The sequence below is a fragment of the Sphaeramia orbicularis genome, chromosome 14, assembly GCF_902148855.1.
Source record: "Sphaeramia orbicularis chromosome 14, fSphaOr1.1, whole genome shotgun sequence".
Lineage (NCBI taxonomy): Eukaryota > Metazoa > Chordata > Actinopteri > Kurtiformes > Apogonidae > Sphaeramia > Sphaeramia orbicularis.
Genome location: NC_043970.1, coordinates 19,819,788 through 19,870,904, shown reverse-complemented (window position 1 = coordinate 19,870,904; position 51,117 = coordinate 19,819,788). Strand labels below are relative to the sequence as shown.

The 51,117-nt window shown below is 36.4% G+C and overlaps 1 protein-coding gene across 2 annotated transcripts; it reads left to right on the top strand.

Moving 5' to 3' along the window:
- The first annotated feature begins 551 nt into the window (after window positions 1–551).
- Window positions 552–49,961, top strand: rabep1 (rabaptin, RAB GTPase binding effector protein 1). Of its 2 annotated transcripts, XM_030153899.1 has the most exons (19): window positions 552–696; window positions 5,249–5,377; window positions 8,009–8,212; window positions 13,494–13,654; window positions 15,187–15,306; window positions 17,767–17,902; window positions 19,271–19,449; window positions 20,789–20,899; window positions 22,353–22,811; window positions 25,057–25,161; window positions 25,322–25,438; window positions 28,379–28,477; window positions 30,718–30,858; window positions 36,796–36,985; window positions 37,184–37,195; window positions 42,172–42,227; window positions 43,356–43,454; window positions 44,711–44,827; window positions 46,764–49,961. In XM_030153899.1, the coding sequence occupies exons 1-19, from the start codon at window positions 651–653 to the stop codon at window positions 46,863–46,865; spliced, it is 2,583 nt and encodes an 860-aa protein (XP_030009759.1). In that variant the 5' UTR covers window positions 552–650; the 3' UTR covers window positions 46,866–49,961. The 2 variants fall into 2 exon arrangements, with proteins under 2 accessions (XP_030009759.1, XP_030009760.1); XM_030153900.1 differs by lacking the exon at window positions 37,184–37,195.
- The last annotated feature ends 1,156 nt before the right edge of the window (window positions 49,962–51,117 follow it).

Below are 51,117 nucleotides of genomic sequence, written 5' to 3'. Positions count from 1 at the left end.
CAACAGTGATACATCCACAATGGTTTCATATCAGGGCTGAAATCCCCTCCCTTTGTATCTGACATTAGATTGTTAATAGTGAGCCATCATCATGTTGACACAGCATGTAACTGTTGTTTATATATTTACCAGTGAATCCCAAGGCATTTGTTGTACATATTTTGTTTGTTTGATAAGTGTTGGAAGGAAATAATCACCATATTTCTGACTTGGCTGGCTAGTAAAAAAAAAAAAAAATGCTCGTTTTTATTTTGAAAAATGAAACCGGAAACAGTCAAGTTACATAAATTATATCAATTCACAGGAAATGTCCTTAAGGTCTCAAAATATAAGCAGAACATTGGGAAATTTTGAGGGAAATTGATTTGTTGATACATAAGTCCGTGTAGATGATAAAACCTGACAGTAAACCTGAGATTAAAGTATAATTGTTTTGTTATTTCTTACTTTTACCTCTATTGTACACGTTACCGTCTAAAACAGACATAGTTGAACAGTAACAAGCGCGTTTTATTTTGAAGGGTCAAACGGAAGCGGGATTCTCTCCTGTTGTTACTTGACATTAGTTGTGATGTTAGCCTGTTTTCTTGGACACTCCTAGCTCTAATACCACTTCTCTGCTAATTGCCTCAAGCACCCCTCAGGAAACCATGGCCGAGCAGGCCTCGGGATCCCCTCTGTCGTACCAACATGACGGTAAATGTCTTGTGTTTGCGGGGTTTTGTGGTGGAGGTGTTGCGGGCTCAGTGCACCGGAGCCAGCGGCCTCTGCATCCTTGACAGCTTTAGCTTGTTAGCATCTTCAATGCGACGTGTCACTGGCTGTCACAGGCTCATATTGGACATTTTACACTCCGCTGTAGATATTGGCTTGGAATATCTTTTTGGAAATCACTACATGTGTCTTTGGTCGACAGTGAACAGTGTGTTATGACGTATTTTAAACCAAGCTAACGTTGTTTTCTGTAACCTAGCTTGTTAGCTTTTAGCTTGAGCCACTGATTAATTTGATGTAATCTACAAGCATTGGCCTGTGTTAGCCTGACTCAGCCCTGTCAGTCCCTAACATGAATCATATGGATCTTATCAGTCTGGTCCTGTGTGCTGTGTGTGTACGGATCATAACAGAGGAGGCTGGTCCTGGTTCCTGGTGCTGCAGGAGGAATTCACTGTCTGGTTCTCAGGACCATCCTCCAGTATGCAGTAGCTTTGCTCAGTCCACATTTAGGGTTTGTTTGTACATCATGCAGAATAATAACATTTGAGTTACAACCATGTCATGTCATTTTTTATGTTACATGTAGTGGGATGGTGGTCAGGGTCCTTAATATTGAAACAGTTTTGAATGTTCTAACTCTGGGTCAGTGAAATGTTCTGAAGTATTTGACATGTTTTGACTGTATGCTGAACAGATTTAAACTACAAGCAGATATTTTTTCATAATTTTGATCTTGATGAATAAGAACTCATATTGGGCTTTTCTTTATTTTAATGTGATGTTGTGATTTGTACAGAATTAAATCAAAATGAAGTAAATCAACAAATTAGGAACTAAATCATGAAAGTGAAGACAACAAATGTGTTTTAGTAATGTCTTTTATAAAATTATCTTTTGTTGTTTAACCAAATTTGCATCCTGTGTCATATTTTATTTTGTTTCATATTATCATGTCCTTTACAAAGAATTTAGATAACCATAAACTACAACATAGCCATCTTGTGTCTTCAACTATCACTTGGGACCAAAAATCAGCCTTTAAAAGAAATAGTGATTTGGCATTTTTGTATTTTTCATCAGTGTCAACTAATATGAATATTCTATCATTATCAGTTTTTACCCATAGTACCCAGCCTCTAGACATTTGAAAATCTACAGCATTTGCCTCTGAGGAGTCTAAGTACAAAGCTGCACTAAACAGATATACTTTTAAGTTACTCACATTTGTAATGCTTGCACGATTTTCTTTGCACAAGCATGAAGCATGAAAGGATGTAGAGGGGACATGGATTTGTGCGTACATATGTTTGAGGTGGCACCCTGCAGTTGTATTTGTTTCACTGGTGGTTGACAACAGAAACCACCCTTAAAGTACCCAGCAAGCACTTGATGTGATAGTGTTTTTTGTGTGAGGCAGTGGTTGCAAGTGTTGTTTTTGTCAGTTGAATGAAACTGTGCAAGGTTGTATTCTGTTGGTTTTTTTTGCGGCTACGGGGGTCTGTCTGTGTCTGTAGCTTAGGGACATTGAAGCCAGCATTGTTTTGATGTCAACACAGATAAAGTCACAAGATTGTGCTATTCAGACCTTGTGCATATTCTAGTCATTGACTTGCTCACATTGCAAAGTATTGTCTGTTGTTATGGTTGATTGTCAACAGAGTTGTTCCAGCTCAATAGCTAATGGGCATTTTAATAAATTATACTCTGTCATACGCAATTGAACATTCATGAGTGCACACTATGTGGATCGATATGGAGTGGCATCACCACATCAAATTTCATAAACTTAAATCAAATTCAGCTCAAATGCATTTTGCCATCAGTTGCTACAGGGCTTCTAAATATATCATCATGCAGGGTTCTTTGTTTTTAAATTTTGTATGCTTTTTTGAACTCTTGGAGATTTTGATTAAACAAAAATAGTTTGAAATGATGTTAAATTATATAATATTTATTGAAAGTATACAATTTTCATGTGGAAGAACCTCCATATTCTATAACCATTTTTCTAAATCTTTCAGAAACTTCCACAAAAATGGAAAAAAAATAAACAAAACAAAAAAACAGCGCCTAAGCTCTCTGAAAACCAAGGGAAAACCTTGTCATGAATAAAACTTTCAGTAAGTATTGACAGTTATCATGATAAATGTCAAATCAATATTTCTTAGATTAAAGGCTTGTTTTGGTCTTGAGTGAAAATCCAAGAAGCGAAATTAGTTTGTGTTAGAAATTTGTAAAAGATCCAACAATATGGACATGAGAGCTGTAACAAGATACACTAATAGTATTGTCTGTTTATTTACTGCTTGTTTTATTAATTTTGTTTGTATAAATTAGTTCAGTTCTTCTCATTCAACAAGATGAGAACATTGAAACATTTGTCAGTGGTTTAGGTGGCAAAAGAAATGAACCCCAAAGACAAATGTAATGCATGTATTCTAATTTAGGTCATGATACTCATATACCTGCTGATTTACAGGTTGTATTACTCTCCATTAACTAACAGTCTTCACTTCAGTGTAGGTCAGTTTGTGGAACAGCTGGTTGTTATAACAGTGATTGCATAGTGCACACAGGTTATGATGAGGCTTTCAGCGACTATCCTTCATGTTTAATAATTTCTTTTTATCTTAAATGACTTTTTTGTAGTAGTTTTTTTTTTTTAATTTTAGTTCTATTTATTTCCCTTGAGCTGTAGAGTGAGGTGAAATTACAGGTTCATTACTGTGGCTTTGTTTGCATAGTGGTTCATGTGATCTTTTTGCATTTCTAAGCTGAATTGGCGTTTTACATGAAACTGTACTGTGACAAACGAAAGGAAGATGGACATTGTGTTTGAGTAGCAGCAGGTTGTAAAAGCCTTTATAGGCTGATGTCCGCAATAGAGTTTGCTCTGCTGTCACATGACTGTGGTGCAGCTGAGTTAAACTGCCTGCGCTGGTAAATGTTTCCATTCATCTGAGAGCGTTTGAGGATATGGCCCCTCTTCGCTCTGCTGGGTCTGAATGAGAAAGGAAATGAGGAAGGTGTCGCCATCAGTAGATGAAGGAAAAACTCATGACACATTTCAGGACAGTTAGAGACTGTGCTTCAGCAGATGTTTTGGTTCAGTGAAGGAAGATTCAGAAGAAACATTGTTAAATTATCTGAATACTGAGGATATATGTGTTACATAGGATCATATTCCACATTCCATTTCACTTTACATATAAACTTGCCTCTGGCTGATGTTTAAACCCGGTCATAAACCTATTTCCATTCTGCACTTTATTGTTATTTTTGCACCTGTTTCCTCTTAAAATTTCCACTTTCGTACTTTGCACATTACAGTTTATTGTTGTACCTTACTGTGTGATTGTCCAGATTTTTTACGAGTTCAGTTTTTATACTTCTAATTTATTTTGTGTAGTGTGTTTATTCTTGTGTTCTATTTTTTTTTATCCTTGTTACTCTATTTTTTACTGTTTGCTGGTGCTGCACTGGAATTTCCCAGTTTGGGATCAATAAAGTATATCTATCTATCGTTTATCTATCTACTCTATTACCAGCAGACCTGCACCAAAGAAAGTTATTATTATTGTAAAACTGTAGCGTTGTTGTATATCACATTATGTGCTTCAGCATATTTTTTTTGTTAATAAGTGTTAAAGGAGCACACTAACATTTCTTTCTTTATGTATTACAAAAATCTCAGTGTATTCACAACAATGATTAGCTTACAGCAGTTGTTTTACATTGTTGGTCTATTATTACCTCCGCCGGGGAGGTTATGTTTTTGCCAGGGTTTGTTTGTTTGTTTGTCTGTCTGTTTGTTTGTTTGTCTGTCCTTTAGTGTGCAACATAACTCAAAAAGTTATGGACAGATTTGAATGAAATTTTCAGGGTTTGTTGGAAATGGGATAAGGAAGAAATGATTACATTTTGGTGGTGATCGGGGGTGGGGGGGCCCACGGGGGGGGCCACTGATCAGCCTTGGCGGAGGTCTGAGGTGCTTCTAGTTACTCTTTAAAATGCCTATACTTCCCATATTTTAATTATAATTACTTCTGCATTGGGGATTATTTACAGTTTCCAAACAGCATATTTGTTTATGTGGTCCAAATTTAGTGATAATTTATTCTCATATATCATTTTGGGTGAACTACTACAAGTGTCAACTACAGCATAAGAGAAATCAGAAAGTCTCGACTTCTGCTAAAACATTGATTCTTCTTTTTGGCTTAGAGTCTGGTTTTGACCAACTCTATATGTAAAGTGTCATGAGATAACTTTTGTTATGATTTGGTGATATATAAATAAAATTTGATTTGATTAGATTTTTGCCAGTAACTTCTGAATGTACAGTTTATGAAGTGTAAAAAATCATTCTCTGCACTTCCTTTTAAATGAAAAGGAAAATTCTTGTCCCCTGATTTTCCTTGTCAACCAACAGAACTGATTCTACTTAAATGAGCGAGTGTAAAATAAATGTTGCTGGTCTCTCTTTGGTACTGTTGTAGTTACAGCTGTTTTTATTTTCTTCAACACCCAGAGGTGCTCCAGCAGCGAGTGGCAGCGCTGGAGCAGGAGAGGGCTGAGTTCATCAAACTGAAGCAGCAGCTGGAGGCCGAGTTCAACCAGAAGAGGGCAAAGTTCAAAGAGCTCTACCTGTCCAAGGAAGGTGAGGGTCTGTTTACCTCATGGATCAGAGATGAGCAGGAACACTGATAAACTGTGCACTTAAAGATAAAGTCATCTGACTGATCTTCAGCACTGAATCAAACAAAATAAACAAGGAAAAGATTTAGTTTTTCTGAAGACTCTCTCACACAGCACAGTTACAATTACACAGTTACAGAGGGAGAGCTTATAGGACATTTTACAAACTATTGGCAGAATTTGACTCTGAAAGATAATATTAACCTTCTCAAGTAGAATCACTGACTGAGGGAAAATAGTAGCTCAAAAAAAATAAACATTGAACCTAGAATAAGATTTTTACACTTAGGTTGCTAAATTTATTTTGGCATTAGTTGTTCATTTCAGCAGTTATCGAGTTTCTAATATAGTAAAAAATAGTTTCCAACACTGTCAAAGCAAGGTCTAGGTGATATGGTGATATATTTGTAGAACTAAAATCAGAAATACTAAGAAGAACTCAGCTAAGTACATTCTTGAGCTCTAGTACTTGGACTTGCTGGATGAAGAACAGTAAAAATAAATTCATTCATGGAGTTGTCTTAACCCATAAAGACCCAGTGCTACTTTTGTGGAAGTTCCCAAATGATTTTTTCCTCTATATTTAACCTTTTTAAAGTGATTTATCAGCATTTATTTTAATATTATTCTGTGTATTTTGCATTTTTCAGTATAAATCAGGTATTTTCCTATATTTAATTTACTGATTATTTAGATGTTCATAAAAGCTCAGATTAAAGGTGCAATGCAGACTTTCTGTGTGATCTTGAAAAAGTATCATTTTTAGATATATGCCTGATCATAGTCTGCAATTTAAAACAAGATTATCACCACCAGAATAGGTTGTTTCCAAATGCTATTTCCAGCTTCCCTGGTCGGGTCGGAAAACTTAACGGTTGCGTGATTGAGCATGGGCTAAAACACCGGTAAACCTCTGCATTGCTTTGAATGGATGGATAGAACTAAGGGAGTTGTAAAGGAATGAAAAAACAGCTGGAGTTGTCCCTCTTCCTTCTACACAGGTATAGAATACTTCTGTTCTTTACACATATGCATTGGAACATTGGATTTGACTATAGTGGTTGTTGGTAGCTCAGTCAAACACTTAGTAAACGCTTCTGTGTTAGCCGAAGGGCTAGCTCTGTGACGTCAGTAATCTGTTTTATTTGGAGCATTGATTCAGTCCCAAACTAAGGGCTTTGTAAGGTGAGACTGAAATGGTTCTGTATGGAGTTTAATGTTCATGCCAGGGCCTGGATACTAAACTGTCCTTCAGGAACAAGACAATTCTAACAGTAGAATACTGTGAATGCAGAAGGCTGAAGCAGCAAGCACTGAACTGCTTATGCAGAATGATGAAGATGTTGAATGACTGAAGTCATTTATGAAAATGACTGAATAATTTGTGAAAAAGCTGGTGCAAATATATGTTATTGGGACATGTGTTAGAACACCGGTCTGTGAGGAACACTTTGGAGCTCCAGAGTAAAAGAGACATAGAAGCAGGAGTCTGATGCCAAAGTTAGGTTTCACTATCCTTTTCACACCAGTTACTAAACTACACTACAAACAGACTTTATGAAGTTTGCTTGTTGTCTCGTTTCAAAGGTCACTTTGCACCTTGCAAGTTGCTGTCTTTAAAAAAGAAATACAGAGTTGTAAAGAAGATCCGTTCTTCATTCATTAGCTTCAAAACAAATGCAGCCTTGATCAGAGTTATGCCTTTATGACAGTAGGTGCTAGTTCTCATGGGAAATGGGGTCTTTGTCCCTTTAAAAACACCACCAATTCTGGCTGAAGGTGTCGCTGCACCTTTAAAGTTGATGATTATTATATCAGAAACATCAAACTGAAGAAAAAGCAACTTTTTCAGCAAAGATATTAATAACTGAAGGTAAAAACAAGTGTGTCCATCAACTGTCATTGATCCAATTCCACAGGTTTTACTGGTGGAACAATATTGTAGAAGATGATGGTGTTTCCATGTTCACTATGGCGCCTCTGAACATCCAAATGGGTCATATCTGATGACCATGAAAAGATGACAAATTGCATTTTACGTGTATTGATAGAATAAGTAGATCAACAGGTATTAACTAGGGGTGGCCAATCCTGGTCCTTGAGGGCCGGTGTCCTGCATGTTTTAGATGTTTCCCTCTTCCAGCACACCTGAAGGTCGTTATCAAACAAAGCTTGATGATAGGCTTAGCATGTGAACCAGGTGTGTTGGAAGAGGGAAACATCTAAAACATGCAGGACACCGGCCCTTGAGGACCAGGATTGCCCACCCATGTATTAATGAGTTTAGATCAGTCAGTGCTTTTAGTCCTTAGTGGATGTTTGGGTCTTTATGGGTTAAGTTTTGAAATTATCCTTCCAAGACAGTTGAAACGTTTCAAACATGTTCATATCTCATGTTTTTGATTGTTATAGTCACATATTTTCATAATGATTTAATAATTGGAGGGTCCACATCAGATACAGGTCTAAGCTTTGATGATTATCCCTGTCGTTGCTTCAGCCTTCCGTCTTATCTGTTTTCCAAACTTTCCCTGATCATTTACACTGTCTTCGTCACTGGCGTCATCGTTGAACGTCTCTTGGTGATCCACAGAGGAGCTGAAGAGGCAGACCGTGGCCCTGGAGGAGTCCCAGGCTGAGTTGACCTCCATCCAATCCCAGCTGAGTCAGGCCCAGGCTGAGATTGAGACCATCAAAGCTGTGGCGACCGTGTCAGAAAACACCAAACAGGAAGCCATCGACCAGGTCCGCAGCCAGTGGCAGGAGGAAGTGGCTTCGCTTCAGGCCATCATGAAAGGTAAAATCAGCTGATTATTACTGTGACAGGTTGTAAAACATCTGTTAATGATCTTGTGGTGTTGTAGAGCTCCTTATTATGAACCTGTGGAAAATGCTGTTCAAATAAAATAATGAGATCTACTTCCTCTTTGCTGGGCTTATCACAATATAGCAGGGGTGTCAAACATGTATCCCATGGACCAAAATCAGCCCGCAGGGTGAATTTCCAAATTGCAAAAATTACACTGAAGATATTAACAGTCAAAGGTGTTGGTCTGGTTTTAGTTTTGGTTCCACATACAGGAACAGTGTCATCTCAATAAAATCACAACATGATAATCTATAAATAATGACAAATTTTCTTCTTGGTTTAATGTGAAAAAAATAATATTACATTATGCCTATAATTAATGACAACTCCAAAATTTTCTCTTTAAGTGAAAAAAAATTGTGAAAATATTTACATTAACAAACTATCCTTTAACAATAAAATGTGAATAACCTGAACAAATATGAACAACCTGGAATGTCTGATGAAAATGAAGTGCAATTTTAACAATATTCTGCCTGTTACTAAATATTTTGTGCCTTTTTAGATCCAATCCATAATGCACATGTATAAATGATAAGTTGAATCATAAATTGCACTTATTCTTCTTAAGAATGTTCTCAGGTTATTCACATCTTTTTTTGTTTGGATAATTTATAAATGTAAATATGTTTGTAATTTATTATTATTATTATTATTATTATTATTATTTTTTTTTTTAACACTAAAACAAAAAGAAAAATGTGGCGTTGTCATTATTTATAGGTCATTATGTTATTATTTTACTGGTATGGCCCACTTGAGATCAAATTAGGCCCTTGAAACAAAATGAATTTGACACCCCTGCGTTATAGCATTTTTGTTTTTGGCTTATTTGTTTTCATGTATGAATGTTGTCTTATTTTTCTTCTAAATGTGCTCCTAGAGTAGTAGGAGAAAAATAACAAAATTCTGCATGGGATTAATGAAACATGCACAGGCAGCCAATTTAGTTTTTTCCGCCTGGGTGTGTGAAATGGATTTGATCTTAAATCTGAGGCTTGTACGAGGCAATTTGTTATCAGCGTAAGGAAACATTCTAGTATACAGGACATGTGTACGGGCAGCAGAGTGAGGTGTGACAAGCTGCTGTAATTTCACTGATGATGTTGAACTCAGCTGTATGAGGTGCCCTGCTTGGAATTCAGCAAATGTAGCTGATGTTGTTCATAGTGGGGTGGATTTGACACAGTGACAGGTACATAAAAGTTGAATATATCGACTACTGAATGCAGTTGTCTTTACAAGAGCGCTTTGTGACATTCTACAAGGCAGACTGATTATTTGTTTGTTTCACTTGGACATTTTAAGGAGGACATTTGTTACTGAGACAACCTGAGCCATAGCCCCACCTCCCAGTGGTTTAAACCAGGTGTCAGTGTTTACAACCTAAGTGAGAAGATGTAGCAGTGTCAGCACTGATGCTGTGTAAGAGAAAAATGTGAGAGCAAATCACAGAAACCTCAGTCAGGTAAATTCCACTGTCTCCATAAAACCATAACATCTGTGTCTGTGTTTGACTTGTTGTCCAGACACAACTATGGCTGTTTTCAGTGACTTTATGTTTGATTTAAGTGGGAGTAAAACACAGCATTTATTGTGTTTGATCAATGTTGGCGTGAGGCAAAATCAAAGCCATGCCCAAACATTAGTCTATCTAGTCAAGTTTTAGTTACCGGCCTGGACATTATTGATGAAACTCTTAAACCGTAAAGCACAGACTCCATACCGTTGGTTATGTGAGCAAACGGTTTTCATGGCCCATAAGGACAGAGAATGTCAGTGTTTACCTTAATGATCAGGCATGAATATTGCAGATACACTTGTATTGATTTCATTTTATGGTAAACACTAATGGATAAAACTGAAAGTGGCTGGTAGTCTTTAGAATCCACCAGCTGCAGTGGCACATAGACAAAAAGGTCATTTCCAAATCCAGTGGGAGACGAGTGAAGCCTATTGACATTTATTTCGAGTGCATTCTGCTGATTCTAAATGGGCAGCAGGGGTTTTTTCAGTTTTTATCCCTCGGCCAAGGAGTATTGGAATCGTTTTGTCATCTGTCCATTCAACGACATAATTGCATTATCTGAAAAATGCATAGAGATGTCTGCACCAAATGTATACCGTGGATGCATCTTGTAATGAAGCAGAAGCCTATTGAAAATAGGTGACCTTGACCCACTTTTTCAAGGTCCAGTGGCCTTGTGCAGTTACAATATCTGAGTACTTTCAAATATAAATATGTATGTAATAAGTTTTACACAAAGAAAATCTAATCTAAATTATAGGCCAGTAACTTTCAACAGAATCTTAAACTATATTTGGCCGAGGGGTGTTAAAAGTGCGCAGCATGTTATGTTCTTTTAAATATTTAGAGACTCTCAGCTTCTGTGTACAAAATAAGTAATCCAGTACATGCTTCCTACGGAAAGGCAATAATAAAGACAATAAAATATTGAATGATTCAGTGTGTTAGATGGAATTTGGAAGTTAGAATGCACCACATTTGGGCTTTTGTGGCCAAAATTGTTCTCTGGTTGCATCATTTATGAATCATTTGAAGCATCAAATAAAGATCTGGTTTCATCAATTTTGACTCAAGACCAACAATCGGCCTGTGAACGGTAGAATAATTTGACTGATATAAACATTTTTGGCTGTATCGCCCCGCTCTACTTTCTGCTATAAAAGCCTAGATTTTTCTGACTGGCTGTGTCAATATTATTAATGAAGTGGTCCGTTCTGTGTCAGACAGAGAGTAGATGAAACTGTAATTGAATCCGTCAGCTTTAGAGTGGTTAGTGACCACAGCTGTGTAAAGTGTGAACCGTTTTCATCAAAACCTGGCCAAAGCTGTGTGGCTTTAGTGTGAAATGGGGAAAAAGAGAGAAGGTGTGAAAGTAGTTTTCATCACATTTCTGTCCTTGCATGCATTTTCATCATTGTGTTACGAAGTTTAAGAAATAAGAAGATGGAGAGAGGACTTTTGAGAACAACCCACAAATGGGATTTGATGTAAGGTTGAAAAGAAAGAGAATAAGCTTAGACTCAGGAGTGCAGTGAGGCAGCTATAAGAAAAAAGGATTCTAAAGGGATATAGCAGTGTTTGCATTATATTGTAGAGCAGGAGTAACATGGTGTGGAATCTGTTGTCCCTCTTTTGTCCTGAATACAGTGATTCGATAGTGATGTATACTAGTAAGAGACACATCAATAGGAATATGGAAATAGTTTGAAGAAAACGAGTTCACTTACATGTAGGGCTGCACCATTGGGTTAATTGTATTGCACTTATTATGGCCAATATTTATCTGCAAAGCTGTCAAGGAAAAACACAGATTACTCCTCATGAATTGTGTATATTTTCCAGCTCAAGCATACAAGGTTAAGTGAATATGAAAATACTACATACACAAAAGAAATTGCAAAGAAATGTAGCAGTTGACTTTTGCATGTTTCACACTCTACCTTTCTTTTCCTGTGCATCACTAAAACCAGGTAGCAGAGATTGTGTTATTTCCCATGTTTTTTGGAATGAGCTCACATTAAATCCTGCTAAATAGGGACATTTAAACTGGAGCCTTTTGCATCAGTGTAATATTGTGGTTATGACTGTGATTCAATTAATTCTGCCCTTTGTAAAAGCATTGAAAGCAAAATACAGTGAAGTTGAATATGCAAAGTTCAGCTGCAGGAACAAACCTCAAGTGTGTTTCCTGCTTTGATCATAAACAGATGATTATATCTGCAATATCTGACAACGGCTGAAACATGAGTCACAGTTTATAAGTCACACACAGTTCTGCAAAGATAATCTGTAAATTTTAGGTCACACAGCTACTTATGGTAGTGTTCATGGTAGTGACATAACGCACTGTTGATTAGTGCTTTGGAAACCACCCATGCTGCTTTTAATCTAAAATGTTAACAACCATTAACTGAATGTGATTGGCCAGTGAGTCCAGTCATGGATCATATGAGCAGCATGTTTTCATTTAAGCCTGAAAGATATTCCTGATCCTTGCTACAGAAAAAAACAACAACAAAAAAAAAACGGGGAAAAGATCAGGGTTCCCGTGGGGTGTTAGAAAGTCTTAAATTTACAAATTTGCATTTAATACCTTAAAAAAGTCTTTAAAAGGTATTAAATTTGATATGGTAGGTCTGAAGTTATGGTACCGTAAGTTTCTTCACTGGACTGTGTTTAAATGTGTCTGGGAAATGTCCGAGTGGCAACGAAGATATTGTTATTCTTCTCAGTTCCACCCATTCCAACCTGACAATTTATATTGAAATTAGGAACCAGTTATCGCTAACTTGCAGCCCCCAGCGAGAAATGACTCAGAACGGTGTGAATCAAAGCATTGGAGTAAATAAATACATTTTCCTAAATTCTAGGAGTCATTAATTTTTGCCAGTATGGTTGTGAAATAGGCTGTCAAATGGGCATTAAATTCTCTTATAAGTAGTCTGAAAAAGGTTTTAAAAAGTCTTAAATTTAACTTGTAGAAGCCTGTAGGAACTCTGAATATACAGTATAATGTAAGACAATGGGACAGTGACATAGACAACTATTTGAACATGGAAAAATTCTGATCCACTTCTAAAATGTACACATATACTGTATGGAATTAAATGTTTTGTGTAAAAGTAGGAAAATGTCCATCAAAATAAATGTGGTACAATATTGCATAACTGACAGTGTAGCTTCATACAAAAAAAGGTAAATTGAACCTTTTTTTTTTTCTTGTGGTCTTTTTTTAATCAACAATAATTATCAGCAATAACTCCAATTCACCGAAACGTTTTACTGATACATTTGTCAGCTTTATTTTCCATATTAAATCATGAAATCCATTTGAAATCAACCATTCATCAAAAATTCATCATGTGCAGGATAGAAAGTTTGACAGTAAAAATGAAGTGAACTAAGAATATGAAAAGTTAATGATATTTTTTCAGCTGCAGTGATTAATAAATTGCTTGTCAACTACTATTAGTCAACAATTGTGAAGTCTAATCCCAGACTCTCAGACCTGAATATTTTGCAGTTTCTTTCCACCTCTATGATGGTAAATCAAATCCCTTTAGGTTCAGGGTCAAACATGACATCTGAGGACGTCATTTTGAGCTTTTAAATAATTTTTCCAGTAATCGTTAGTCACCCTCTCCATTTTTAACAGTTCTTCTCTTTCATTGTGTGTATTAGAAACAGTGCGTGAGTATGAGGTCCAGTTTCACCAGCGTCTGGAGCAGGAACGGGCCCAGTGGAACCAGTACCGCGAGGCCATGGAGAGGGAAGTGGGTGACCTGCGACGAAGGCTCACAGAGGGTCAAGAGGAGGAGAATCTGGAAGATGAGATGAAGAAGGTACGTCTCCTACGGTGTCTGTTCTGCTGCATCTAGAGCTGAAACACACACTGCTCTGTTTCAGCTGATGTTTTTTTTTATTGGTCAGCTGAATTTTTGCAGTGGAGCTGAACATATTTTGTGGTAACATGGAGTCCCAAGTTTCCAGCATATTCCCTCTGGAATAAAAAACAAAACAAATGCCTGTGAATGTCCCACCGTGCCAAACGACTGAGTGTCCAGCTGGAGGAGTTACTGCATTTGAGTGATGGGGAGGTTTACAAGCCAATACCAGTATTTATGTATTTATTTGGATCTCGATCAGCTGTTACAGCTGTAACAGCTACCCTGCAGAAATAATACTTACATATACATATTTACTTCTGAGTGATAATGTGTGTTGTCAAATTTGCCATTTTTCCACTTGTTGAATCCAATCACAGAACTTTGAATTAAGGTTTTGGAGCCTTGACTAAACCACCAAGGCCTTTTTTTTTTTTTTTTTTTTTTTTTTTTTTTTTTAATTTTTGGGTGATAAAATTTCCTACTTTGTGTTTTATTGATTCATTTATGTCAGAAGTCATGACCAGTTTTCATTTCTGCAATTTAATTTTCTTTATTTAACCTTTATTTAACCAGGAAAATAATATTGACAAACATCCTGAGGAGGAAAAGCAGCAGCACAGTTAATGTGTCAGTAATATTGCATCTATCTATCTATCTATCTATCTATCTATCTATCTATCTATCTATCTATCTATCTATCTATCTATCTATCTATCTATCTATCTATCTATATATATATATATATATATATATATATATATATATATATATATATATATATATACACATACACACACAGTCATAGTAAAATGTGCATGAAAAATATGCCCAAATTACTGGATCTCAAATTATCAGATGTACTCTGATCTTAAGCATAAGTGACTGGTTTCGATACATGAATCAGGAAAAATATCCACAGCCAAATGTTCCTCCAAGTAATTTAAAATTACTTCTGCATGTGTCTAATGAGAGCAGGCCTTAAGTTTCAGGTTGTTATGTAATTGGTGGCAAGAATGAGGAGCAGCAAACTCAAAGCCCTCTTTCTCTGGTCAGCTCTGGCTTTTGGATCAGATAATATGAAGAGTCGTGGCTCCGTGACTGTAACTGCCTGTGCCATTTTGACTGTAGGTTTGTAAATATGATGAAAGCAGGCCTAAAAAAGACTTGTAAATGAGAACATGTCAGAGGTTGTGTCCACAATTGAAGAAGGCAGACCATTCATCCCATTCACACAACATTAAACATGAGTCAGGCTTTATAATTTATGATGAATGTGTTTTCCATACTGTCGAGTACACGTTAGAATGGAGAAGGTAAATGAACAATATGGGGCCAAAAGGACAGAGAATCAACAATCAAAATATTTAACCTCATATTAACCTTGGTTTTGCGTCTCAAAAGACTGTACGTTTAGATGGTTTTGTTTTGTCAATGTAAACTGAAATGACACATTCCAACATTTCTAATTAGTATGAAACCATCTGTAGGCCCAGGAGGATGCAGAGAAGCTGCGATCAGTGGTGATGCCCATGGAGCAGGAGATTGCAGCCTTGAAAGCCAAGCTGACGACAGCAGAGGATAGAGTGAAGGAGCTGGAGGCATCAAAGGTCAGTCTGTTTTCACACTTGGATGTCCAAACCAGGGCTCATGTGTTCTATATATTGTATACGTTTGGTCAAGGTAGTTCTACTTTCACTTTCACAACTTATGTCATACCTTTGCTCTGCCATCATCATCATCATCATCATCATCTATATTTAAAGATATTAATGTATGGGCTTTGTCTGATGTTGACATATTGGAAATTCAGCTAATTTTCAACTTCTGGTGATAAACCTTTACTCATGATAATAACCTTGTTAGGGCTGGGTGATCAAATAATAACAATATATATTGCAATATAACTTTTCCCTGAGAAATGCTCAATACAGTTTCAATAGAATTAATTTGTCCATGTTTTGACAGATGTAAGAACAGCCAGTCATAATTAAGTAGCGCTGCATCGAACCAATCACACCAGAGCCCTGTCAAGTTAGGTTGACTCACGCAGTACAGGCGTAAGAGCAGCTGCAGCATGCATGCTAATGTTTGGGCTGCAGCGGGAGGTAATGAGTGTTCCCTCAGGAGAAAATGTGACCAAGAAGTCGGGCGACTGGGTTACTGAAAAGTAGGTTGTGAACCATTTTGGTTCCGGTGTAGAAGGTATAGAAACCAGGAGTTCAAAACATGTTAAGTTTTACTTGCACTATCGGTTTATGCCAGTTATTGCAGTTAAGGAACACACCCCCACGTATATACCCCCGGCATTGTTTGGTGAAGATGGTCTGTTTTGTTTGTATTCTCTTTTAAAACTTGATAGTCAGACTTTTAGTTTAGTTTGAAATATATGTGCCTGCTTTATTTATCTGAAACAGTTGTATAATGTTCTTCAGCAAATCTGTCATGTTCCACCTCTGACAGAAAATAAATCATATTTAAATCTAAAATAACCTTCTGATGTCTCCACAGCTCACTTATGAGTAATTGAAAATTTAAGCTTGACAAAAATAGTGACTTTATTTATATCGTGATACATATCGATATTGTCTGATATGAAAAGAAATTATCGTGATATGATTTTTTTCGATATCGCCCAACCCTAAGCCTTGTGTAGATTTCTGAAATTGGAGTGAAAGTCTGCTAGAAATGAATGGAAGCTTGGTTTACTTTGATCTACCTTACTCACGTAAATGGTCTACAGAACATTATATGGACACGTAGACAAGCAAAGAGGAAAAAGTGAAGTTGATAAATCTTGGGTGTTTATTAGCTTCATGTGGGGCATTCACTGATCAGCCGTAACAATCTGACCACTGACAAGCAAAGTGGTATTAATGATTATTTCAGTACAATGGCATTTGTCAGTGGGTGGGGATATATTAGGCAGCAAGTGAACATTTAGCCCTTGGAGTTGATGTGTTCAATAAAGCAAAATAGGCAAAAGTAGGGATGTGAGCAACTTTGAGAGAAATTATGATGGTCAAATCACTTGGTCAGAGCATCTCTAAGGCCATGTCCACATGAAACCTCATCTTTCCCTAGCTAATCTTTTTCTTTGTCATTTTCAAAAAAGTGCTCCGTAAACACAGAGTCATTTCAGGAAATATCTGCGTTCACACAAAACCACTGAAAATGACTAAAAACAATGCAGTACAAATGCCAAGCCTGTATGTGGAATTGTAATGCTCTCGCAAAAAACGGAGAAGAAAATGTGGATGGAGCATGTGCATAAAGCTTGTATGCTGTGTAAACTACAGAAGAACAACAACAACAACTCTCTGCAGTAGATCCAAGAGCATGTAGTGAATATTGTTAGCTATGGTTGTTTGTTGCTCATTGTAATGAAAGAGTAGCCAAAGATTTTGATTCAATATTTCCAATAAGCTTAATAGCTGTTGTAGAATGGGCACTAGTCCACTGTTGTTGTTTTTGTTGTTGTTGTTTCTGTTGTTGTGAAGTGGCGTCTTGCTTCCGGGAGAAAGGTTAGAGTGGTAGGGCTATGACATCCAAATATATATTTATACATCCTATATAGCCTAATATATCAAACCCAGCAAAAGATACCTTTGTAATGAAATAATCAATATTATTAACACTTTTTTGTCAGTGGTCATAATATTTTGGCTGATTTGTGTGAATCATCAATATAAAGCCTGTAAATCTACAAACTCTATTTGTAGTGGGTTAGAAAAGGGCTTATTTGGCTTGCTTCAGACTTTTAGGTGTTGAAATGTTCTTAAAATGTCTATATGTCATAACACAGGAGGGATATGTTCAGCCTCTTTATGTCTGTTGGATCTTTGAACTTTGGTGTTAGTGTGAAAGTAGAACTGAGATGGAAGGTGACGATTTCTCATTATTTTTAGGCATTGAAAGCTTCTGTTGGATGCTGGCAGATGTTCTGTCATAAATAGCTTTGTTTGTGTTTTTCAGTGTAGGAAAACATTTAGTTAAAATTTGTGGGTGTATCTTTAAGGTGCTTCATGTGTTAAATGAAAAAGGAGTAATGTTTTTGATTCCTGTCATAGGTCAAAGAGCTGAATCATGTCCTGGAAGCGGAGAAGTCATGTCGTACTGACCTGGAAATGTATGTGGCCGTGTTGAACACCCAGAAGTCTGTCCTGCAGGAAGATGCAGAGAAGCTACGCAAAGAGCTGCACGATGGTACTGCCTCAGGATTTTATTACAATGTAGAGCTTTTAAGATGGTTCATCTGCTGTGGATATGAATAAGTTATTAGACACAGAGAAGACGTGAACATTCCCTTTGAGTTTTCCTGAGTTATGTGTTACCGAGCCTCATGACTCAGGTAAATTCAGCATAAAGTATGTTTTTAAGCAAACACATTTTAATATTCATCTCTACAGCCCCTTTGGGTTTACTCTTATCACAAATATACAGTAGCTTCTCAAAAAAATGAAACATTGTGGAAAAAATCCAGAGGAAAAAAAGTGTTCAGTTGTTTATTCAGAGTTAAGGCAGCACATATGCTTTAGTTTACTCTGCAAATATTGTCTAATATTTAGACTGGCAAAACTGCAAAACTGTAAAATTAGAACTAAATCAGGGGCAACACGGTGGTGCAGTGGATAGCACTTGTGCATCACAGCAAGAAGGTCTTGGGTTTGATTCCAACTCCATCCAGTAGGACCTTTCCGTGAGGAGTTTGCATGTTCTCCCCATGTCTGCGTTGACATGACACTGATGGGTTAATTGGTTAATCTAAATTGTCCATAGGTGTGAATGTGAGAGTGATTGGTTGTTTGTCTCTATATGTCAGCCCTGCAGTGAACTGGTGACATGTCCAGGGTGTACACCGCTTTTGCCCATAAGTAGCTGGGATAGGTTTCAGTGACCCTAGTGAGGATAAAGCTGGTTCAGATAATGAATGAATGAATGAATGAATGAACTAAATCCATAAAGACTCATTTCAAAATATTAGAATAACTGTAGAGTGAAAAACTTCAAAGCAAGCACATTTGTTTGTGGTTTTACACATTCTGTAAATGAATGAATCTTAATGATGAGTTCCAGACACATTTTAAATGTAGAGTTGAGCCAAAGTGCAGTTACAACAGAACGCATAATATACTACATAACCATTCGTGTGATATACTTTAAATGTCTTTCTACCAGACTGAGGCCTTTCTCTGTGGAGTTTACATGTTCTACCTGTGTTTGTGTGGGTTCTCTCACATTCTCGCAAACCAAAGACATTTATTTTAATAGTTGAATTGAGTATTCTAAATTGCCTGTAGGTGTGATTGTGAGAGTGATTAGTTATTTATGTCTGTTTATCAGTGAACTGCAATGAACTGGTAAAATGTTGAGGGTGCCTTGTATGCCAAAAATCTCAAAAACATTCATGAAAACCTTTTTATCAAAGCAACCCATCTTGGCTTTCAGAAGTTGACTGGACACTCTCACCACATGACACAGTTCTAGTTTAATTTTCACTCGGTGCATCTCCTGCTCACTTCATCCTCACTCTCTGCTCTCTGTGTCTCCTGTTGCTGCCGTTTGGCATCTTAGTCTGTCACAAACTGGAGTTGGAGCGTCAGCAGCACAACCAGCTCAAACACACGTGGCAAAGGGCCAATGACCAGTTCCTGGAGTCCCAGCGCCTCCTCATGAGGGACATGCAGAGGATAGAGAGCGTCCTGTCATCAGAGCAGCTCCGCCAAGTTGAGGAGATGAAGAAGAAAGACCAGGTAAACACACTGTGTCTGTTCCTATGCGTTGGTATGTTGATGTGAGTTAAGTTAGATTATCACCTCTGAAGAAGCCTACAACATAAAATAAAGACATGTTAATGTAACTAGTAACAATAGTGCAGTCTGAAACAAGAACTTGTAGATCTCTGACATGTTTAATAATGTATAGGCTGTTAAAAACAATAAGAGTGAAGGTAGTTTGGCTTTTGAAAGAGGAGAAAGGAATGAGGCGGCTCTGCTTTTTTGACTAAATATTAGAAATTTGGGAAGAGTTTGGGGGAAAAAGAAAAACATTCCTCTTTTCACTTTTTTATCCCCAAAATATGTTTTTCTTTCCTTTGGTCCATTTACATGTTTCCAGTCTTGAATCTTGTACCCAATTGTCCTTTTCTCTTCTTTTCTTCTCTTCTCTTTTCTTTTCCTTTTTTCTTTTCTTTTGTTACATCATCCTATATTTCTCTTCTATTTTCACAGACCTTTCCAAAAAACATTTCTTTTCATTAAAAAAAAGTGATGCATCGTTTTCATTTTTGTCATTTTCTTTCCTCTTTTGTGACAATAATTGAATGTCTTTGGATCAAACAAAACATTTAAGGATGTCACATCGATCCTCCACCTTCTGGCATTTTATAGTCTAAGTCTTAGTCGCTGTAGTATGAAATAGTGATTTTTCTCATGGTATAAAGACAGAGTATTATGCAGCAGCCACTGAAAAACATAAAAATCTCTTTAATTTCTCCTGTAGCAGATGGTAATGACTCTGATTCCAGTATTTGAATAATATTTGATAAAGTGCAGTGATTATTTGATAGTATTTTTGCTTAAAATGCTCATCTCTCATACTTCCACACAGCCAGGCTTACTGAAATACTTATTTGCAAACCAAAAAAAGATCATTTGAGCTCCTCTCCAGCCCAGTCTCATCTTTTCCAGTCAATATTTATGTGAAAACTAGACTGTTTTTACTTTGCAGCACTGAAACCGGTAGATTAAAACTATTAAACTACCAAACTCTAACAGTCCTTTGGTGAAGTAACACTAATCAGGATGAATTATGCATCCATTGATGATACAAATAATCTAACAGAGGTAGCATTAATGAATCTCAGCCCGTGTGGACCAATCGATGAAGTAACTGGACACTGTGCATTAATGTTTTACCACATTATCGACTGAAGGGAAGATGTGTGAGTGTAGTAAAGCATAAGACTATGAATGAGGACATGTAGTGTTAATGTGATGGTGTTTTTCAAATTCACTCTCTGCTAATCACACTAATTTGTACAAAAGCGTTCTGATTTATTTTATTGTGGCTGTATTTTTTTCTTTCTTCCAGGAGGAGGATGAAAAGGAGAGGCTGAACCAAGTGAAGGAGCTGCACGAGGACGACGGTGGAGACAACACAGAGGCTTCAGAGGAATTGTTCCTCGGGCTGAGCGTTGAGGAGGTATAGGGGTCATGTCATCTGATACGTCCCTCAGAGAGAAGAGTGCAGGCTCTTATCCTTATATGCCATATTAAATTCCCTTTGAGTAACATGATCTTTAAACAGGCAGCGTAGAACATTCACTTTTGTCCTTGAGTTTTGTTGTATTTGTAGCAAACATTAGATCAGAATCTCATTGTTGTTACCAAAGGTGGGTGGAGTAGCTGTAACTGAAGTCTTAACATCATGGTGATATTTTCTAAGGTGTAATGTAAAAGTAAGTCTTTTTATTTCAGTGACAATAAGAAAGTATCTGTTAAAAAGATTTCTGAAATGGTGAATATCCTTGATGCAGTTTATTCTGTTGAACAAGTGCTCGTCAGGGAAACAAAGTGTCATCCAGCAAACAACATACCTTCTACAACTGTACTGTGTAAAGAAACAGTAGATTACCAACAGGTGATTATTACCACCGTTACTTTCCATCTACCTATTATTTGTTCATTAATTGTCAATTTCCAGCTCTAGATTCAGTCATTTAAGCAACCAGTTACCTATTTTTATAATATCAAATTACTTATTAAAGACAAAGTGATCAGAGGGATGACTATGTAAACTAAAGGTAGTCTCGTGAAATGCATAAAAAGACTGAAACCACCTTCATTCCTTCATTTTCCGAACCGCTTAATCTTCGAGAGGGTCTTAGAGTTGGTAGAACCTATCCCATCTAGCGTCATGCGAAAGTGAGGTCATCACATTTACATATCTGACATATACACGTATGTACAACCCGCACCCAATCACCACCAAAATTTAATAATTTGTTCCTTGTGCCAGTATCAACATTTCCCAAAAATTTAATCTAAATCTGTCCATAACTTTTTGAGTTATCTCGCTAACAAACAAACAATCCCCGATGAAAACATAACTTCCTTGGTGGAGGTAATAAGCAACCATTCACTCTCACATTCTCACCCATGAGTGGTTTAGACTGACCAGTGAACCTGTTAATGCATGTCTTTGGATGGAAGAAGGAAGCCGGAGAACCCACACAGAAAGTCGTCCCCCCCCCACAAACACACACACACACACACACACACACACACACACACACACACACACACACACACACACATACAACCCCCCACCTGATATCAGCTTTTGACAAAAATATCTTGAATGTGTACTTTAGTTTTCTCTACTAGGGAGATCAGTATGTTTCGGCATCCCTTTCTCAATTCTACCACAGTGTGTTATGGAAAACCATGCAAGTCTACAAAATAATCCTTGCATCTGTGATTTGTGATGACAAAGTAGCCAATAAATTAGCAGTAGATGCTTCTCTGCCATATAAAAATATATATTGTCTTGTCACACAGCCCTACTATCCCAGGCTGCCAGTGGGAGGACAGTATTTATGAAAACAAACCATCCAGTGATGTTAAAAAGCTGCCTCTCTCCTCTCCTCTTCCAGCCTCATGCTAACCACAGTGGCCATGGCTCCATGCACTCCTTAGACACTGATGCGGTGGCTGGGACCCCCGTCGACCCCTACAAGGACAACCTGCGCAGAGTCCAGTCCACAGACAGCCTCGGCTCCTCGTTATCCGCCCAGCAGGGCCTCGGGGGCCACAACCACAAAGCCAAATCCGCCAGTCACCTCGACGAGTCAGACTTTGGGCCATTGGTGGGGGCCGACGGGGTAACGGACAGTAGCTTTAGTGAAACAGCGTCCATTAGCTCCATCAAGCTGACGGCAAGCCATTTCCTGCTGACTAAAGATCAGGAGAAGGCCATCAAGGCTATGACACCCGAACAGGAGGAGACGGCGTCACTCCTGTCAAGCATCTCCCACGCCCCCGACACCGCTTACTTACCACCTGTCGGATACAGACTGGTCAGCGACAGCGAATGGAACCTGCTGCAACAAGAGGTGCATCACCAAAGCAGACCTGTGAAGATGACTCATGGTGTCTGTTCCATTCAGATGATAGAAACACTTCAACTTTAGCAGTCCATGTCAGAATGAACAGACAGAAAGCTAACAAGAGGGACAGTTCCTTGGCCTTTAAACAAGGAAATTAGTTGAACAGTCAGCACAGCAAGAACCATAAATGCACAAGTACACAGAAAAAAACAGTTAAACTAATACTGACCCAAACAGCTGGATCAGATATTGCTGAAAACTGTTCCCTTCCAACGTCAGTCTGTTTAGTTCAGTTCTATATTATCATATATGTCCATATTATGTCACCCCACCAGTCAAAATAATGACTAAACTGTCTATACACAGAAAATGAAGACATCCCAACCTCTAAAATCTGTCCCTTACCATAAAATATGCTCATGAAATTACTTCTACAAAATAAGTCATAAAAAGACCAAGATAAATCACTAACAAAGCGTCTGAACTTTAGAGGCATTTCACACAGCGACACCAGTAATAGTTTTACCAAATGTCCTGTGCATGAATATTTATTTTAAAGACAGTTCAGTAAATTCATTTATTTATTTTACAAAGTGAGAAAGCATTGTTTTCAAAGTAGGCTGATGTTTCTTTACTTTGAACAGAATGATTCCAGTCAGACTCTTTAATAACTAAACACTGGTCAGTCTTGTGTATCAGACCGGCTTTATTTATATAAAAACACTCATCCTCCCCCTACCGGTATGTCCGTGACCACATTGTCTAGGCAGAGTAGCGTGGCATTTTTAGGTGAATTTCCTGTGTCTGCCACCTGATGGGAACAGAGGAGTGGGATGAAGCTCTCTGCAGGCGATGGGTAGGTTGTTGAGGTCTCAGGTGGCAGGTAGAAACACTGATAATTTTGGAAATGGTGAGAAAGATGCGGTTAATTTGATTTTTGTTGGAGTTGAGTGAGATGATAAACAAGAGGAGCAACACAAGAGGATTGAATGGAGGATACTTCTATAGCACAGGTACCTAACATGCGGCCTGCGGGCCAAAACCAGCCCCTGGGATGAATTTGTAAATAATATTAAAAATCAAGGGTGTCAGAATCATTTTAGCTTAGGTTCCACATACAGACCGATCTCAAGTGGGTCAGACCAATAAAATACTATCATAATAATCTACAAATAATTACAACCACGATTTTTTCTGTTTGTTTTATTGTAAAAAAGTAAAATTACATGAAAATGTTTATATTTCTAAACTATCCTTTCTCAAAAAATTTGAATAACCTGAACAAATATGAACAACCTGAACTGTCTTAAGAGGAGTAAGTTCAATTTTAACGATATTCTACCTGTTACTAAATGATGAAATGTGACATAATATTGTTAAAATTGCAGTTATTTTTCTGAAGACATTTCAGGTTGGTTGTTAGTCAGATTTTAAGGTAACTTTGCAGATGTAAACATTTTCATAAAGTAATTTTACTTTTTTCATTTTTATTAGTTTACTGGCTCAGCCCACTTTAAACCATACTGGGCTGAATGTCGAACTTGAACTAAAAAGAGTTAGACACCCCTGTTCTATAGGATCAACATGCAACATGGAGGTGAAACATTTAAATTATTTAGTCCTCATTTCATTCATGTTTATTTTTATTTATTGCCCATTAAATCAAAGATTACTACAATCTTATTTTACAAGGTGAAAATTACATAAAAACTGATATGTTGCTTTTAAACTTTTTTAACAGTCAAACATTTCCCTAATCAAGATTTAGAACATTCAAAATGGTTATATTTTTCAATATAAAATTATATTGCAATAATCATGGGTGCTGAGCTCAACTGAATTCATCACACTATAATATAAAAATGATATGAAAATTATGTCAGGATGATTGTCATTATAGTTTTATTGCCATATTTTTCAGTGGAATTCAGTAGAATTTATCCTTTGAATGAACAGCATCCAGTCACAACCTGTAAAATTAACCTGTGATTTGAGACAGATTGTGATTAAATTAACTATGGCGCAGGATTAGTGAATTGTTTAATATCAAGTGTTTGAAATGGTAAACTGGTGATTGAACAGACATTCCTTATGTGTCAGACTGGACTGCTCAGTGAATTTGACGGGAAAAAAAAACACACAGTGACATGTTTAGAACCTCATGAGATGTCAAATAGTCAAACAGATTCCATTAAAATAATAAAAAAAACACAACATAGAACTGATAATGAGGACTCCTTATTGTCACCAGGTGAAGAATGCTGGCAGGAAGCTGGGTCGACGCTGTGACATGTGCTCCAACTACGAGAAACAGCTGCAGGTCATCCAAGGACAGGAGGCTGACACACGAGACCAGGTTCTAGTCTTTTCTGTCCACGTCTTTGTGCAATTAAATATTTAGATGCTTTTACAGCCACATGAGTCAGAACTGAAATGAGACAATGCAACATGCTGTAAATATGAAGTGAATTTTTCACAAACAGCTCAGCATGAAATGTTCTTGGGATTTCTTCCAGGTGAAGAAACTACAGCAGATGCTTCGTCAGGCCAACGATCAGCTGGAGAGGACGATGACGGAGAAACAGAATTTAGAAGATTCAGTCAAATCAGGAAACGAGGAGACCGCTGCTAAGGTCTGAACATGTGCATCAGTTCATTTTAAAGCTGCTCAGTAAATCTGGTTCATGTGGGGCTGAATGTGTGGATAAAAAGGCTTTTCTCTCACTGGCCGACGGGCCTTGAGTTGTTGTGAAGGCACTGTGTCCGGTGGCGGCGTCTTCATTAACAATTTCATCAAACATCTTCTTTCATGAAACTACCGGTCGGACTCATTTCAACTTTTATTTGCAGCTTCCCAGGGACAATGTCTAGAGAGTTTGTTCACAGTTTTGAGATACTTCTAAAAATGTTTAAAATGTACCTTTACTTTTAATGGCATATTTCGATGACTTATGATATGGAAATGGTTAGAGGTATCAATATAGTTACTATTGAGCACTGATAGGAAGTCATATGTGGACTTTCATTTGAGTCCATGACCAATGACCTTGAGAGACCGTGAAGGGTCCAATTCAAGGTCACTAAACCTTTCAACAGGCTTCTCCAGAACTACTGGTCGGATTGGTTTCACATTTTATATGTATAAAATATCTACAAAGTTTGTTCACAGTTTTGAGAAATTTAGATATTTAAATCTTTGATGAATTTTTTAAATATTAAAAATTTGCCTTCACTTATAATGGGCCATATAATGACAGCTTTTAACAGGGAAATGATTTGAGATATCAGTATATTTATTATTGAGCAGTGAGGTTAGTTTATTAGTTAGTTTGATCCCCATTAGCTGCTGCACACCACAGCAGCTACTCTTCCTGGGGTCATTAACAACATAAAAACAAAGCACCACAATTTCCCACAACTCAGTCAACAAACAGGATGAACATGCACTCAACACAAAAACCAAAAATCAACACCAGCACACAATACAAAACAATTATAATACCAACAACAACAACAGAAAAAAAGAATAAATAAATAAACCCAAAAAACAGAAACAAAAAACAGCTCCACAACAAACAAAAGAAAAACAAACCGTCTAGATGATGTCATTATAGGATATGCAATAGCTCAATTATTCTTGGGAAAATATGAAAATTCTCAACCTTTTAGAAAAACTAACTGCTTGAATTTCTGAAATTAAAAATTGTGGCAGTGTATTCCATGCCACCATTGCCCTATATTGCACATTACCCTGTATTTGATTGGTCCTACAGGCAGGCAACAGGAAACATCTGTCCCCTGACTGGCGTGTGGAATATTGATGGTTGATCTCCTGCATCAAGGCTACAGGACTCAAACATAGCAGCAGAACTTGACAACCTCACAAATCCAGTTCATGGGTTTGAAAAATAAACATTTATGCAAAAAAGCCCCAAAATATTATTGATAGAAATGTTTTCATCAGTCAATGATGATTAAAAAACAAAATGTCAAGTGATTATTTCTGTGAGTGAAGTGAAAAGGCTGAATGTGGTCCTTAGTGAGACTTGAAAAAACCAGATGGTTATTTGTAGCTTTAGATTATTCATGAAAGATGAAACAAGACAAAAACACAAAACAAGATGGAAGTGATGCAGTAGATGAAAATTGACTTAAAACACACAAGAAGACAAAACAGCAATTAAAACTCAATAAGAAAAGAATCACTTTTGAGGCTATGATAGCATTATTTATTAAAAAATCAAGCACCACTGATAAACATGCTTAGAGTGAATAAATTATGGCAAAAAACAGAATGGATCTTGAGTTTTTGTTGAGCAAGAATCTTCTCAGTTTTTCATGATTTTCATGAAAATTTGATCTAACAATAAATAGTAATAATTAATCAAGTTATAAATTAACATAAAGTTGCCTTGAATAGGCACTTGTATGATAATATTGTGATTGCAACTACTGAAAATTTGATTATAATAAAAACAATAATAAAATCATGTCCTAACTAAAAAAAAAAGAAAAAGGAAAAATACTACTTTTATGCAGAAGCTGAGTTGTCAGGAATCAAGTAATAAGCTGATTGTACATGGATAATTAATTGTATTGCACATATAATATTGCACATATAGTCACGTTTTTGTTTGTAAAATGTTCTATTTCTACATCACTGATAGAATATTCAGTTATTTGTTTATTCTTCGACTTCTATTAAGATGAATCCTGAATAAAGTCAACAGGTCTTTATCCGTCATGGGCTCCAAGTTTGTAGGAAAACAAGAACTGTGGCACTGTGTCATACATTCTCATCCAAAAACTATTTACAGATTATTCATGTTTCCTGTGCATTGGTCTGGACCGTCCATTCCCATTCGTAGTCTCCTTTTTACCAACTGCTGCAGGTTACCAGGGCAACAGGCGTATGAATCATCTTCCCTCCAATAGGTGTGACTCAACTAGTGCCTGAAGGATCATGTTTTTTGTTCACTAGGCCTGTAGTAATGAACAGTGTTTACTATGTTGGTTCAGAGTGCTCAGTCCAGTCCGACACTTATTCACTTAAGAGGAACGTGATGGGATAGTTCCAAAAAATACAATGAATGCAAAACATACAGTAGTTGATAAATGTGTCATGTATATGTGAATTAAGAAGTAATTCTAAGGTTTTAGGGAATAGAATAGAATAGAATAGAATAGAATAGAATAGAATAGAATAGAATAGAATAGAATAGAACTATATTGTCACTCTTACAGGAACAATGAAAATCAGTTTAGCAGCTCTTTCTCTTTAGCAGTAAACACTTGAAGTGCAAAAAGACTGTATAAAAGTATCACACAGTGTACCAAAAAATATTGACAAAATACAAAACTGTAAAAAATACTAAAATATACAAAAAGCCAACTCTATAACACCAAGTAGTGTAACAAAATTAAAGCCATGTTCATTCAAGTGAAGGAGAAATATGGAGGACACAGTGAAAATCCATGTAAATGCAGTGTGAGTGTTGAGCAGGGCATGTACTGAGTAAAATGACTTCAAGTTTTCCATCTGTATAAGTATTCAAAGCTGTGTTTTGTCGTAGGTGGCAAGTCTGATGCAGAGGGTCCAGGAGTCTGAAACACTGCTTGGTACACTACAGCAGGCCTTCAGTGACGCTAAGAGGAGCACACAAGAACATATGGTGAGCAGGATTTTCTTCCATCATCTCTGTCCTGGCGTCTCCCGTCAGCTCCGTCTGAATCTTTAGTTTAGACAGAATTTTTTTTGTGTGTGGGTTTTTTTTTTTGTTATTACTGAGGAGACTTAAGTGCTTTATATGACCACAGCCATTTTGTTTGACAACAGAATCAGACCCACTAACTACATTTCAGCCCATGGAAGACTGTGGGTAGTGTTTTTCATCATCTTTTCTTCCAAGTTTGTGTGATATGATTTAAGTCTCATATCCCAGGTTCAGTCATTTCATGCCAAGATAACAATACATTTCACAATAGAGCAAATTCAGTGAATAGCTTAAGATAAAATTACTGCTTGGAAAGGCCTATTTCTATGACATTATGAATTAAATACTTTACAAATACAGCACTTTATCGTATTTTTTTTAACTTTTTTTTTTTTTTTTATACCTCCACATCGATATTGCTGTTGGACCTACTGCACATATTAAATTCAGGTTTTTTAACAAGCTAGGTTTCTACCATATCTTTGTTGATGGTCTGGACCTGGATTCAAATTCTGTAATGTGTAGATGTGTCCATGGTACATCTCTATAAGAGGGTTTCTCTGTCTGTGGGTCAATCATTTGGTCCTCCTTACCCCTCTGGAGCAGGATATCTCAATCACAAAATTAGACACTAACACTTTCTTTGACCGGAAGATGAACGGAAAATGTTTGTTGATTGTCAAAAATCACAGTGTCTTTATATCTGTTCATTCTTATAAGGGCAATATCTCAGAAAACAACATGAGGGAGTTTTCTCAAAATCCACATTCACTTGGGATTAAATATGATCTGAGTCTATTTTAATGCCAAAAGTCGTGGTTGTTGTGATGACACAATAGCACGTTTTTGGCTATAATTGTAATTCATATCGTTAGCCTCATAGCATAATTGCCTATGTCATACACTGTTTGGACAAAAATAATAAGACATGTTGAATTTAGGTGTTTCATTTCTGACAGGGGTCTGGGATACAAAACAATAATGAGAAATTTTATATTATAGTTTTATATTGCGATAAACATCATTGTATTGGTTTGGTTTATTTTAAATTATCTTTACTTCCAAAATGCCTCAAAGATGTTTTTAATTAATCTTAATTTTTCTCAACATTGATTTTGTGTTTTGTTTTCTTTTTATCCATGATTATGATTTTAAATGTTCTACCTCTAAATTTCTAAAACATTTTCTGTGCTCTAACTGTAAATAATAATTATCTACCGCAACTAACTATCTACTTTCTTCACATCTCACTTAGGAAGAAAAATCTCCCATTAAACTTTAAGGAAATATTGATGTTTATAAACTATATGGACAAAAATATTGGGACACATCTTGGCTGCAGCTTGTAAGATGTCCTGTTCATGCTGATTTGAGATATAAACATCAATATTAATAGTCAATATGACATTATCACAATATAAAGCCATATTAAGACATTTGTCATTATTGTTCTGTAGCCTAGACCCCTGTTAGAAATGAAACACCTGAATTCAAATGTGTACCATTATTTTTGTCCAAATAGTGTATGACTTAGGCAATTATGCTATGAGGCTGACGGTATGTGTGTTATAATGTTAAATGTTAATAAGTTGCACTTCTTCTTTATTAGGTATACTGCATGTGTGTTAATAAATTGTTGCTAGACTTGTATTCGTGGCATAAAAATAACAGAACAAGCACATTATGTCCTGGATAATGACTCACTACAGTTTCATTAAAGTCACAGCTCTAATATTGCACAGCCCTTTTGCCTTGCATTATGTGTTGTGAAGAACTGTATGGGTTTCTAATTCCCTGATTGAGTGTTTCCCAAATAGTCTGGGAAGGCAGGAAGATGCATGCGAGGCAGAAACGTTCTCAGTAATGAATGTGCAGTTGTAAGTTGTACCGGAGGCCATTCCTCAGCTCTGAAGTCAAACTAAGTTGTCAGCCAGTGCAATGAGACATAAATTAGGGTCTACCGCTGCTTTGATCTGAAGATGCCTGAACGCACACTTTTCATAAACTCCGTCATAGTTTTAGACCAATTGAAATGATGGTTCTGCACAGAGGATTTGTTGTGGTGCTGTCCAAAAGCAGACAGAGGCTGGTGAGTCACTTTCCAGTATGTGGCGAGGCGACGCCGCTTCCCTGTGACAGGAGTTAAAAAAAGAAAAACAAGCTGACACACAAGGGCTGATTTATTTGGTTTGTTTCAGGCGGTGCTGGTGCAGTCGAGGGAGCAGGTGGCGGATGAGCTCAGTCGGCTGCAGAGAGACAACGAGAGCCTGCAGGCCAAGCACAGACTGCACGTCGAACTGCAGCAGCAGGAGGACTTCCAGATGCCCCACGCTGTGCAAGTACGTCAAGCACAAATCACCAGCCTGCACTAGGTGGTGACACAGGAGTGGACTTCAATGTCTGTCCTGCTCCATTACTACAGAAATAGCCCCGTGTCATCACCCTGTCATGTTTTATTGTTTAGGAGGGGAAGTATTTTTACACAATGCAGTGTTTCTCTGCCAATTCTTACACCAAATGTGTTACAAAGGAGCTGATTTTCAGTCACATTTCCCATTCCTTATTATTAATTAGTTCTTGGTGACGGAAATAAAAATGTTTTCACCATTAATATTTTCCTAACTATCGATAAATGTCAAATCATTAGGGCCTGTGTGCATAGGCAGTGGTTTCTACCCTGATGGTGCCTATTTTCCAAACAAATTCTATGTAGTTCAGTGTTCATGGCACTCGGCGTCCTTGGCGTAAAAATGCTCTGGGTGCACAGGATTTTTTCCGCTGCACACACAGCGCTTTGAGTTACAGTGTTCAACTTTTAAAACCTACTGAATCCAAAGGAAATACAATGTCAACAGTGGATGAGGAGAAACTCAATGACAACCCTGTTATTTTTGATGCAACAGTGAAGAATTAACATCTTATGAATTAACCGATTGTCAACATCCATCAGGTTTTGGGAACTTTAACGTGTGAACAGTAAATTTACACATGTTGCTGTGATGAAACCTTCAGCTAAAACACATCTGATTTAATCACATGACCTACCTTCTCTGTGCTAAAACTGGTTGAATATGTCTATTAACAATGGCAATGAACTTACAAGTGTATCTGGATGTCATTACATTTAAAAAAACACTTTCCAATATAAAGTTGTTCTCTGTGAGAAGCTCTGTCCATCCATGGTGACAGTTACTGATGCAGACTGACTCATGAAATGACAAAAGTCTTATTTCAATTTAATCAAAATAAAGAAAACATGGTGGTGCCAGGCACAACAAACCCTGCCCCTCGCACATAATGTGGCTTATTTTGGCATTGATCCAGCTGATGTCATCGTGTCTATGCGTGTGCTGATGTCAGCGTATCAGTTGCCTCTATATATGTGTCAAGTTTGAAGTAAATTGAAATAAAATGGATGCTTTTGTAGACATTTGAAATTTTGCCCATTATAAGTAAACGGGAGAAAAAAAGCTTTTAAAAAGTCATAAATTTTGACTTTGATCTACTTTTCCCAGAATGTAACCACGTCTATTCTGGGTCACTGGCAATCTGTAAACCCAATTTGGTATGAATTCAACCAAAAGTTTTGCTGCTACAGACATGTGAAATTTCGGCCATTATAAGTAAATGGGGGGGGTCTTAAAAAATTTAAACTTTGATCTACTTTTCCCAAAATGTAATGACATCTATTCTGGGTCACTCACAATGCATAAACCGAATTTGGTATGAATTCAACCAATAGGTTTGCTGCGCCAGAGTGTTAAAAAACAAAGAAATGAACCGAACCAAAAACAATACCCCTTGCCTTTTCTTCAGGGGGCAAGTTAATAAATGCAGTCTGAGTTCTGATTCAGAAAAATGAAAACAATGTAACATATGGTTTTAAACTCTTCCTTCTCAATTGTCCAGCCCTCTGTGCGACTGAATGACTTTGGTGTTTTAACACTTTAATTTAGATCCAAACAGGCAGTGTATAAATACAGGTTTTTTCAACACAGGGATGTAACTGCTTCAGAAAATGAACAAGGTTTGTCAGACTCGATTAGATGTGTAGTCACGGGCTGTGTTCACCCATTAAAAAAAACAGATTTCTATAAATTCAGTTACAGCTCAAAACACATTTTAGTGTTTAGTGTAACTTTAAGTTTGTTTACATGTTGTCCACAATGATTTGGGGGCTATACGTACTTGAGCCTCGTAATTGTAGGAGAAACTACACATAATGTAACAACAAATGTTCATTGTCCACTTTTCACCATATCTCATTGTGTTCTTCAGAGAAAACTGGGATCTAAAGTAAGTTCAAGTTGCAGGTGGTGATGAGTGTGAATATGGGTGTATATTAAGTTCATATAAGGCCACGTTTCTGAGCACATGTCTCCAAATAGATGCCGTTGTGAGTGGGTAGACACTGTAACTGGCCTAAAATCTGTCAGATCATTTATGACACATAGCGGGAAATTCAACACCACATGTCAGAAGAATAATTCCAGTAGTGTAGTGATCAGAAGCTAATTGCAGTAGTGATAATGTTTCATTTTCAGTGATTACTGGCAGCATTAGTCCTTTTCAGCTATCGGACATGATGGAGATCATCATCATCTCTCTCATCTCATCTCTCTTTTTTTTTTTAATGTGAGCTCCACTCTGACTCACACATCTCCTCCCACACTGTTAGTCATATCCACTCGGGCAGTATTAAGAGGAGTGGGCAGAAGACTCAGTGGAGGCGGAATAGCATTGACTGTCAGGTGACATTTCGAAGCTGCTGGTGGTTGAACATACTGTGCAGATGATATTTAATTTGATGGATATGGCCAACTCAAACTGAAATGTGCATACACAAAACAATGCATATCTATGCATTGGTCTATTTTGTAACTGCAAGAAACTTCATGCCTGTGATGACAGACTCCTTGAATGCAAATCAGAAAAAGTTATGACACTGTGAAAACTGTAAATTAAAAAAAAAAAAAAAAAAGCTGTAATTTGTTAAAATGTATATTGACTAGTATTTCACTGCAGACAGTTTAAATACAACATATTTCACATTTTAAATCTGCATTTATTTCTCGCATTCAAGAAAAAGTTAAGTCTGACATATTGCAATTCTACTCCTATGTAAATATGAATATAGTTCATAGAGTTTTATTGCTTACAACTGTTATTATTATTTTTATGTTGTTCGTCTTTTGCACTATGTTTATACATCTACTTTCTTTTTTTTTTTTTTTTCACACTTTATTCTGTTGCTGCCTTGATGAGTGAATTTCCCCGTTGTGGGATCAATAAAGTCTCACCTAATCTAATCTAAGATGAGAGCAATTAAGTGATGTTGTACAAAAGCAGAGTCCAGGAAAATTCTACACCTTCAGTATCAAAGATGGACTGAGGATCGGCAGTTTGTCAACAAATGTATTGAAAACCAATGCTACTCAATAGATGGAAAGAGACTGGGATATTTCAGCTTCCTCTGTGCAGAACAGAACACAAATTTTGAAGGAATCCGAATGCATTTCAGTGCAGAAAGAGCTTAGCACCATGATCTCTGATCCCTCAGACAACATCCCATCAAGAACCATTATTAATCTACAGCCCATAGAACCAAATGTGTCAGGGTTACTGTAGGAAACCTTTGTCAAACACTATAATACAGAACTACATCCACAAATGGCAGGTTAAACTTTAAAGTGCCAAACAGAAGCCCTGTTAACTGTGTCCAGAAGCATGTTGAAGGCATTTGAGATGTCCTATCACAGTGCAAATGTGGATTGCACAAAGACCAATCAATATTCAGGTCTTTTTTTGTGGAAAAACATGAACACTGTTTACTGCAGTGATTCCAGGGCAACAACCCCAGGCTCTGTCACTGTCTTTGGCAAAGGTCATAGTCACTTGTTTAACGCACCATTAATGCTGAAACATACACTGACATTTTGGAGCAATACACGCTGCCTTCAAGACGACAGTGTTTCCAGGGACACCTGTGCATATTTCAACAAGACAGTGTGAACTCACATTGTGCATAAATTACAAGGACTGGGCTGAGGATGAAGAGGATGGTCTGTTACAGTCCTGACATGATCCCAGTAGAGAAGAAAGTGTGGAGCGACTGAAAATGCAACAACTGCAATGTCGAGGGAATTCTGTTGGAAAAATGTAACCCTTATTTTCATAACATCTAAAACATAAAGTAGGTAATTGAGCACACATGAACACTGTTGGAGGCTTTGTCAGACTACAGAGGCCAAACACTCACATGTTCTCCAGAACTGCACAAAAATAACACCATAGTGACAAAATGTTTATGAGAATATTAACTCTTTCAGTGCCATGGGCCGATTAAATCGGCTTTACGAATACAACCTTTAAAGTGCCGCGGGCCGATCAGATCGGCTTTGGAGAACACGCCGGATGGTACCGAGCGGTTTCCTGCAGGATTCTTCAAATATTATAAAAACGACGCGAAATACTGAAAAATTCTGTGGCACTTTTAAGGCTTATTAGCCCCTTAACTGTCTGGCACCGAAAGAGTTAAGATCATTTTGGACTGTGATATTCCAAATATCTCCTCGATGTTTTATCTTGGAAACATGGATGTTGCGATGAAAGAAGATTTTACTTGCAGCAAGTAAATAAGCTGTTATTAGGAAATGGCTTCATGTGAAAACTCCAAAGCCAGATCAGTGAATGGAAATGGTTCCAGTTATTTTTGTTAGAGAAGTTGAATTATATGTTGTAAAACAAAGAGCACATTTTCAACAAAACTGGAAAAAAAAAACTTATATGTCAAGTGAAACTGAGGCTAATAGGAGCTGTATTCTGCACCGTAGTGTGATATGTGAATTCCTAAAGTTTGCTTTTGTTATGTGTACTGTTGTTAAATTTGTCTGTTAATGCATTTTAGTATAGTTTATTTCGAATATGCAACAAGACAAAGTAATCTTACTTAGTCCTTAGAAATAAAACAGGTAGTAAGAAGTCATGGAAGAAAACAAAAGAACAAAACTTATACATATTCATGATTTCATTTGCACATTCGAAAAGGAGTGGGAGGAAGTTTAACTTTTTGTATAAATTTTATATACATTTTTGTGAAAATGTTTTGAAAACGTTAGTGAAAACAACTAAGACCCTATAGTATTGCCCACTGTAAGACTCGACATAGAGAGGAAAGGAATAGTATCAGACTGGAAGTACTTCATCATTTGCTGTGTTCAATCCCTAAACATCTTTTGAGTGTTAAGTGTTACTGTCCCGATTTGCTTGTAGCTAACTGACCGATAGGCCATGAGCAGCTGTAAAGGCGTGTGTCCGGCGTCGTCTTCATCCTCATCGTCGTCTTTGTTAGCAATGCACTCAAAGTTCTCCAATGACACTACTGGTTGGACTCATTTAAAATTTTATATGTAGCTTCTTTGGTTCAGTGTCTATAAAGTTTGATCGCAGTTTTGAGAAAGTTAGATTTTTTTTTTACGTATTTTTTAGATATTACAAATTTGCCTTTACTTATAATGGGCCATATTTTAATGGCTTATAAATATGGCTTAGAAATATCAATATAGTTATTTTTGAGCACTGATAGGAAGTCATATATGGACTTTCATTTGGGTTCATGGCCTTTGACCTTGAGTGGCCTTGAAGGATCAAACTCATTACTAATGTCTAGATTTTAACAGTCTTCTCCGAAACTACTGGTTGGATTCATTTCAATTTTTATATGTAGCTTCCTTGGGACATTGTCTATAAAGTTGTTTACAGTTGTGAGAAATTTAGATTTTAGAATTTTGACAAATTTTTTGAAATATTAAACATTTGCCTTATTTTGATGACGGGAAATTAGGAATTAGGTTAGAGATATCAATATAGTTATTTTTGAGCGCTGATAGGAGGTCATAGATGGACTTTAGTTTAATTAGTTGAGTTCTCCTTCAGTGAAAGTACCACCCACTTTTATTGGGAGACTAATCTCCTGCATCCAGACTACAAAACTCTAACATAGCACTAGAACCTGACAACCTCACAAATTCAACTAGTAATTGATTCTTGATAGAACATGCCGGTGAGATACAGGGCCATTGGTCCTATTTTTAATGTGATGCACAAGTCAGTCAAAAAAACAATGAAGCAAAATGTCAAATTTCCTATCATTCTCATGCAATAGAAGTCAAAGATAATTTATTTATTATAGTTTTTGTTTCAGTTCCAACTTAACCATCCCACCCTGTTCTGATTTGCGGTTGCATTAATTCTCCCCTCTCCTGGCTCTTCTTCAGGATCTCCATAGCCTGGTTTTGCGGCTGCGTGAGGACATGGTGGCTCTACGAGCGTCCGCTGATCACATGGAGGAGAAACTGAAGGCTGAGATCCTGTTTCTGAAGGAGCAGATCCAGGCCGAGCAATGTCTGAAGGAGAACCTGGAGGACACGCTGCAGCTGGAGATCGAGGGCTGTAAGGAGGAGATAGGTGAGCTTTAACCCTCAGCACCATCATCCACCGTCTGTTCTGCTCATACGGTCATTATCTAACCAGACGCACCACCTATTTCATGTCAAAGCTCCATTTCTCTCTAGATGTATACAACATACCTGCTGGTTTCTGGATGTGTTTTACATTCTTTCATTCTTCTGCCTGTGTTTCTCTCCATTGTTCACTGTCATTCAGACATCTTGGAAGGTACGACAAACACTTTGAAAAAGCTCACTGCTACTATGTGTGTGTTAATGGCATCGCTGTCAGACTAATGAGCATAGTGAGCTTACAAAGTAATGCTTTCCCTCACGTGTTCAACTGTCTTGGAATTGCTACAGTGTGTGTTACTACATAATTCACCACATGTTTCTCTGTCCCACACTTTTGTCACTTTACAAGTATTTCATATGTTAAAGGTAGATGTTTGTATGTCTGGTAGTTGTGTAAAATAGAATGTGTCTGTGCAGTCGAGCTGGACGATAGAATGTCATGATGATAAAAATGCTCAGTGTTAATAATTATCATGATAAATGTCAAATCATTATCTGTAAGGATTGCAAAGTAGAAGTTAAATACAAGAGACTATTTTTGCAGTTTTTAGTTATTGGTAGAAGATGTAACATGAAGAAAATGACCAAAAAAATTACAAACAAAAAGAGAAAAGAAACATCAGAATATAAACTTTAAACAATAGAGCAGGGTTTGTCAAACATGTGGTCCGCCAAAGGTTCCAAATCGGCCCATGGGATGAATTTGCAAAGTGCAAAAGAACTCGTTTTAGTTCAGGTTCCACATACAAACCAGTTGTGATCTCTAGTAAAATAATAGCATAATAACCTATAATAATCACTCTAAATTTTCTTTTTTGTTAAATTGAAAAAAATAATAGAACATTATGCCTGTAAATAATGACTCCAATTTTTTCTCTTTGTTTTAATGGAAAAAACAAACATTAAATTGTGAAAATATTTACATGAACAAACTCTCCTTTAGCAATAAAATGTGAATAACATGAACAAATATGAACAACCTGAAATGTCTAAAGAACATTAAGTGCTATTTTAACTATATTCTGCCTGTTATTAAATGCTTTGTGCCTTTGTATATCTGATCTGTAATGGACATGTGTAAATGATAAGTTGAGGCATAATACTGTTAAACTTACACTTATTTTTCTTAAGAAATTTCAGTTTTTGCAGGTTATTCAGATCTTTTTTTGTTTGGATAGTTTGCAAATGTAAATATTTTCATAATTTAATGTACATTTTTTTGAGAATAATTTTGAGTTGTCATTATTTATTGGTTATTATGCTGTTATTTTACAGTTCTGGCCCATTTGAGATCACATTGGCTGTATGTGACCTCTGAAATAAAATGACTTTGACATCCTTGCAATAGAGTATTCAACAAATCTAGACATAGAGGATTTAAATCTATTAAAATGATGAATGATCTTTGTACAATATCAGAATATGTAGAAGGAAAATAAAGTTGTGATTGAAGCTATCATTTGGATTTTATCTGAAAATGTAAACAACATAACCTGAAGACAAAAAATGTGTTATCATGATATAAAATGATATCGTAGAACTCTCCAAGGAAAATTATCACAACATGACATAAAAATGATTTCATGATAATTATCGGGTCATTTTATCGACCAGCTCTAGTGAACCCTGGCAACCTTTTACTTCCTAGTATATCATGAAAGAAGCTCACTCATGTGTTTTGGGTTTTGGCTTAAAAGGAAAAGATTTAGTCATGAAATTAGCCTCTTTTTCTGCTTCACAACCAGCTCCACATTCTCCTCCTCCTCAATTTTGGATTATTTTCTGTTCACATAAATACCACCATCTTTAGCTTGGCATTATTGTAACAAACTATAATGACGCAGAGAGAAGACACAGACAGATTAGGTTGAATTCTTGTACTTTGACCTGCATCTTGTTTCATATATGGAGTCTACATACATGTCATAGACAGAGTTATTGATCCCTCTGAAATCTCAGTCTGTAGAAGCCTTTAGATGCGGTTAGGGGATGATATCCGCTGCATAATTGGCTATCGTTTTCCTTCCACAAAGTAACTGTTTAAATCAGCCTTTAAAAGTGCACAATTGGCCCATAAGTCAAGTCAGCTTTATTTATAAAGCACTTTAAAAACAACACAGTAGGCTAAAGTGCTGTGCACAGACATAAAAACGACTAAAACGCATAAAAGAATGAATGAAAACAATAAAAGTAATTATACATTAAGACAATAAAAGCCAACCTGTCACGTGGAGTTAAAGCCAAAGAGAAAAAATATGTTTTAAGAGAGGATTTAAAAGTAGAAATTGAATCGTAATTGAATAATTTAATCATAAACTGAATCATAAAACACGAGTCTTGCTGTCTTGTCACTGTTCCTAGAAGAACAAAATCATGGTTAAAAGTTGTTCATGATTTAAAAAAAAACAAAAAAAAACCAAAACAATAAATAATGTTACTGTACGGTTATTTATGCACCAATGTCCCAGACTTCATAGCATGGCACTGTAAATGGTTAGAAACACACTGAAAACAACAGCCGGTTAGTGCGAGTTTAGTTCAGTGTAAACATGTGCTTGTTACTACTTGTGATATTCTCTTAAATGACATAAGCCAAGACTCCAGAACAGTGAGTGCAGCCCTTAAAAGTTGAATGTTTTGTGTCTAAAAATGTTTTTCTGACCTCGTTTGCTTTGCAGTGATGTAGGAATGTGTTAGCACATGGAGACATCTCTGTGAGGTGTAGTAACAGGTGTATCAGAGCTAAAGCATTTGTCCCTGCATGGTGTGTTTGAAAGATGAGGTTAATACATTTTCATACATTTTTCTTGCATCAAAGCAGCTCCATTTGCAGAATCACAGAAATGTTAAAAACTTAAGAGACAAAGGCTACATGCACGCTGCCAGCATTAGTTTAGCATCAATTTTCGTGTGTTGCTGATTGTTTTTTTTTTTCTGCTGGTAGCATTTATCATGCAGTTAACTGTTCAAAGTAGTGGTGTGAGAAGTGTTTAGATTTTTTATTTCAGTAAATACACAGTATAAATATTCACATGTAAAGTTGTGCATCCATAACTTCAGGGTTCCCGCGGGGTCTTAAAAGTCTTGAATGTACAAATCTGCATTTAATACCTTAAAAAAAGTCTTCAAAGGGTATTACATTTGATATGGTAGGTCTTAAGTTATGTTGCAATAAACTTGTTAGCTGTGTTGTGTTTAAATTTGTCTGGGAAATGTCCAAGCTACAAAGAAAATAACGTTAATTTACTCAGTTTCACCTGTTCCAAATTGACCATATATATTGAAATTAGGAACTAGTTATTGCTAACTTTGCAGCTCCAGTTGGGAAATGATCACAGAACACTCAGCCCAACACAGAGAGTCACAAATTTTTGCCAGTATGGCCATGAAATAGGCTGTGAAATAGGCATTAAATTCTGTTGTAAGTAGTCTTAAAAAGGTACAGAAGCGTATTGCATTCACATGAAAAAATAAAAACTGGCTCTTTTTTCTGAATTAACAAGATAATTATCTCGTAAAAACAGAGCCGATTTTTTAATTTTTTCATCAAACTGTTTCTCGTAATTATGAGATAATTATCTCGTTAATTCAGAAAAAAAGAGCCAATTTTTATTTTTTCATAGTCTGTATGATCATAGTGTGTTTGTTCTGTGAGGTTTAACACTTTTTAATATAAAAACTGAATTTCCTACATTTACTGTCAACAACTGTGCTCATATTTGTACAGAGGCATATTGCATTCACATGAAAAAATAAAAATTGGCTCTTTTTTTCTGAATTAACAAGATAATTATCTCGTAAAAACAGAGCCGATTTTTTTTTTTTCGTAAGACCGTTTCTCGTAATTACAAGATAATTAACTCATTAATTCAGCAGCAAAATAATCCTTCTTACTAATATGAGCACAGTTGTTGACAGTAAATGTAGGAAATTCAGTTTTCTTATTAAAACGTGTTACACCTTACAGAACGAACACACTATGATCATACAGACTATGAAAAAATAAAAATCAGCTCTGTTTTTCTGAATTAACGAGATGATTATCTTGTAAAAACAGAGCTGATTTTTATTTTTCTATGTTAATGCAATACGCTTCCGTAAAAAGGTCTTATAAAGTCTTAAATTAAATTAGTAGAAACTTGTAGAAACCCTGTATCTTTAGTATTGTCAGTATTCATTTTGCAGTAAAAAGGTCCCTGTTAGTGTTTTTTACAATTATAAAACTGCCACATCAAAGAAACCCCCGCCTTGATTTAACCAAACGAAAAGATCCTTCCATTGGATAATTGTCACATGGATTGGCCGCGACTGAGTCCAGACCTGACCCCTTTTGAGAACCATTTAGATCTAATGGAGAATACCCATTTACACTGTGGTCCAACTCTCCCATCAATATAAAATCTTAAAATCATTGCATTGCGTGTCATGAACACAATCCCAGTAAATACATGCTATAAGCAAAGGTAACTGATGCAGTGATCAGAGTTAGGTCACACTGAAAAGGATTCGGTCTGTATGTAAAGGCTCAGGTCAGAATTAAAAAGATCAGATTCTATGTGATTTGTACTGTTCACACACACACACACACACACACACACAAAAAAAACGGATCTGATTTACTTATGAGTGAAAAGATCCAATTTGGGCTCTTTTGCTGTAGTGTGAATGTAGCCAAAGAACTAAAAATAACATTATAATTAAAGTTCTTCAACATGACACGTGATCAGTTGGAGCAGCATTCAAAAGACTGCTTTAGTCTAAAGTTATTGAACCACGGAACTAGATTTAATTCATTATTCTGGATGTGTTAGGATCATATGCAATGAACCTGAATGTGTTCTCCTGGTTATTAAGCCACTTCATTCATCAGTTTTCTCATTTCCACAATATTGAACAATGTTATTTGACATCACTTCACAGGCCTGAATGTTCCTATTTTTTCCTCCTAAGGGAAACACTCTCTCAGCTTTACTAAACTTTGCTAAATGTCATGACACAGCTCTGCCGCTTCATTCATGGACTGTCAAATAAACAACAGTGTAACGTCTCCTGTTACTATATTATTACATCTTTCTGGGGTCGGAGTTTTAATTGGATGTTATATGATCTAATAACCTGTCTTTCCCACAGCGTCTTTCTCCAGTCTGAAGACGGAGCTGGAACGAGTCAAAGCCGAAAAGGAGGAGGTACTCACTCTGTACTTTTACCCCTAAAACATTTACTGTACTTCTAATATTAGACGCAGCATGACCCGTGTCCACTCATTTGATCCTGTGGATGCTGTTAGATCTTCTGTTGTGCAGACGGATGTTTAGTCCCGGCCCTTCCTGTAGATAAGGGTCATTTTCTTGTGACGCAATTGCATAACTTTTGATCAACTCTGCATGTTTTGACCCTCGGCTTTACAGTACAAGGTTGTTGTTAGCAAAAATAAGTAATGCCCTAAAGCTTACTGAGCCATTTTATAGTTTTATAGGTCAGTGTTGTGCTTCCAGCTTGTTCCTCTGTCCCATGTGGCCAAAATTGGAATTATTATTAATGCAGGTTTAATTTTACACCGTTTTTTTTTTTTTTTCTGGGATCAACCACAGGGAGGGAATGAGTCTGTAGCATTTTAAACAAGTGGTGCCAGGCACAACAAACCCCACCCCTCAAACATATTGTAGCTTATTTTGGCATTGATCCAGCTGATGTCATCATGTCTATGCGTGTGCTGATGTCAGCATATCAACTGTCTCTATATATGTGGCAAGTTTGAAGTAAACTGAAACAAAATTGATGTTTTTATAGACATTTGAAATTTTGCCCATTATATGTAAATGGGAGAAGATAAAAGATTTTGAAAATTCATAAAAAAATTAGAACTGTGACCTACTTTTTCCAAAATGTAACCACATCTATTCTGGGTCACTGGCAATCTATAAACCCAATTTGGTATGAATTAAACCAAGAGTTTTGCTGCTATAGAAATGTGAAGTTTCACCCATTATAAGTGAATGGGGGAAAAAAAAGGATTTTAAAAATTAATAAAATATTTGATCTTTGACCTACTGTTCCGAAAATGTAATCAGGTCTATCCTGGGTCACTGGCAATCTGTAAACCCAATTTTGAATGAATTCAGCCAATAGTTTTGCTGCTAGAGTGTTAACAAACAAAGAAACAAACAACCTGTACCAAAAACAATACCCCTTACTTCCCCTTCAGGGGGCGGGATAATAAAGTACAGAGGGTCATTTAAGAGTCTGTATTAGATACACTCACATTCACATCAGTTAAATATATTCATTACCTGTGATTGTATTGTGTTTTGTAGTTGCAGAGCAATCTGTCAGAGAAGACGGAGACACTGGAAAGCATCCAGAGCCTGAAGAGTAGCCTGGAGCAACAGATTAAAGAGCTCACCACTGCAAAGGTCAGAGTTCAGTACAGTCTGAAAACCCCTAAAGGACTGATACACATGTATAGACATGTCAGAGACTGATCCTGTAGAGTTCTATATTACAGGGTGTTTATAAAGTCTCTTTACAACTTAACAACTTTATTACCAAATCAAATGAATAGACAAATCTGTGAAAATTATTACACAATGAAAAGTATTGAAGTTTTTTCTCTATATGGACACCATTAGTTGTACGAAGCACATCCAGACGGTACTGGATTTGTTTCCATGTTGGCCGTAGCATAGACTTATCAATGGTGTCACTGACATCTGTGATTTTTTTTACTTCAGGTCGTTAATGTCCCATATCTTTGTTCTATACATGTTATCTTTAACGTAACGTAAAATAAATTTTGTTTCAATAAACCATAATACCCATTGTGCCTTTTCTTGAGGAGTAGCCCTTTTTTTTTTTGGTGTTTATGTAACAAGACTTTCATCAACAGGGTACCTGAAATACACAAATGCAAAGTAATTAAAAACTTTGATAACCACCGAGTGCATAGAACAAATTTGATTAACCTATCTCATCAATTGCTTTTGTAATAAACGTTTTAAATTGTAAAGAGACTTTGTGGACACCCTGTATAATATGTAGAGCAGGGGTGTCAAACTCATTTTAGGTCAGGGGCCACATACAGCCCAATTTAATTTCAAGTGAACCAGACCAGTAAAATACCAGCATAATAGCCTGTAAATAATGAGAACTATAAATATTTCTCTTTGTTTTAGTACAAAGAAGTCCAATAAAGTTATGAAAATGTACATTTACAAACTATCCTTTCACAAAAAAATGTGAAAGACCCAGAAAACCTGAAATTTGTTAAGAAAAATAAATGCAGTATTAACAGTATTATGCCTTAACTTATCATTTATTTATGTTCATTACAGATCAAAGTGGATCTACAAAGGCACAAAACATTTAATAACAGGCACAATATTGTTGAAATCTTGAAATTTGGAACTGAAATGAGTTCGACACCCTTGACTGTTAATATCTTCAGTGTAATTTTTGTACAAATGGTTTTGACCTGCGAGCTGTATTTTTGACACCTCGGATGTAGAGTATTTAGTGATGATGTTGAACTGCTGTTTCAATAAACCACCGCCTGCAGCTCTTCAATTATTCAACAAATGTATGTTAGTTCAATATTGCTTTGAGTTCTTCTGTAGTGTCTGAGATTTGAAGCCCGTCTAATTGAGTTGTGATGTGTGTTTGTGTACAACAGAGTGCTTTAGAGAGTCAGGTCCTCGATGAGCGAGACAAAGCCCAGAGGCTTCAAACGGAGCTGGATGTCAGTGAACAGGTTCAGAAGGACTTTGTCAAACTTTCTCAGACTCTTCAGGTGAGAATGACTCATGATCACTTTAATTGCAATATTATAGAAATGTTTTCAGATATTGTCACATCACTGTGATTCATTAGACATTTCTGAAAATACAGCTAATATAACAAATAAATCGTTATCAGACCACCTGTAAATCACAATGCAACAGCCCTTCAACTAAAACTAACAAAATGTCCAAAATTAATTTGGCCATAAATAGGTCTGGAACCTTCCAATACTGTTCTCAGATAAGATTAAACATTCTGGGGGTTGTGTGACTAGTTCTTAAGCAGTGCTGCTGAATACAGGATGCTGCAACTCCGCATTTGCAAAATATTGTCATGGGAGAAGTGGTTTTGGTGGAACTTGTCTGCATGAGGAAGTGCTTCATGGTATTAAAATAACTGAATCCCTGCAAAATAGAACAACACATAAAAGACTTGTGTTTGTCAAAACCTGCCAGTTTCAGGATGTAGTTACACATCAGAGGTGGTTCTTTCACTTAGTAAGAGGTACTTTGAAAATGGTAATGCACAGATGGAAGGAGGAAAGAGGTTCATAAGAGTACTTCCTATGAGTCAAACCAGCCAACAATGATAGTCCTTATCAACTGCGTTGAAAGACTGTATCAATCGCTGAATAAAGTATAAAGCTCATTGTTTATACATGTGTAGTATGGTATCATCAAGTTTTCGTCTTCAAATAAAAATTCACAGTTATTTTTGCAGTTGGTCAAAATAACACTCTTATAATCTTCACCTGCTGCTGATAGTTTACATTATAGCTCTCCTAGGCCCAGTTTACACGACAACGCTCTTAGGTGAAAACAAAATATTTTATCAGATGTGCCTTTCGTTTAGTCGGCAACAGCGTTTTTGGAGGGTTGAAAACGGCAAAAAAGTGAAACCACATTCCAGAGTCTAAATCTTAAAAATGTTCCACTCTTGCCTCACTGTCTAAAAGGTTGAAAATGCAAAACTGTGTTTCTTGTTACGTAGAGTTTACATCAGAGGCATGTGCCAGTACAGGAAAACAACAACATGTCAGATTATTTCCCTGTGACGGACCTTCAAGTTGCCCTAGCCGCTGTAATTTACATCCAAGAGTCATTCCAGCCATTGTCACAAATCCTTATAGAGTAGTAGAGAGTGGAGAAGGCACATTGTGATTGTATTTCGCACTAGGAGAGAACAGGAAGAGAAGTAGACAGGTTCTACACAGGCCCCTGGTCTTGGTGGTGGTGCCACCTAGCCATCTGGCATGCATACTACATCGATAAATAGAAAATTTCACACACTTTTCTGTGTCCAGTGGTGAAAACAACAACAGTGCTTTTAGATTTGATCACTTTTTCACTTTCTCTGACTGTAAAAGCTGTTTCTTAGTGGTTCTCATCCCATCTCGTCACTCTCTGATGCTTTAGTCAATGGCCTCGTGGTATTAGTTGTCCTCATCATTGGAGTCTAGCATAGTGACTCACTACTCCCTCTAGTAGACACATAAATCCATTGGAGTGAATATATTCAGTTCATATCTTTACAGTCTGATACACTGGCGTCTGTAGCACCACCTCAGAACTCTTCATTCTAAGCACTGTAATGAGCCTTTTAGGTTTTTGTTTTTTTTTGTTTTTTTGAAAGTATTTCATTTAGTCTCATTAAACTGAACATGTCTTCATTGTCCACATTTACACTCAGATAAAGTCTCTTCAGAGTTGAAAACATATGGGCTCGTCTTTAATCAGAGTGCATTCAACTGCCGTCCCTCATTGTTGACTTTAAGTAAAGACAAGCAAGTAGTCTAGTCAAACTCTTGGATGAACTGCCCGATTCTACACATAAATACTTTAAATGTCCATAATTTATTTGGAATTTAGGATAAATGTAGTATTTTTTTTTACACATACCTGTTAATATCATGTCATCCTGCTAAGATTCTTTGTCCTCGTTCTCAGGTCCAGTTGGAGCGAATAAGACAGGCCGAGTCCTTGGATCGAATCCGAGTCATTCTCAACGACACCAACTTAACTGACATCAACCAGCTTCCAGAGACATGATGAATGAATGAACGGATGAATGAAGACTGCTTCAGTTTCATTCCCCTCTTTCTCTATCACTGGCCCAGTAACGTTCTCTTCCCTCCCCATAACCACCGGGACGAGTCTGGACGGACAAAGACAGATGTGACACGAGGAGCTCATGGCCTTTTCTGTACATTCAGAGTCTTTGAACACACCACGGAGAGAATAATGAAGGAGAACACTACTAAATCTGTAAATAACTACATGTGTGTGTGGACGGAAGGAGTGGACGTCCATCTTCCTGTGGGTTTGTTTGTCTCATGTCTCTACTGTAGATACGACTGTCTGTACTAGCTAGAGCTGGGCGATATGTTAACATGAACATGTTCATATCAGTCAATATTGATAATTATCAAAATAAAATGTCAAGTCATTATTTTTTTAAAGGCATTTAAAGGCTGATTCTTGGTTGAGTGAAAGCTGAAGAAGCCCAATATTATTCATGGCTTTAAAGTTACAAAAAATGCATCAAGATGAAAACAAGATAAAATAAAAACATGAGACAGAAACAGCATAAAAGACGTGACAAGATGAAAACAACTTAAAAGACCTGCAACAAAGTCAATGAAACAAGATGAAAATGAAATAAAAATTATGTAAAAGATGCAAAAAGACAAAACTATACATGACACATATGACTAAAACCACAGAATGATAAGAAAATGAAGTAAAACAGATGAGAAGAAAACTTGTAAGTCACATTCTGACTTCTTTATACTTATTTAGTTTCATTTTAGAATTAAGAATTATTTACAAAAATGCAATACACAGTAGTGGAAAAATGTTTTCGGACGTCCTTAAAATGTTACACAATCTCAATTATTGTTATGAAATATTTGTGGAAAAAGTTTCAAACACAAACAAATGCAAATGATTTTATTTTGTCAGTTGTTATCAAGAAGAAATAACAAAATTAAATCCTTGACTGTTTCAACCTGTCATGTCTTGGATGTGTTTCATTATTGTTTTGACCTTGATTGAACAGAGCACGTGCAGAAGGGAGCATGTGGGTTTGGAGAGTTGAACAATACTGGACAGAGTTTAATGACATAAGAGTGATTCTTAATGTAATATATCACAAATATATGGGGTGAACAAATACTGTTTTCCACCACTGTAAAAGTATATTGTGATAATCATAGCTGTTAATCTCCAAGGAAAACGATCACAATACAATATAAAATGATATTACCATGTGATACAATTGTATGTCAGGGTAGTTATCATGATCATATTATCGCCCAGCTCTAGTATTAGCACAACCAAAAAGGTTTGTCGTCTTCTAAAGCACTTTTCATCTGCGACGTCTCTTTATTTTCCAGGTAAATTAGAAACAACTGGATGCATCATATTTCTCTGTTGCCTCCCAAAGCGGTTGATAATCGCTTCTTTGTTCAAGTCACATGTTTTTTTTTCCCCTCTGGCTATTTTTCTTTTTCACCCTGACAGAAATCCATGGAAAATCTTTGCACATAACTAACTGGGATTTAAAAAAAAACAAAGAAAAAAAAAAGGAACATAACAATGCAAGCAATAGCCTCCCTCCTCGTAGACCTCCAGCTTTGTCTGCGCTCCGTAGTGTCTGTCAGAAACTTTAGTTAGATTCAAAGTCATGGCTTCTATTTTACAATTTCACGTTTGTTTCTTGATTAAGAAACCCAGTGAAACACTATTTAACTCCGTTCATGTCAGAAACAGAAACGGTTGAAGGACAGGGTGTCAACATTTAAATGTAAATGGATTATGATGGATTTTACTACTAAAGTCTTGTAAATCTACACTGTATGGGTTGGCTTTCTTAATGTCATTCTTAATTAAAATGGAAAAGCACACGATCACAACGCTGGCACAAGCTGTTTTCAATCAGAGGTTACATATTAGGACAAAACACAACAGTGAATAACCAGTGAACACAAGGAAAGGCCTGAATTATATATGTTTATATATATTTTGGATTATTTTCTCCTTTTATTTACAGTCTTTGTTCAGATGTTAAATTAACTATAAAACCAAGCAGTAAAGTATAAAATATAAAAATGGAAATGAAGCATTTTCAGGCAAAGCTGAATACAAAAAGTCATCAAAAAATGAGTGTTAAATGATAGAAAAATGTCACATAAACATCATCGTATCTCACAGCCTTAGAGGTTAGAGTTGGTTGAAGAGAAAAACTCTAGATTTGACAACGTTTGATCAAAGATTTGAGCCAGATTTACCCAAATAATTAACGTCTACAATGAGGTGATCACTATAAACATGTTGGTGTCAGTAATCCATAATTATCACGATGAATGTTAAATCATTATGTCAGACCTCTAGTCTCAGATTTCATGATCGATGTTTATTTGATTTAATTGTTCATTTTCTTTTTTTTTTTGACACAGCAGGATAAAAACTACATGAAAAATTCAACAAGATGAAAGTCATAAAATTAACATATTATGTAAAAGACAACATGACAAAAACATTCCTATATTATCTGATGGTTTCATGATGCAGGTCTTATTTTGTTCATTTCTTTGCTTGTTGTTGGTTTTTTTGACACAACAGGATAAAAACTACATAAAAAATTAAAATTAACAAAAATGACGTAAAAGGCAGCAAGACAAAGAGTCACTTGTAGTCTCAGACATCATGATGTAGTGATGATTATGTTGCTTTTATTTAGTTCATTTTCTATATTTTTGACTCAGAAAGATGCACAAAGACACAAAAACAATGTTAAAGAAATGAAAGATGCGAGAAGAAGAAAACACACCTGTAGTCGTCATTTCTTTATTTAGTGCTCATTGTTTTTTGTGATATTAAATCAAAATAAAGAAAAAGAACACTATCTTCAAACACAACTCATTTAACACAGTGTAAAGGTTAGTTTGAACTCTATTATCCATAAATCAAATCAAATTGTATTTATATATACGCCAAATCAAAATAAAATTTATCTCATGACACTTTACATTTAGAGCTGGTCTAAACCAGACTCTTAATAAGCCATAAAGCAGAGAAGGGTCTGGTTCCACCCAAAGAAGCAGGATATACATAATAAAACACAAACATATTTTCCACAAAAAATAAAATCAGTAAAAACTACATTAAAAAAAAAAACCCTGAGATGTTGAGTTCAGTTACAGGGGAATAATTCAAGTCGGTTATTTGTGCTTTTAAACTTTACTTTATGGTCAGAAAATGACATGCGGATAAAGTAAATAAATATAATGATGAAATCTTCTGAAAATATACGGTTGTGAAGTTACAATTAACAAAACCTTGAAACATTTAGCTTTTTTTAATAATCTAAACAAAATAAGCTGATGTTTTAATTCTGATGTTTTATATCTGAGTATTTATTGTTTTATTGCCCAGTTCTAATTTCAGTCCACGCACACTGAATAATACCAACCTGAGTGATTCTGACATTTTCGTTTCAGTGGTACATAATTAAACCTAATGAACACTGTACGTTCATATCATATGATTTAAGGACAGCATTCACTGGTTTATTTGTTTGTTGAATTCTTGTCTTGAGTTGCATGTGTTGCATTTTCCATGTGTCATTTGTCCATAGTGTAGATATGTGACTTTATTTATGATGGATTGGTGGTGTGGATGTTGGAGTTGCACTGACATGAAGCTGTGGTTTGTACGACTGGGTTTTTGGGTGTGTGTGGGTGTGTGTGTGTGTGTGTGGGCGTTGCACTGAAAACCAGTGAATTTAACTGTGTGTCCTTTACAGTGTGATTCTGTTCCCTCTAAGGCCTTACAGCGTTGGCTTTCTCTGTTTACATTGTGTTTCATTTTTTAATTTAACAAATCCAGTTGACAGGATCACATGTTGACTATTGTGTGTTTCTGTAAACAGATACAGGATGTGTGTTCACTGAAGGGTCTGTTAGAGCCCGTCCTGGGTCAGAAATGTTTCATATTAGATGATATCTACAGGGTGTCCCATAAGTCTCCATACATAGGAGACATAATACATTCCATACATATATGGTTCTAACATGTATTTCTTTATATTTCTTCTTTATAGTTCTTCAGCAGTGGAGGACACACATTGAAATGTGTTCCCGACAAAATGGCAGTCATATAGAGCATATTATATAAATAAAAATGGTTTATGTCAAGAAACGTTTATTTTTCCTATGTATGGAGACTTCTGGGACACCCTGTATATGTTTAATGATAAATGGCATCTCAGCATGTGTTGTAACAGCAAAGGTTTTGGTCC

Bases quoted from the DNA above. Each gene is read 5' to 3' on its own strand.
- rabep1 (XM_030153899.1), top strand. From the start codon at position 651: ATGGCCGAGCAGGCCTCGGGATCCCCTCTGTCGTACCAACATGACG. The intron at 697-5,248 runs GTAAATGTCTTG...TTCAACACCCAG, and splicing joins TCTGTCGTACCAACATGACG to AGGTGCTCCAGCAGCGAGTG. The intron at 20,900-22,352 runs GTATAGGGGTCA...CTCCTCTTCCAG, and splicing joins TCGGGCTGAGCGTTGAGGAG to CCTCATGCTAACCACAGTGG.